We start from the raw sequence: 72,089 nt of genomic DNA on the forward strand, positions 1-72,089 counted from the left end.
ATAATCTAAAAATATAAGGTTTTCCACAAAGGGGTTTGAGAGTTAATGTAAAATACACAAATCCTTATGGAATAGGTATCACTTTTCTTTTTTTTTCTTTTCTTTTTTTCTTTCAGAGCTAGGGACTGAACCCAGGGCCTTGTGCTGCTAGGCAAGCGCTCTACCACTGAGCTAAATCCCCAACCCCTGGGTATCACTTTTCATCTCAACAAATATTTTAAGGATTTTAAGATGTGATGAGAGGCTGAGTAAAGATTGCACAATTAACCTCCATACAATGTCCCATGAAGGGACACGAAGCGGCTACTACCATACCTCACAGCTCTTGTTCACTAGCTCCACAGCCTCCGTGGCAGAAAGGAGCAGTCGCTCAGTTTGCCTGGCACCTGGAAGTAGTCACGTGAACTAGCTGTGACCAATGAGATGGAAGAGAATGTTTTCTCAAGAGTCCTGGGGAGCTTTTGCTCTCCTGATCAAAGGGATATAGGAGAGATGAGAATCTTAACTCTTACCTTCTCTGTCTGTCTCTCTGTCTGTCTCTGTTTCTCTGTCTCCGTCTCTCTGTCTCTTTCTGTCTCTCTCTCTCTCTCTCTCACACACACCCACACACACACCCCTCATATTCTTTCAATAAATTTAATGTAACTGAAATACCCAGACTCTGAAGAACAAGCTTGTCACCCAGTAAATGCCAGTGCCGACAAAATGAAGGAGAAAAGTCTGGATCTCTGTTAACACCATGGGCAGCTGACACACTTCTCAGTAAACTACTTCATATCATGTGGATGAAGAGCATCTGGCTGTCCAAGCCACCGAGTTACCGATGCCTGGTCATTCAGGAAAAGGCAGAAGTAATGTAGCAGGAATCAGGCCACACAGCGCTGTTCGGAGGACGTGATTCCAAAACAAAATGTCTACCTAAACCCCGGACCAAACGGTACCCTTAAATTCTTAAACCATGCCAGGATGCGATCACTTTCATTAACAAAAGTTAAAATAAAGAACCACTCGACAGTAAGTACTCTTCGGTGATTTAAGACTAAAACGGTTAGAGCGGCTTCCAGTCCAATGGGTTCCAGCACAGACATCATTCTGGGTGCTTTGCCAAGAGCTTTCATTATTGCCAAATTCCTAATTCAAAACCATATATAAGAACGCTTTAACTCAAACACAGAAGTTAAAAATAAGACATTTAAATAGTAATCTTCCTTCTCCCTCAAAGATAAATGTGCCCATTAACCCCAGATGCTAACAGGGAGATTTCTTTCTCTTATATTCTAAATAACAATTGTTTCCCCCCTAGATGTTGCCAAAAGAAAAAAAACCCACCCACATTTTTAAAAAACAATCAGGAGTTTGACTTTTAAGCAGCTGCTTCGCTGAACGGAAGTGTGATTGGGTCGGTAACTTTTAAGTAGAAATATTAAAACCATTGATTAAACTGCGCGCTGTGTGGTAAGGAGAGGTAGTTGGGTGTGCTGATGTTTCCTGTGGCCTTTTCATCTAGAGCAGGAAGAGACATGAAATGAAATGTTTCAATAACAATTCCAGTACCGAGGAAGCGATGACATAAACCAGAGCACGGTCCTTTGCCAGGAAGATGCTTGCTGGTGGTGCTTTCTGTGGCAGGGTTTCCAAGAGGAAAAAGTCAACTAGAACGGGAGGTTTGAGGAATGTGTAGAGAAGGCAGGACCCCTGGCAAGTCCTGAAAGCTATGCAGAAATGTGTGGATGCTCAAAGGACCTGCACTGAAAGTCTAAGGAATGCTGGTTTAAGAGCTGGTGTGGTTCAGGGAGATGGCTACTGAAGAAAATACTCGCTATGTGAGAGTGAGGACAGGAGTCTGCAACCTACTCTAGAAATCTAGGTGTGGCGGGACATGCTTATAACCCCAGACAGGGGGCGGGGCAGGGGCGGGGCAGGGGTAGAGACGAGGGGATCTAAGAGGCTCACTGGCCAGCCAATCTAGCTGAAATGGCTGAGCTCCCGGGTGCAGCGTGGTAGAGGAAGACATCTAACATTGTCCTTGGCTTCCACACACATGCGCAGGCAACCATGCTCACACATGTATACCCACACAATGTACACAGATACAAAGAGCCAGGTGTGGTAGTTCATCCCTAGGGAATCTGTGGCAGCAGGATTTAGAGTTGGGGGCCAGCCTGAGCTACAGAGCAATTTCCACATGAAACCCTGTCTCAAAATAAGGAAAAACTCCTGGCCTAAAGATAGTCTTTAGTGAAGATTATGGAGGTGGGGGGAATGAAGGATGGAGAGGGGAAAAGGGAGGAAGAGAATGAAGGGAGGAAGGGAGGGAGGGAGGGAGGGAGGGAGGGAGGGAGGGAGGGAGGGAGGGAGGGAGGGAGGATGCACACAGGTACTCAGGGCTGAGGGAGACAGTACGGGTAAAAGGGAACATAAGAGAACAGCAGCCAAAAAGGCAAAAACCCAAGTGTCTACTTTGGTGGGTGAGTCCAGAGACAGAATGTGTCATGTTTGCAACAGAATGCTCTTCAGCCTGGAGAAGAGAGCAATCCAACACAGGCTACAACACAGACGATCCTAAAGGCACTGTGCTAAGTGAAACAACCCACCGGGAGAGACTTCTGTGAGTCCATCGACATAATGGGTGGTGTCTGGAGCAGTCAATTCATATAGAAATTATAGTGGTAGTTACCAGGGACCTGGAGGAGTTAGAGGGAGCTGCTAAGGGATGTGGAAACCACTTGCAGCTTGGAAACCACTCGTTTCACTCTTCCTCAGGGGAGGAAGCACTGGCTGCAGAAGAGAACAGAGGTCGGCACCACTGAGCTCAAAGATGAAGACGACAAGTTCTATGCTACTCAGTATTCCAGGGGGCTTTCGCTGTGGTTGTTTTGCAAGTAGAAAGAACGCCAGCAAGCAAGACATGGGTTAACATGGGACACAGTGCTCGAGTAGAGACTTGGCAGCCCGTGAGCAAAAAAGTAAGGCTCTAGGGTGGGCGCTCCTTGGGCTTCACAAAGTCCCTCCTTATTGGGGTCTGAACAGAAGTGGCCCCCATAGACTCTTGTGTTTGAATACTTGGCCCATAACAAGTGGCATTAGGAGGCGTGGCCTTGATGGAGGAAGTGTCACCATGGGGGCGGGTCTAGAGGTCTCCAATGCTCAAGCCATGCCCAGTGTGTCAGTCTCCTTCTGCTGCCTTTGTATCAAGATGTAGAACTCTTAGCTCTTTCTCCAGCGCCATGTCTGCCTGCATATTGCCATGCTTCCCACCATGATAATGGACTGACCCTCTGAACTATAAGCCAGCCCCAATGAAATGTGGTCATGGTGTCTTTTCACAGCAATGAATCCCTAAGACACTCCCTTAGCCCTGAGCAGATAATGTCTTTTTCCTTGACCAACAATTGGGACCTCCTTCCCAATTTTCTATGGAAATATTTAACTCAATTTAATCAAGCACAAGCACTTTTAAGTCTTTGACCTTCATAAGGGTTAGGCTTCTACATTAAAGTAACTCCAGCTCTGAGAAATGGCAGTGTCAACAGCAGACAATAGGTCACATGTGCATGGCTCTGGTGCCAGAAGCTCATCACTCAGTTTGATGGAGAAGCTGGTAGAAGAGGGCTTCATCAGTCTCTGGTATCTGGCCATCAGCATCTATTCGAAGCTGAAGTCGGTACCATCAGAGATTCCAATGCGTGGTCAGCCTCAGGTAAACGCTTGGAGATTCAGCTACTCTCAGAAGAGATGTTGTTGAAGTCCATTGAGAGGTCTGAAAGAAGCTAGCTAGAACCCTAGAGCGGCTCCCATGTAGGCCAATGTGATTTCTTTTCTGTAAATGTCATCAAGCCCCAACATCCTGAGCATGGGGACATTTTTGCCCATACCTCTGCAGCTAGTCACCCACACAGCTGATCACCGCAGTTGCCAGATGCCGTGAGTTTGCACAGCACTCCTCACTTGAATTCTGTTCTTCCGCCTGAAGCAGGCTGTCCTGCTAATTACCTAGAAAACTACCATTCTTAGAGTGGCTTTACTGTTCTTAAAAGCATCAGCTACAAATAATAAGACTTGTCTAGTACTAAAAGCAAGAAAATCTTTTTCCCTGAATCCCTTGGGCTCTTTTATAAGGATTTATCATCCCCTATCCCACACTCCCCTTAGACAGGGTTTCTCTGTAGCCCTGGCTGTACTGGAACACACTCTGAAAACAAAGATGTACCTATCCCTACTTTTTCCCAAGTTCAGGGATTAAAGCATGCATACGACAACGGAAAGCTTTTAAGTCTCCCTATCTAGCTTAAGGTGGGCTTGAACTTGTCACATTGCTGCCACCACACCACACTGTATTGGGATTACAGATCTGCCCTGCACTTGGCTTCATCCTGAATGGTTTTAATCCTATGGTAGATAAAGACGTTGGGAGACAGTTATCCCTGGCACATAAGAACTTCAGGAGGTTTTATTATTACTGTTATTGAGATTTCTCTGTCTTCTGCTAGTCTTATATTACTTCGTGTGCAATCAGGAAACATGGGTAATAATTTAGATAATTTTTACTGCTAGGTCTCAGTCTTTAAGGATATGTGCAAAGGGGGGGGTATAAAATGTCAGGCAAACAGCTCCTCTCACTTCGCTCTACCTTTTGCCTTTCAATGTAGTTCTGCCAGCACTTCAGTGAGAGATAGATGGCTTCCCCATTGTCGTTTATTAGGCGTGACAGGCGGCCACAGCGGCTCTCAGATAGTCTCCCTTCACCACAATTATCCAGAAATGCCTGCAAGGCAGAGAGAGCTCAGAACACCTTCCTTCTGGGATGCTTTCCCCAAAGGCAACCGTTCAAAGCAACCCTCTATTAACTGGAGCCTTGACATCCGCAGAATCTCTGAACAGGACAATTCCACTCCTCTTGGAGCGAAGGCAGAAACGACATAATTACCTGCAATCCAGTCACCAGGCTCAGCAAGGGCTCAGAGATGGATGCTGAGGGCCCCACATCCACAGTACCAGCACCTCACAAACAGCCCAGCCGTGGCCTGTCACAATCTTCTCTCCAAGAGGGAAAACAACATAGTCTTTCCCTACCTAACAAGCTGAGACCAAAATGTAACACAGTATCAAAATTAAGTAAATGTACTAATGACTTCCTAGCCCCTAGACCTATCTGCAAACAGGAAAGAAGATTACTCTGGGCTAACAAGGCTTCCAACCAACTTCTAACGTGTAGCAACAGACAATTATAATCTTTGTCTCTTTTCTGATTTCTTTCTTCTAAGTTGCTTTTGTCAAAATTTGGAGCAAGTGGTTTAGAGAAGAGAAATAAATTGAGGGAAAAAAAAAAAAGCCTGAGACCTCTCAGATAGACTAGCCAGAGAGACCTGTCAATCCTATGGGCAAACCAGAAACAGGTATGGAATCTGGGTGGTAACAGGGCCTTTCCCCATGTAGCCTCAAAAGAGCAGCACAGGACAGAGAAATGGCTCAGTTGGTAAAGACACTTGCTGCTCAAGCCGGAGTTCAATTCCTCAAACTCCCCCAAATGTGGATATAACAGCACAGATTGAGGGCAGGGCAGGGGCGAAAATAGGAGAAACCCCTGCTTCAGAACAAGGTGGACAGAGAACTCACAGCTAGGAAGTTGCTTTCTGACCTCTACATGTGCCCCCCTCCCAACCCAAATTTAAGAGACCACAATGTAACCACCCCCACGCCCACCCAGTCCTGGAGAGAACACAGAATTAACACTTCTGGTGTGCGCTGGGCACAAGCCCATGGAACATGCTTTGCAGACAACAGAGAAACTACACAAGCAGAGCTGAGCATAGATAATAATAGAAAAGTGAACATGTTTTGGTACTGGTGGATTTTAATAAATTTTTAATAATATTGGCAAAGATCCAAATTATAAAACTGCTCCAGAATAGTTTTAAAAAAAATCAAATAAAAATCTTAGAGACGAAATAAAAACCCATGCCGGGAGAACATGGGCGGGGGACAAGCATTCTACAAAAGGGAACAATTTTTAGGAAAAAGAAACTATCAAAGACACCGAGCATGTTTGCTGAAGTTAAATGAAGTTAAAAACAGATTACACAGTGGGGCGCCCCCATCCACACTGGGGCGCCAGGCGGATGCTGCCTGTGAGGGTACGCCAGTGGGTCTGGCGTGGACTAACTCCAGGTACAGTGTCTCCCATAATCCCCTTATAGGACAGGAATTAATGTGCTCTCTGGTTGTAGGGTGCCCTTGGAAATGAACCATGCTGGAACGAGAACAGGAGTGACATGTGCCCACACAGCAGGAGAAACGGGCTGGGGGACATCCCACATCACCCATCCATACAGCTGCAGCTGTCGCTGCACAGTGCCTGGTCTGGGGGGAGCGATATGCTGTCTCCTCTAGGAGCTACTTATTCCTCGGATAAATTTAACTGTGCTATGTGACCAACAAACCAAGGATAAGAGGCTGGAACCACAGGGGTCCTCTACCCTCCAGAGGGATAGTGAGCTACTGTTGTGTGTGGGGCAGGAAAGTGCGAACCGAGGGGATACTGTCCTGATCACCTGCCGGGCCACAGCCCTCCTCGGCCTCATGCGAACAGGTGAGAGGCCTCTGCAGCAGCAGGTCCGCTCACGTGAGCTAGCTTCATTTGGTCCTGTTTGTTTTTCCAAGGGCGTGACAGGGCATGCTTCATTTGGGCCAGATGTTCACATCAGAGCAGTCTGCTCATCCCTGCTAGGAACCAGAAGCAATTACTTGTATGTCCTTCTAGCCCGTGTAGCAGTGAGGAGTGGCTGTTGCAATGCGGTGGATGACAGAGCTGACACTCGCTGGTGCAGCCTCCCTCTCGGCAGGCAGACAGGCTCTGCGGAAGTGGAGAGACCTTCCCTCCAGCTCCCGTGGGCGGTCCCTTAGTTTCCAAGGCAAACTAGATCGACAGCTGAGGCAGACGTAGATCCGTGTGACGGTAGAGAAGAGCCCCAGTTTTATATTCTTTAGTGTGTGCTGTGCTATTAAAAAGTTATGCGTGACTTAAGAGGAAAGGCTCAGGGAGCCCCTTGTGTGTGGGGTGTCATCTTCTTCCGGGGCTCGAAACTCACTGAGGCTTCTGACTCGGACGGCTATTAATCGAATCGAAATCAATGACAATCTTGCTGTACTTTGGTGTGAATTTTCTAAAGGTGAAAAACAAAATATGTAAAGGAATTGAATTAGCCAATGAGTAGTTACAGCAATCTGTTTATTTCAGTTTAAACTGTATTTCCTGGGCAGGAGGGAAGAATGCCCTGGGATTCTCTTGATATTTTATCTCTATAGGAGCCAATTACAGTGCACCATACCGAGCAGAACATGGAGGAGCAGAAGACACTGAGACAAGAATGAGGCATGGGGGGCCTGGCTGGTGCCTGCTTCAACAGTCGGGAGTTCATGAATTATCCGCGAGTCAAAGGATTTCTAACAAGTTAGCAGCACAACATGATATCCGATTATAGTTTCCCCATCGTGTTTATCTTATTTTCTAGGAAATTCTTGCAGCCGACTTGAGTTGCTCTAAAGCGAACACAGTAGATTTTCTTTTGCATCTGATTTTCTAAAATCAGGTTCTACAAGCGCAAATAACAAGTCCCCTAAATTCCTGTATTCAACATGTCTACGATAATTGAAGACACTCGGGGACTTTTTAAAACGAGGAAACTAAAGTACATTGTCAGCAGCGTCCTTTGTGGTCTCTGCTTCAGTCCCTGCCTGCTGCTTTTGCCTTGACTTCCTGCCCTGGCTTCCACGAAATGAGACTGTACCCTGAAAGTCAAAGTAAGCCCCCCTCTGTCCCCCAAGTTGGTTTCAGTCAGTGTTTTGTCAAAGCCACAGAGACCAAACTTGGGCGCACAAGGCACAACAACGCAAGGCACTCGCCATGCAAAAACCCTGTTTCTAGCTGAGCATGGCAGGAGCCGTCCTTTGGGAAACTGAGGCAGGAGGCTACAAAGCAAGCTGAGAGAAAGCCTGTTAATCATACAAGTCTTATCACCACTGGCTAGAAACAGTGACGATTTGCAAAGTTTCCCATAAAAGATGGCAAAGCTTACAGGTAAAACATAATCTCTACTCTGCAAAGACAATCATAGAAACCAGAAGGGCTTCTGCTGCTCTTAATTCAAAATGTTGCTCAGAAAAGAATTCCTGGTGTCTCACCCTGGCGGGCTGCTTTCATCCTAAACTATCCCTGCTAGATAGAGCCTCACATATTCAAAATTCATAAAGGCTCAGCAGTACCAGCCCAAAAGTTGTAAATTTTTAAATTTCTTGCTTCTTGCAGAATTAGTCTAAGGCTTGGGAAAGTCACTAATACTAAAGCATAATCATTAAACAGGCTGTCTCCAGACACTTCTGGCTAACGTTATTCTGTACCTAAAATAATCTTTAGAGGCTTGTGCCATCACATTTCCAAAGACACTGCAAGTGTGGAAGGCAAACCTCACAGGAGCCGCTACACTTCAGGCCACACACGTTTCCACACCAGTTCCCCTGACCCACCTGAACGTAACCCCAGCCAATTTAAACAGAAGCCTAGCAGCCGTCGTCTCCTCGCTGTCATGGTATTTATCCGACATGAAAATAACCTCTTTTATACCTGAAAAGGTAACGGTGGGAGATAAGCACAGACAGGAACGGCAGAAGACAGGCAGAGAGGCGAAGCCCGGTGCCTATGATTAATTAATTACCCTTTTCCAGTGAGCTCGCGGACAATGTCCGGTTACTGAAATACTCCTCTCTGGTTTCCCAGGACAGCAGAGGGGACTGAACTTAAGCTGCCTTCCCCAGTCTTTATAGATTTTTTTCAAACACACACACACACACACACACACACACACACACACACACACACACACACACACACACACACACACACAAATGCAAAAGGGAAACACGTCAAGCCATCAAGCCTCGATCCCATTCACAAGTTCTCTTTATTTCAAGTAAGGAAGTGTTCTTTATTAAAGCAACTACTTAACTCAGAGGCTAACGTGGGGGGCAGAGGGCTCTGGCTAATCCCAGAGATCAGCAGCACTAGACTTATAGGATAGGCTCCGCCATCACGTTAGCCTAGCCCTGCGAAGGGCAGACCTGCTTCGTGATCTCCCTAGGTAGCATGAGGCAAAGGGCCAGGAGTCCTGAGAGCCTTATCCTGAGGGCTGCTCTGTTTTCCCTTCAGTGGGGAACCACATGGCCAACACACCGCATGGTACCTGCACCCACTGCCAACCTCCTCACCTGCAACCAGCAAAGGAAGCGCCCCAAAGGACAGGCAGCAGCTGCACGGACACCCACAGTGTCTGTCACGGTGGCTGTGGTCCGCTAGCAGCCGCCTGATCAGACAGACACCCAGGGGCTCATGGTAAACAGTCCCTTTCACCCATACACCTGGCTAAACACACTGTCTTTAAAGCTCAAACCGAGAGCTTTATGGAGATAAAGCGTAACTCGTTCTCAGATGTGACGGTTCAAAACCAGATGCGATAAACAGACTATAGCGGGGCAGGTTAGGGCAGATGTAACACGGGAAGAAAAGCTCAGAACCACGTCTGAGCTTCATGATATTTATATGCAAAGATATGCTTAGATCCTCACGTATCTACCATGTATTAGATACAAATTAAAATTTGATATACAGACTCCCAGCTGACCTTGTTTCTGACAGAAGTTCAGTCCCCTCCCTCCCCCCTAATCTATGCACAATATGTCAGAGAACGGTAAATTGACAGTAATTATATGCAATGCCTGTGTTGGTTTTTTTTTTTTTGGCAGCTTGCAGTTTAAGAAGTTGCAAACTAAATTAAAAACATGCTAAGAATCACAGAGGATGCAATTAGTCCTAGAGTACCTGGCACCCCTCAAAAGCTAAACACAGGAAATAGCTTGCAAAGTTGATAGCACAATTAATTTAGATCTAAACAATAACAATGGAAGATCGAAATGCACCTGCGCGGGGCTGCTGACAAGCAAGCTCCCCATGAAAATGGGACAAATGGGAAAGGCCTGGCTCCTACCTGCCTGAATGATGAGCTTCGCACATTCATTACATGGGAACAAGGCCACATACATACTGCAGCCCTTCACGTCGGCCGAATTCTTGTTCATGATGGCGTTCAGCTCGGCGTGGCACACTGCGGAAAAGAGAAGGGCCGGGGCTCATGAAAGGTTTCCCAGGTATTTCTGTTACCACCTTGGAAAGAGCACAGAGCAGACTTCATAAAAAGAAAACGACCAGAAACAGGAACCACCAAATAAGGACCGCGTCTGTCTGGGTGGTGACTGCAGGGACAGGAAGCCGTCCCCACAGCCGGCCTTGGGTTGCCAGCACTTAGAACAGCCAGGAGGGGCTGAGGTCAAGTACCTTCGCCCACCCTGAGCAGAGCGGAGCAATACCTCACTGCTCCACAAGACCCCGGGGTATTAAATTGCCCACATAAAATGGCTCATTTGTGTGTTGATCTGCACACCAGGGATATTCGGCATGGCTGTTACGAGGGTGCTGGGCACGAGAACAAGAAGTGAAGCTGAGAGATTCTATCTTGAGGGACCTGCTTCCCCTTGTCATGCTCAGCCCACAAGAAAAAGAAAAAAGTCCGTGGATAACAAATTACTTCTTTATTTTAAAACACATGCATTTGAGATCTCTTAAACACAAACCCATCCGGAGGATCTGTAGGCATCCTGGCCAGCATTCAAGGTCAAAGGGAGAGCCCTCCTTTCTCTCCCACACCTAGCAAAGCAGAAGTGGTTCCCAGTCCCTTTAGCCAGCTGCTACTACTCCCTAGCCACAGGGGTGAAATAAAGAGAACTGAAGGCCTCACAGCCTGCCCAAGGCTTCCCACACTGCCTTCCTGTATCACTACTGAAGGTTTGGGTGTGCTGTCTGCAACTCTCCTGCACACTCCCGGACGTTTATCCCAGGAGCTTCCACTGTTCCTTAATGCAGAGTGGTGGTCCAGACTTCCGGGATCTCTAAGAGAATCTGTAGTGGGTTTGGCCTAAGGTTGCCTGTATTCTAATGTTAATTTGGGTCCCCAAAACTGCCTGTAGCCTCTTTGAGCAGCTTCTGGGAACCTACCAGAGTCGGTTCTGATTAGTAAATAAGTAAATCAAGATGCCAACAGCCAATGGCTGGGAAGGACAGACAGAGGCGGGTTTTGGAATTTCCCAGGCTTGGGACCAGGAGGAGGGGAGGGGGGGGTGAAGGGGGAGGGGGGAGGGGGACCAAGGAAGAGGAGGAGGAGGAGGGGGAGGAGGGCCTCCATGTTCCAGGCCAGGCCTGGAGAGACATCATGCCTGAGAAGAGTAGAGAACAGGAAGGCACGGCCGCCATATGAAGGAGCTGAGTGAGTGTGGCCCACGAGGGCTGCCCAACTGGGTCCAGGGCAGCCAAGATAAAAAGTTTAGTAATTAATAACTCAGGATTATCAGCAGGAGTTGGATAAACCTCATGGAGGTTAGGACGTGGCCCAACTATTGCACTGTTTAAGCCATATCAAAATATAAAGGCTGTGTGTGTGTGTGTGTGTGTGTGTGTGTGTGTGTGTGTGTGTATGTGCGTGCATTCTGGAATACAAACCATCAAGGCAGGTAGCAAAACCACTACTGGAATTTATATATATTTAATTCTACAGATGGCGCCCACGTGTCTCACTTTTAAAGATTAATTGGACGAATAGAATATAGAATACACATGCCTAAAAAAAAACTTAAAAAAAAAAAAAAGAGCTGGGGATTTGGCTCAGTGGTAGAGCACTTGCCTAGCAAGCGCAAGGCCCTGGGTTCAGTCCCCAGATCCAAAAAAAAAAAAAAAAAAAAAAAAAAAGAATACACATGCCTTCCCTTTAGGAATAAGGGGCAGGGAGAATGGGTTTCCCACGAGCCACATGGTTCCTCCCCATGTCTTGCAGGTTCGGAACTAGGCTAGAAGTTGGTGCTAATTTAACACACGTGATTCTGGGGTCCGTGGCTTAAGGCTAGGACACACCCAGGCGACCCAGGGAGTGTCTTTCACTCGGGAACACAAACCATTGAGGCGGGTAGTGAATCCACCAGGGGATTTATTAAATACTTAATTCAACAAGAACCCTAGAATGGCTCAAGTGTGCAAACAAACTGGAAAGCCCCGCTTTATGGGATTCCCTGAGATCCCCAACATATACTAGTCAACTGAGTCTCTGAGCACGGTCCAAACCATATATAACTCCCAGAAAACAAATACGGGTCCCTTCAAAAATGTCCTCTACGCTCCATCTCCAGCCACCAGCTTCCACATTCGACGCTGATGGTCTGCAGGTACCAAGCACACACATTCTAACCACTACTTGCTCATACAGTCAAGCACATTTACGGAGAATCTGTTCAGGGTTGGAAAGATGAAGGACCAGCTTCCCAGTGTCCCATGGGGTAGCAATGACCCGTGCTACGGTAGCCAGGCAGCGTTTTGTCAGGAAGATACTAGCAAGAGCTCTCTCAGGAAGTGTCTGCTACATCCTCAAAGTAGGAATCCATACCACGTATTAAGTGTCCTCAGCCGTGAGTGAGAAGAAGCACTCTCTGGCAATCCAAGGAGCTAAAGAAACAATCTGTGATTCCTTAAATCACAAACCATCATCAGAGAGCAACTGCAGGCCAGACGGGCTTGAGTTCTGTCCCCCAAGTCTCGCTGCCAGATAAAAAGCCATGGGAAGGGCAAGGAGCAAGCTCAGAAAAGGTTGGAGTGGCTGCATGGCCTCTAAGAGGTATCCACTGCCTCTTCTCCCCCGGTGACCAAGATGACAGGATGCTAGCGTTAACACTGTTCAGTGTTAAAAACAATTCCATCTAATTGTTTCCTTTATGCCTCCCTTGGGGGCAGAGCCTAACCGTCTAAGTTCTCTGGAGCTTCCCCCAGAGGCTAATGCCGTGCCAGGAACATAATGGTGCTAAGTATTTATTGAATAAATAAAGGAGAAAATGCAGATCCTGGTTACTGATGGTGACGTTGGGAAATTGCAAAAGTTCTCCTCTTCCATTCAGATATCAAAAAAGCTCTTCACCCAGATGTCAGAAATGGGACGTGTTCTGCGATGGGGCCGGAGTTAACATTGGGAACTGCGGAGACTCCAATCTGTCACTACACCGCATTATGGTGTCCTGTATCTGTAAAAATTGTCCCCAGGACTCTAACTACCTTTGTCTAGTTTGGAACGAAGTTGATCATTAGAGGTTGAGGCTAGTCAGTGAAAGCCACCCTAAGAAGAATCATCTTGGGTAACCTCTGATATGGCAGGAAATGGTGGAAAATTCTAAATAGACATCCTCCATCCTTTCAAGTCGCAGGATGAACAGTGCAATCCTGTGGATGGAGAGAGTGAGGCCTGCTGGGTAACAGGAGCAACTGTCAGACAGGCCAGTTCACAACCCAGGAGCCTATGCACTCAACAGTGCCGTGACACAGAAGAGACCACACGATCTGAAGAGGGGCCCAGAAGAGCTGACTCCAGGCCAGGTGCTCCTGCCTAGCTAGTCCTGCACCCCTTAAACTTCAGAAACCATAACACACTGTTCCCCAGAAGCCCCTCCCTACTGAGGCTTATCTAAATAAGAGGAGCCTCCTGGCCATAATAAGGAGGTTCAAAGACTCCGCAGCCTTGGGGAATGTAAACAAACCCCTCATCCTGGACCTCTCCATCTCAGTCCCACCTTGAAGCTCCCACACTCCCTCTGGTCAGGGTCTCAAATCTGCCCTGTGTCTTTCCAGCCTAAGGCCTGACTCTAAGGAGGGTGAAAGGGGCGGGGGGGGGGGGGGGTTCTCCACAGCCTCTGTATCACTGACACTCCTTCAAGCTTCTTACATCTATGGAGAACTTGGGGCCTCAGGCCTGAAGCCCAACACTGTCAGTGATGGTTTGAATGAAAATGGCCCCCAGAAGCTCATAGAGATTGCATTATTAAGAGATGTGGCTTTGTGGGAGGAAGTGTGTCACCAAGGGTGAGCTTTGAGGTTTCAGAAGCTCAAGTCAAGCCCAATGTGTCTCAGTCTCTTCCTGCTGCCTGATGACCTGGACGGAGAATTCTCAGCGACCTCTGTAGCACCATGTCTGCCCGTGTGCCTCCAATGCTTCCCACCGTGGGAATGGACTAAACCTCTGACCTATAAGCCAGCCTCAACCACATGTTTTCTTTTGTAAGAATTGCCAGGGTCATGGTGTCTCTTCACAGCAGTGAAACCCTAATAAGTAAGGCACTGTCCTGAAGGTGGGACAACTGACCAGCTTGATAATGGTGCATCCAATCTGCTTAGTGTGCACCAGAGTGGAATGCTTGGGGCTTACTTCTTAGCTATCTACACACATCACGAGCAGGTAACCCCCAAAGCTGCTTCAAGCCATAAAGCTTACTTAGAACCACATGCCTGACCTTTGAAGTCTTCCCTAGAGCAGACAGAATGGAGGAGGGACAGTGCTGGAGGCTCATTAGAAGGCCTATGAGCTCTCGATGAAGTGAGCATTCTGTTTGCACGATTAATACCAGCTCTGGGAAAGTCTATCTCAAACTTAGTAAGATAAACACAGGCTGGGAGACAGTTCAGTAGATGGACTGAGGGTGTGAGTTCAGATACGCAGACCCACATAAAAGTGGGACACAGTAGTGCCTTCCTGTCATCTCAGGGAAAGTGGCAGAGGAAACAAGTGGATTTCTAGAAGCCCTGGCCAGCTAGACTGAAAGCAAATTCTAAAGCATCGAGTAAACCACCTTTCGGCTTTCCTAACACTCTGACTGCCCAAGCACGAGGCTGCAGCCCTCGCTCTCTCTTGGTGCTGAGTGTGGCTTCCCTCTAACTCCACTTCCTTCTCCCTTAAACACGCACACGATCCTCATGCATGCAGCAGAGGTCAGACACTCTGCGCGTTAACTTTCTTCTCAAGAAGAAATCATTTCAATAACTGCTACTCTAATTTTAAAAATAGCTGTCTCATTGTAATGCAGATATAACCTCTAGTTTTCTTCTATCCAATTTTTTGGGGGGTTAGGGCATATTAATTATACAGAATAATAGGTTTCACTGTGCCCTTTTCATACATGCATAGAACATTCCTCAGTCATATCCGCTCCCTCTATTACCCTCCCTGGCCCTTCCCTTCTTCCTTTCCCCTCTCCCTCCTCCCCTCTGCCTGATCTGAGTCCTAGTCTTACCCGCTCTCAACCCGTGTGTGTGCGTGCGTGCATGCGTGTGTGTGTGTGTGTGTGTGTGTGTGTGTGTGTGTGTGTCTGTCTGTCTGTCTGTCTGTCTGTCTGCCTGCCTGCCTGCCTGCCTGCCTGTCTCTGCGGTATTCTGGGTTTTCAAACATTGTATTGCTATATAGTCCTAGCTGGACCGGCGCTCACCACACAACCTGAGCTGGTCTTTTTTTTTTTTTTTTCTTTAGCCAGAGCCCTGGGATTGATTACAAGCATGGACTACAAACTCACAAGTCACAAAGTCAGTTAAATGAATTATAACCAGGACTTGCTTGCTTGGATACCTGGATACCTGGTACAAGGATACCTAGAATCTGAAACAAACCCCACAGCATGTCTATGTTTCAAAACCAACCATGACTGGCTCTATCTGACAGCTTCCCATGAGATTTTTAGACCCATGTAAGAACAAGACAAAGAGCTGAAGATGCACAACGCTTAAGAACTATTCGTAAGGCGGACATATTGTCAAAAGAAAAATGAATTTTTCCACTATTAACGAAACATTCATGTCAACAGCCAAGCAAAAACCCAAACATCCCCAAATAACGCAGATGTCCGATAAGCGCCAAGAGCGACGCAAACCCTTTAATGATGCCCAACATCATGTGAAAGGAATAACTGCTTAAAATAGCAGATTAATGTGTGTGAAGTACCTGGTCAGCACAGTGCCTGTTTCAGGTGATTATAAAACGACTCATACACTCTGGTCTTGTCTTTCTTTATTACTGACTGTCAGAATTCAGAACCGCATTAACTGTAAAGATTGTATAATTAGAAAACTGTATTTTTCAAACTCTCTCTCACTGGGGCTTGATTAATCCTCACTGTCTCGTGTAGGCGGGTCTCAGGAAGTTTGACAAATTAACAGGATGTACTCCATCCGTGTTAGATTTAAGAGATTCCACACCTTATAGATCTGACTTCCATCTCATTTGATGTAAGACTCATACAATATCTATTTTAGACACTGGTAACATTACAGTTACTTGATGAGAAAGAGAAAACAGAAAAACCCATATTTTGAGCGATGCTAAACAAAAATTCTAAGAGTTGCACGTATAACCCAGCAGCTGGTGTCACCCCCACCACCCCAACCTCTCCACCCCACTCCCTGGTGATCTTAGCTAGTCCCCAGTTGAGCCATAAGGAGAAAGACTGGAGTCCCATAAAATCTGGAAAAAAACCCAGCCTGTTTCTAATCCAGGAACGTCTTCTCCTTTCTCAGAGTTGACCTTGCAATTAATAACTACATGAAATGGGGTACCCCAATTTAAGGCTGATTTTGAAAGGAAAATTATACAGATTTAAGGTTTAAAAATATGAAGTTAAAAGAGTAAGTTTCAAAATTCACAGACTCAGGGCTAAACACTGTGAAGTCCAGGCAGCCCCGCCCTGCTGCTAGGACTAACAGACCACAAAGATAAAGAAAAGGAATGCAGGAACCAGCCCGAGTTATCAGGACTGACTCAAACCATCTGGCAGAAAGGCACCTCCCCCAGCTTACTCAGAGTCACACCTTAACCAGATGTCCTTCAAACCCTGATGCACCCCTAGCTTCTAAAATCCTGTACACTCCAGTCAATATGTACTCTCCTGCTGTGCTGTAATCTCACTGCCATGTTTAAATGAGCCAATCACTTATAGCCACGCCAGAAATTAGCCAATTGTGTGTAACCGCGCCAAACCCCCTAGCCTTCCCTATATAAACCCGACTTTTGAGCTTCGGGGTCGACACCTCTGTCTCCTGCGCAGGATACGTGTTGACCCGGAGATCCCCGTAATAGATCTCCGTAATAGATCTCCGTAATAAACCTCGCCTTTGCTTATTACATCCAAAATGGTCTCTCTGTGTCTGGGGTCTGCGATTTCCCAAGACTTTAGAGAGGGTCTCTCTTTGAGGTTCTTTCATTGGGGGCTCGTCCGGGATCGGTGTTTCCTGGGGCACACCATCCTGAGACTCGAGCTAGGTTCTTTCAATTTATACTAACCAGCTGTCCCTCCTGCTCTGATAACAGCGCTTTTCGTGATTATTCTCCAAACCAGAGCCTAAGTGAGTTTGCTTCTGGGGTAGCATAGCCAGGTGTCAGAGTCACTAAGTCTGGGCACATCAACGGGAGCACAGTCGACTCCACTTCTCCCAGCAATGTCCAGATGCCTGACGGGAACCACCAGCAAGAGGAGAGGCACGCACCTCTGAGAGACACATGTGAGGAGCTGCTTCGGGTGTCTAGAATGAAAATGGAGTTTCAACTACCCATTTCTTAATTATTGAAAGATACCCTGACAAGGCCTCATATGTCACTGCCAGCCTTTCAAGTCCTTGTCCTCCAAGTCGATAATTAACAACAGCCTCACCTCGGAACCCACCACTACCCAAGACACCGCCCTACCCCAGAGGCCCACTTTTTATAGCCTCAAATTATAAACCAACATTTCTAGAACATTCTCTCAAACAATGCCACTAGAGTGCTCTGACATCAACAGGAATGTTAATCACTGCAGGGCTGTCTCCTCAAAGAAGAGATGGATGCCTGTGTCCACCCAAAAGCCTGGGAGTGGTTGTTATTCATGACCTAGTGACCTTTGCTATCTGCCCAGCGAGACTTCACCCAAATCCCCAGAATGCTTACCCCAGACTTCCCGTCTCTAGACCTTTGTTTTTTTTAGCTTTGCTCCTGTTTCTCAGTCAACAGGGGAGATGTCACATGCACGTGACAGCCTTCAGATCTCTGCGGTCTCAGAGACTACACTAGATTCTAGGTGTTTAACTAGAGAACCTGCCTTCCAAGTCACATCTATTTTGCAAATGAGTTTGGGTACAGTCACACTCTAATCCTCCTTGGCAGTGGGGACAGCACTACACCAGAGACTTTTCTCACAAACGGTACTGACTTCAATAAGCTTGCAATGAACCTCCTGGTGTCAGATTCCAGAAGTTTCTGACCCAGCACCAGCTAAGTCCTGCTGATCTAAATTCATTTTTACCTCGATGGGATCCCTTTCTTGCCTTGCAGGGACCCTCCACACACCTGTACCTGGCCTTCTCCTATAGCAAGGTTTTATAACTGTAAAGAAGCAGGCTGCTTAATCAGTAGGGTTTTCCAAAGGTCTGAAGAATACGAGAGAGAAATAAATAGGGAGCTAAGAGTCAATTCCACCCAGCAGGCCTTGCTGCGGGGCCCACCTCACACTCCTCTTCCCTTTGCAGCCGCTGTCCCAACCCTTTTCCTTTCTGCCTTAGTCCCTTCAGTCAGGGCTTGTGAGACATAATCCCTGGGTACTGGGCTATAGCGGTTGAGAAACTTTTTGGTTTTTCCTGTTAGCCTCCTCATGCTGGGATTAAAGGCGTGGCCCACCACACCTGGCTCAGAAAGGAAACATTAAAACTCTCAGCTTCCCCCTGTAACTCTGGCTTGCAAAAGCTGTCTAATCCAATCAGGTCTGAACCGGATGCCACGACTTCGGGAATAAGTGAGACCTGTCCCCAAGAGCTCGGAACCCACCAGAGAGTAGAGCAAACACTAGAAGTCCTTCAGGAAAAGGACTACATATGTGTGGTGTCGAGAAAATGCAGAACACGGGGTTACATGCACTGTGCACAGGCAGATGGGAAACTGGATCTGTAAGTTATGTTGTTTCTGCATATCTGGATTATAAATGCCTTTTTGAACTGAGACTACTCAACCCTGGGGTTTGACTACAGGAAGGTGAAGCCCCTAGCCTCTCAGAATAATAACATTCTGCCTTTCTCTGTGCAGTTAGCTGAGGAGTGTGGAGGGAAAAGACTTGCAATGAAAAGAATCAAGCGAATGAAGGCTGTGTTAGCACTAGTTAGGACTTTCCAGATAAAGGTGGTTTCAACCCTAGGAGGTCCCATGATTAGGACTCCTAGGAGGTGGCCATCAGGGGCTTCCTGAGTATAGCACTTTTGCCCAGCCAACCAATGGACTATGTGTGCACCCTAATGCCCAGCCTCCCATTTAACCAGTGACCTTTCTCCTCAGGCGATCAGGAATTCAATCTCACTGCCTTCTGGCATCATGGACACACAATTCTGCTTGAGACGCAGCAGCGTACATAGCTTGTACATAAAAACGAAAACATGCAAGGAAGACAACTCAAAAGAGCCAAGCCTCAGGCCTGAAAAATCAAGGTCCCTGCTAGATATGACAACGGAAGGGGTCCGGGTTCAGAAGAGAAGGCATAAGCTACTCAAAAGCAGCCAAGGCGCCCAGGCTCTGAGCACGCACTTCTCTAACATCCATGAACAACTGGCCCAAGCCCATAGGCTGGAGCCACTCTCGGGACACCACACCCCAGGTCTCAAAGCTGCTGCCGGCTCTGCCTCTCCTCCTTACGGTGCTCACTTCGCTCGTCCATCACCCACCACCTCATCAGTTCAGGACTCTGATGGACTTCAGTATGAGCTTCAGTCTCCTGACCAGGGAGATGGAGAAAAATACCCTCCTCTGTCCTGAGACTCTGCCTGTAAGGGCACAGAGCACAAGATCTACCTGGTAACTAAGATTAACGCCGTGTGTGTGTTTGTGTGTGTGTGTGTGTGTGTGTGTACATACAGGAGTAACTGGGTGGCCCTGTGTGGTACACTTCAGACGAACCACAGGAATCCACATTCCTTTTTCCCTCTCCACTGCTCTGTTCCCGCTCCATTCTCTGCCCCCTTCTCCTGCCTCTCAACAGAGCTGCTGGTAACAACTCAGGGCACCCAGGGGAGCCACTTAGCCCCAATGGTAGTGCTTAGGGCTAAAGACATTTCTGACTGTGGTGTTTCCATTATTGATAATAAAGCCCCCAGAACTCTAATTACATTGCTTCCCTATGTGCTAAGGGCACACAATCAGGTCAGAAGGCGGAGGCTGTAGAAATGGCTGCATTTCATCCGCGGCTAAGCCAGGCCAGCTTCCTTCCTACTGTTCACAAGAAATACCCGTGCAATGCCTAGAAGGTACTGAAAAGGTACCAGGAGGGACGGAGTACCGTCACCGTCACCCTCTGACAGGCTGTCACGTAAATACAGACAACAAAAGCTTCCAAACTTCCCTCTTGGGTTCCTAGCTTTTAAAGGGGAAGCTGAGGGTGCACTGAGCACTGGACCGAGAGTCAGGATCCAAGCTTTGGGGCTCATTAACTCCAGCTCCATAAGGCCCGCTCCAGGCAACGTGCTGATCCTGCCTCAGTGTGGGGGAAGAGTGGGATGAAACTGACCCAACTCGGGAGTCTGTTAATGCAGGCAGCTGCTGACACTGCCCTACATTCCCAGGGCAGTCCTTCAGCAGATCCTCCCAGGTCAAAGCACCCTCCGCCCACCCCTCCAGATGGCTCCTGCCCCAGCTGGAATTCCCACCCCAGGGCAGCTGCAGAAACTTCTGTGGCCACTGTCACCTGGCCCCTTTCTGCCTTAGATGCTCCCTTCTTCCTCTCGCTAAACAGTTAACTTGGGAAGCCATCCCCGCCCCTGTCCTGAAACGCTTCACCTCTTTCCCCTTTTCTTGGTTTCTCTCGATCCACTGAATGATTTTAATCAAAAAATGCATGACTTAAAAAAAAAAAAAAGAAGCTAAAAATAAAATCTCCTACACCTCACCAACTGCCCAGCCCTGTCTCAGCCCCACACTGTCCTACTGCTGTGCTCAGGACCACTTATGTCAGAACACCCCTCTTCCTCGCCTTCTGCCCTTCCTTCGACCTGCTCCAATCTGGCTCTGAAGCCTACCACTGATCAAAGCACTGTTGGCAACCTTGATAAACCCAAACCCACATACACTTAATCTACAGAGTTCCGGGCAGACCTGGACATGGTGGGAGACGCCCGCTTTCTCTTAACAGAGCTCTGCCATGCTCCCTGAAGTCACACTCTGGTGCAGGCTGATCCTCACATGTACCCTACCTCCGAGTGCTGGAGTGCTCATGGGGCAGTATCTGTACAGACACCCTCTTCTCACCACACCCATGGAGATGTGCAAAAGTCCAATCCTAGGCGAGGGCATCACCACGCCATCCCCAGTGTGCACACAGCGTTGCTGGGGGCTCCCACAGCCCAGCTTTTCCTCATCTCCCCGAGACCGTGCTCCTCCTCCTGTGGGCTCCACTCCAGTAGGCTACAGCTTGGAACTGGGAGGAGTGAGTCTCCCTCTCCAGCTCCTCATCAATCCATCTGCTTGGCGCTGGTGCCATCTCCAAAGTGGCCATATTGTGCAGTCACCTGCACCTCCTGCCCCAGCACCTGGCACCTCCAAGCTGCCCCCTCCTTCAACTGCCTCCCAGCTGGGCTCTGTGGTCACTCTTGTCCCCAAAGCCCTACTCCACACACGTAAAATCCGGTTCAGCCTCTCTGGGCTGCTCTAACAAACAGCTAAATTCTAAACAACAGGATACATATGACAGATCTGTACTCTGGGAGATCCAGATTTAGTATCTGGAGAGGGTCCCCGGAATACGTGCGTAAACAAGCACACAGGGAAAAGTACTCTGCAGGAAGCCAATGACGGATAAAATACTTCTAAAAGGGAATCAACATGCCCTGAGAGGGACCACCTCGTCGTTAGCCAACAAACCCAAGCTGGCTGAAGATTAGATGACTCCGTTTGTATTTACTGAGAAGAGATAACTTACCCACAGAGGGAGAACCGGCAGAGTTCTGCTTCCCTCTGCTCACCTAAACTCAGAATTAATGGCGTTCCAACAACGCGTTTTAATTGCGGAATTTAAAAATTCATACTCAGTTATCGTACTCAATATTTTAAATTTACTGTGGCATCTATCACTGGAAAGAGGCGCAGAGATGAAATGAAACGTGCACCTCTGTTAAGTAGCTGGCACCGGCCCTTCAGACGGCAGGGTGGCGGTGGGCTAGCCTCTGCTCTCTCACCAACAGTCAGCATTCACTGTTGTCGGTGACGTCTGCCAATGCCCAGCAGGCATCTGTTCCAAGGAGGCATCGATGCTGGATTCACAAAAGGTCTTCAAGGACCAACCTCTCTTCACAGAATTTTAAGCAGGTCTCCAACAGACAAATGCATCCTCCCACTTTTATACAAATGTTTTCCTCTCTCCGCTGTCTCCCAATCCTTCTCTTACTTTGTGCCTCTTAATCTTCACAGTTGGGGGGTAGCCCTACTCTTTAGCGCCTCCCTCCTACTCATGAACTCTGTCTCTAACGGGTTTATATTTACCTCAGAACTATGGAGCTGGAGATGGGGCAGAGAGAACTTACCTACAATGCACACATGAGGCCCTGGGTTCCAGCATTGCAGTAACAGAATCAGAACTACAGCGTTAGGAGAAGGAGGGAAAGAGGGAAGGAGGGAGGAAGGGAGGCAGGCTGCTGCCATCCACTAATCCATCCTTAGGTCATTTGGGCTCCCGTCACTCCCAAACACCCTGTCATAGCTTGCAGTCTTGCTTGAGAAAGCCTTCAGAACGCAGTAAACACAGCAGTGCTAATCACATACAATCAGTTAGGTTACCCCGTCCATATTTTTCCCTTGAAGTTACAGAACTGGTAGGGTCTTCAGCAATGTTTCCTAAAGAGACTGGGAGGTCAGGAAGGTGAGGTGTCTCAGCAGATAAAAGCACCCGCCACGCAAACCTGTCAGCCTGAGTTCAACCCCAGAATCCATATAAACAGCGCCAATAAAATTCGAAATCCCAGAAGCAGGCATGCAGACCTCTCAATCCCAGCATTCCATGCCAAGTGCTTTCCTAGAGGCGGAGAAGGGAACCACTCCCCAATTTGTTCTCTGATCTCTGAAAGAGCACTGCTCCACAAAAACAATCAGTGCACAGAGAGGCAGCACACCCGTGTTAAGCAGACAGGCAGACAGACAGTAAGAAGTACATGCCAAGTGGTGTTTCTAAACACCCCACAATCACTGAGAAGAAACAAAGCAGAAGAGGTCGTCCCCAAGGCCCCCAATGGCTGGCCCAGGGCCTTTTCAGGAGAATGTGCTCCTGGCTGTTTTCAGTGCACTGGGTTTACTGAGCAGATATTACAGACATGCACAACCCCATCCGTCCGGTAAGAGAACAGGGCAATATAAACACCAAACCCTCTGAGAACCAGGCATCCCTCCCTATTCTGAGAATCTGTGCTGTACGCTGACTGGTTTTATGTCTACTTGATATAAGATGAGGCTGTAGGCACGCCTGTAGGGCATTTTCTTAATTACTGATTGATGGGGGAGGGCCCAGCCCAGTGTGGGTGGTGCCATCCCTGGGCTGGTGGTCCTGGGTTCTATAAAAGAGCAGGCTGAGCAAGCTATAAGCCCAACACATCAGAAATATCTATTTATGGGCTGGAGAGATGGCTCAGTGGTTAAGAGCACTGACTGCTCTTCCAGAGGTCCTGAGTTCAATTCCCAGCAACCACATGGTGGCTCACAACCACCTGTAATGGGATCCAATGCCTCTTCTGGTGCATCTGAAGACAGCTACAGTGTACTCATAGATAATAAATACATTTAAAAAATATCTATTTATGATGGAACTGGAAAAAAAGTACACTGAATGAGGTAATCCAGAACCAGGACACAAATGCCACATGTCCTTTTAAATATGGGGAATACTTGGAGAAGCTGGGACACTATAAAGGGGTTACTGAGGGAGGGGTGTCAAGGAGAGGATAGAACACAGGTGGTATGAAGGGGAAAAGAGAATAGGGGAGGGGAGAGGAAGGGAGGGCAGAGGAGACAGTGGGGGAAGGGTTAACACCAAAATATGTTTGAAAAGCCATATGAAAACCTACTATAAGACAGAGAGAGAGAGAGAGAGAGAGAGAGAGAGAGAGAGAGAGAGAGAGAGAGAGAGAGAGAGAGAGAGACTGATTGAGATTGATTTGAATTGAACTGTTACCCTATTCAGGAGAGGGGAAGGAACAATTCTTCCTCCAGACACTGTAGATTATTTTTAAAAAAGCCCAGGGCAGTTTAGGACATTTCCTTCATTCCACCAGTCTCCTACACCCTGGAAATAACACAGGCTCTTGCTCTTGGTTACCCACCAGAACTTGGTGGTAATGAAACTGCTGAAGCCACCACACTCTGTCACAGGACATGGAGAAACCAAGTAGGAACTTCCTTTGGTTAGTTTTTATAATCCCGGAAGGTGCTTTTGAGGCCACTGGAGATGGGGGTTGTCAGGTCATCAACAGCCTCCCAGCTATAAACCCCCTGGGCTGTAACAACAGCTAACCTGGCAAGTTATACCCACCAGTTTAACAGCTGCATGAATGTTAAGCAGTTAACCAACTCTCTTGAAAATATTAACTTTTCTGCCAACCTCTGATTTGGAGGTAGGGTACAAAGCTCCTCCTTAACACTCTTCTGATCAGGAGCTTGAGGACCACTACTATTTCCTGCTTCTCTGAGGTGAGTGGGCTTCAGGATCTCTGTGATTTGTGGACCTAAGGGAGTGGTCATGGCAAAGTTTAATCACCACAGACAAGCACTTTAGCTTCTTCTACATCTGCCCTTTAAGGACAGGGATTACTTTGTTACTGTCCGTCTTTTCTAGAGATTCACAATGAAATGATCACTGACACTTGGAATAAAATTAACAGACTTGATTTGATTGAAATGATACATATCAATAAAACTTTTCCTGAAGACAGCTTACACACAATTAAACTGGGTAACACAGGTGACTAGCAAAAAACTCCAATATACCTGATTTCCCACACCAAAATGATCATAAAAATAATCAACCTGATTTCCTTCCTTCGCAAGGGCTCAAAGGGTTTCCATTGGCTATATTAGTTATCTGCACAAGTCTCCAATTAGGCCTGGTGTCAGGCTGCAACTCCGGGTCGGCCAGGCAGGGAGCTACACATGAAAATTAAATTCTGCATGAAGAGAAACAGCAAATCATCAAATTCACAGGTCTGCCTAACCAAACCAGAGGGCATTCAGCTTCCATTGCCGTCGTAAGAACAAATTCGATCTTAATTACTAAGACGCTTTTACAAGTGGCAAGGAAGTCGAAGCTTAAGAAGGATCAGTCTCCTAACTTCTTGATAAATTAGTTTCTCAAGACTAACCTTTTGGATACCAAAGAAATACATCACAAGCATGGCAGTCAGGAAAATGTCAGTGTTCAAGGGGGTAAGGCAAACGGCTCGTTGTCACTAAAATGACATCTCTGCACACTTAACAATATGCTAAGTAAGAAAAGAATGAGGATTAAATTTAAATACAGAATTTAAAGATGCTTTGCAACACGCTGGCAAAAGTGGTGGAAATTGCCACGTGGCTCTGTCACCTTAATTAATTCCTGGTTTTTCAATGTGTCCTTGGCACCGCCCGTTTCCCCTGTGCACATCTTTGTGGGTGTGCATGCATAAGCTAGGTTGGTGGCTAACACACCCCATAATCCTCCTGTAGTCAGCCCTCAACAGGACTGGGGCTGCCGGGTACAAAGCTACACCCTGCTTCTTTTCTGTGGGTACCCGGCATTTGAACCCGGAGCCTCATGCTTATGTAGCAAGCACTCTCGCCTGCTATGACCACCTCGAGCCTTAGCAACACCACGTTCTTTTTAAAGTGCTCCTGTGGAAAAAGGAACTGATCTGGTAGGAGTCCACAATTCCACTCCCACCAAATGCGGTCAGAGTAAAGGTGCAAGGTGCCCTAGGGACATCAGAATTAGGATCCCTAATAGGGCAATGCATCCTATGGTCAGCTCGGCAATCCTGTTTCCTGCCTGATGTGGGATGAAAGAAAGTGGAGCTAAGAGGGGTGCTCACACACCAAGTCCTTTACCCATGACAAACAGTGAAGCTGCAAATGTGGGGCTTCGTAGGAGTATAAAAACTACTGTATAAAATTCCCTGAAGCTGGGGTTGGGGATTTAGCTCAGCGGTAGAGCACTTGCCTAGCAAGCGCAAGGCCCTGAGTTCAGTCCCCAGCTCCGAAAAAAAAAGAAAAAAGAAAAAAAAAATTCCTGAAGCTTAAACAAGGAAAGAACTTGATTCTGCTATAGCCATGCAGTCTGTAAACTGTATGTATCATCCAAACGTTCTTAAAAAACCAAGGAACAAGCGGCATCTGAATTACCCAGAGCATTTTAACCTCCATCTTGTAAAATTGTATTTTAATGAAATGTGCTTCTTCACTGAAATGGATTTCACAGAGAGAAACTAAAAAACGTCAGCTAAATACTTTATCATGAGTTTAGCAACCCACCTCTTCCTCATAAAAAAATAAAACTCTTCCCAAGTCTTTTTATGTGGCCAATTAGATAAATTCGTTGCTTCCTGGTTTAACTGTTGTCCCTCTGGAAAGTGTCCACTTGAACAACCCCGCCTTCTCCCTGCCACTGACAGGAGACATCACAGGAGCTTCTGGATTTGGGGGGGCTGGGGGTGGGGGAGAAGGAGCTGAAGAATTGTTTCTTTAGCAGGGGGATTTTCATTTTCCATATTAAAATTTCATTATAATCAAACAGTTTCATAAAGTTTTGATCCTAGGCTGGGAGAACAAAAACAACCTTTAAAAACTGTCTCTCTCTTTTCCTCTAGAGAGAGAGCCCAGGAAAGGCTGCCATTCTATTCTACTACAAGCATTCTGAGTTTCCCTTCTCCCCACAAACTGTCAATCAAGGCTAATGACTTCAAGCTTACAGAATGAATAAAGAAGAATTCAATTCAATATTAATTAATAAATCATGTAAACTCAGATTTACATGGTTTTCAGGCTCCCTGGCTTAGTCACTGTGGGCTGCTATTATAAAATACCATATTTTATATTTATTGTTCTGATGACGAGAAGTCCAAGATCAACAACAGACTGACTTCTGGGGAGGGCCCTAGTCCAGGTTTGAAAACTACTGTCTTCTTAAATGGTGGAAAGCAATGGTGTCTTAGGGTTACGACAAAGCACCATTTTTTTTTTTTTTTTATCAAAAAGCAGGTTGGCAAGGAAAGGATTTACTCAGCTTACACTTCCACATTGCTATTCATCACCAAAGGAAGTCAGGGCAGGAACTCAAACTGGGCAAGAACCTGGAGGCAGGAGCTGATGCAGAGGTTATAGGGATGCTTCTACTCTCTTGCTTCCCCTGGCTTGCTCGGTCTGCTTTCTTATAGAACCCAGGACCACCAGCCCAGGGATGGCACCACCAACCATGAGCTGGGCCCTCTCGCATTGATAACTAATTGAGAAAATGCCCTCCATCTAGATCTTATGGAGGAATTACCTCAACTGAGGCTTCTTCCTCTCCTCTCGGATGACTCTAGCTTGTGTCAAGTTGATACACACGACCAGTCAGCACACAAGCCCTCTCTGGGGTCCCTTCATAAGGGTACAATTGCCCTTGGTGACAGTTATGAGAGCTCAACCTTCAAGGTTTAATCACCTCCCAAGAGTTCTACCTCCAAATACCATCACTTTGGAATTAGGCTGTCAAGTCATGAATTCTAGAATAGACAAGCCACCTACCACACTCCTTCGAAGAAATGTTAACCTAAGTCATATGCGAGTGGCTTTCAGTTTTACACTAGGCCAGCCACCACCCCCAGGTACTTGATCTTCAAGAAGTAACTGTACCTATTGCCACTGCTCTTAGGTGTCTACCAGAATTAGACGATAAAAACCCTATTGCTGACACAAGATGCTTTGGTTACAGAGAAATCAAACTGCAGCTGACCTAAAATATTCCTCCCTACTAACTAGCTTTCACAGTGCCAAAAGGTTCTATGAAGGACCTGCCAAGGACTACCCTTGACTTGGAGAGGGTTTTTCGAGAGAAGGGGTATTTGAGAGCAGCGAAAAGACAGCTTGAAGTCAATCGTGGTTCAAGCTAACCCTGATGTTCTGTGTTCTGCTCAAGTCAGAGTTCCAGACAGCAGCCCTCTGCTTGAGACAGGTCTCTCTTGCTAGAAAAAATAATTCTAAAAACTCTCTGGATAGCTCATCTCATTTACATATCAGTTCAGTCATTACCCCACTTGGCCTTTTGATTATCCCTTGAGTCAGCTTCCCCTGACCTCGGCCTCCCTGAAATTTAGAAAAGGACAGCAGATACAACCTTTTCTTTCTTAACATTGCATTCAGAGATCTGTCTGCCTTTGTAAGCACAGAGAGTAAGTTTAGCTGGGCAGGATCCTATCCAGATTACCATTCCTTACCATGACTGGGCCTGAACCTAAACTCCCTCTGTCCCAGGCTGACCTTGAACTCAAGAATCTGCCTGTCTTTAAAAACAGACAATAAACTTAGCTGGGTGGGATCCTCCCCTGTGATAACCATTCCCCAAATCTCTATCTCCTTCCTTCTTGACAAGCTGGCCCACAGGGCAGTTCTTTGTTCATAATGGTGGCTGGTCAAGTATAAAACTGAAAGCCACCAGCTAGAAAGATGGCTCTGCGGTTAAGAGCACTGAGAGCTCTTCCAAAGATCATGAGTTCAATTCCCAGCAACCACATGGTGGCTCACAACCATCTGTAATGGGGACCCGATGTCCTCCTCTGGTGTGTCTGAAGACAGCGACAGTGTACTCACATATATGAAATAAATCTTTGAAAAAAAACAAAACAAAACAAAAAACCTGAAAGCCACTTTGTATGACTTAAACCTCTCTCTGCGGTAGCCAGAACTTACTGCAGAGACTCACAGCCAAATCGAAGAACTGACAGTAAGTGACTACTGGGTGCTCAGCCCTAAGTGGGGCATCTACATCAATACTTGTCCCCTCCAAGAAAATGTCTCAGAAGAGGAAGCAGAAGGAATGTAAGAAGTAGAAGACAGGGAGGTGTGCTGTGAATGTTGTCTTCTAGACGTGACATGACTGTGGTGCTCATGAACTCATACCAGCCGTGACGGATTACCTGCCCGGGATCAAACCAACAAAAGCAGCCAGCATTCCAACTGGCAGCACTAGCTGCACTCAGTGGGTTAAACGTAAAAGACAGAGGAAGGGGTGTGTGGGGGAGGAGTCAAGGTGCATTCGATCAAGATACATTGTTTACATGTATGAAACTGTCCAAGATCAAATAAAAGATACTCCATTAAATATACGATTGATAGGTAGATAGGTAGGTACAGACAGACAGATTAACAACAGAGACCCTGTATAGGAATTAGATGCCAACGTACAGATGTAACAAACGGAAGTTACTTTGAAAGGGGGAGACTGAAAGTATACATGGGGTACTAAGGAGGACGTAGCAAGGACCTAGGATGGTCCAAGAACTCTTCCCAGGCACATACGGATGTCACTGGATTAATAAGAAATTAACGTAAGGCAGGCAGCGCTGTCCCAGCACTTGCAAGGCAGAGTTGGCAGATCTCTGTGAGCTCCACGCCAGCATGGTCTACAGAGTTCCAGGACAGCCAGAGCTACATAGAAAAACCCTGTCTTGAGAAACAAAAACAAGAGCCATTAACATAAGCACTGATGACATTCGATGATGTGCAGGACTTTGATGTCCTCAAAGGCCTGAAGCTTTCCCAATTCCGTGAGGGTCTTTGTCCGGGATACTTTCCCCATCGTCTTGACAAAAATGCCTGGCTGAGTCACTTATGAGAAGAAGGCTCCATCACGCTGGGAGAGGCACAGGAGCAGGACCAGCTCCTGCGAGTGGCAAGTGGCGGCTCGAACCTCTTGCTTACATCACAGCAGACCCAAGAACAAAAAATAGGAAGCACTGGGGCTCATTCTGCTTTCTCCTCATTCCTTTAGGACAGGGCCTCAGCCATGAATGTGCCAGCCATGTTCCGGGCCCGGCTTACCCTGTCAGCCAATCCCATCTAAACCCGTCCTCAAAGACACCCCTAAAGGTGTGCCTCACCACTGATCTGCCCTTACTCCAACAAGGTAACAACAGAAATCTGTCCTTACTGACCCGCTTATTCAGCAGTTAAGAACCAGTGGAGCAGAGCCTTGGAAAATCTTTAAGGGATCCATATGTCTATCCTTCCTTGTGGAAGGGACCAATAATGTAGGTGAGGAGGAAAAGAGTTATCCCATACGGCCAGTCCCTTACATTTTTTTAAAATTTTCTCTTTTATTGGATTTTTTTTTTATTTACATTTCTAATGTTTTCCCCCTTTCCCGGTTTCCCCTCCAGAAACCTGCTATCTCCCCCTGCTTCTATGAGGGTGGTCCCCCATCTACCCACCCACTCCCTCTCACCTCCCTGACATGGCATTCCCCTACACTGGGGCATCGAGCCTTCACAGGACCAAGGGCCTCTCCTCCCACTGATGCCCTACAAGGCCATCCCCTACTACATATGCGGCTGGAGCCATGGGTCCTTCCAGGTGTTGGTGTTTTAGTCCCTGGGAGCTCTGGGGGTCTGGTAGTTGATATTGTTGTTCTTCCTTTAGGGCTGCAAATCCTTTCAGCTCCTTCAGTCCTTTCTCTAACTACTCCATTGGGGACCCCATGCTCAGTTCAACGGTTGGCTGCGACCCCTTACTTTTTTAAATTAAAATTTGTAATCTTAAGGCAGAGGTTTTAAAAACACCTTAACACCAGCAAGCGTTCCTCCTAGATCCCAGGCAATCTGAACACTCTCCTCTCAGTGGCATGAAAAGCCCAGGGAAGGCAAGAATGAATGTCCAGTGTACACAGTCTTCACAATTTAGACTTAAAGCCCATCTTTATGCGTCTTACGACGGTAGTAATGCTAAATGCCTTTTAAAAACCATTTAATACCTTCTACAATTTTTATGGTACATCAAATTACAAGCTTCTTCTCGTGAAAGAAAATTGTCTATATTCTAACACAGCTACACATAAAATGAATAATTGATAAGCGAGGGCAAAGAGCTCTGAAAACCTAAAGGTATCGGATGGATGATAAGAAATAATGGAGACGGACATCCAGTGCTCAGAAACTCAGCAGCTCTTCAATAAAAAACAATCAGCGAGGTTGGCCAAATGCCTGTGTGGCTTTATTTCCTCCGGGGAAGCCACTCTGAAAGGCACTCTCCCCATGTTGGACAAAAGGTGACAGCCTCAGAACAAAGCCAGTCACTCTGGAGGTTACAGAGCACCAGGTGATGGGGAGGGTGTGTGCGTGTGCGTGTGCGTGTGTGTGTGTGTGTGTGTGTGTGGTGTGTGAGTGTGTGTGTGTGTGTGGTGTGTGAGTGAATATGGTATGTGTATCTGTGTGTGTGTGTGAGTGTGTGTTATGTATGTGTGTGTATGTGTGTGGTGCAGTGTGTATCTATGTGTATGGGTATGTATATGGTACAGTGTGTGTCTATGTGTGGTGTGTGTGTGTGTATGTGTGTGTGATGGATATGTGTGTTGTGGTATGTGTGTGGTGTGTGGTGATGTGTGTGTGTGTGTGTGTGCATGTGTATGTATGTGTGTGGTGAAGTGTGTGTCTGTGTATATGTGTGTGTTGTGGTATGTGTATGTATGTGGTGTGATGTGTGTGTCTGTGTATATGTGTGTGGTGTGTGTGTGTGTGTTTGATATGTGTGTGTTGTGGAATGTGTATGTATGTGTGTGTGGTGTAGTGTGTGTGTGGTGTAGTGTGTGTGTGTGTGTGTTTGATATGTGTGTGTGTTGTGGAATGTGTATGTATGTGTGTGTGGTGTAGTGGGTGTGTGGTGTAGTGTGTGTGTGGTGTAGTGTGTGTGTGTGTGTTTGATATGTGTGTGTTGTGGAATGTGTATGTATGTGTGTGTGGTGTAGTGTGTGTGTGGTGTAGTGTGTGTGTGGTGTGTGTGTGTGTGTGTGTGTGTGTGTGTACGTGCGTGAGAGAATGGAATTCAGTCTTTGGTTTCTAGGGTACCAGATGGGACTCTCAATGACTAAAGAAGGCACAAGTCCCACTTTCAGAAGTGCCCAGTGACCACTAGGGACCCTCACACTACTCCCTATCCACTGGTATCTTTAGCAACCAGTCTGAGTACAACAGACTGATGTCTCTAAGAAACCCTCCTTCCCGGAGCTCGGAGGAAGGACTCATACGTCACTGTCCCGACTCAGTGAAATATTGACTGGAGTAAGCCATACGTTTCAATGTAGATCTTTAACATATCGACCCTTCTGCTTCACCGTTTTTATATGGGACATCGAACCGCGCTGTGAAAAATTATTTTTGCATAGGCTTCAAAACAACTAATCATTTCCCTTCTTTCTTCCCATCAAAGGCTTACAGAATCAAAGTCAAGATGACAAGGTTTCTAAAATATGCTAGCAAGCCCTTCACATAACTCATGACCTCGAGCTGTAGCTAGGCCCTGGAAGACCGTTTTAAACCCTCCTAATTTTATCTATGTTCTTGCCGCTCCTACCAGGGGGTGAAATTAAATGAACTCTCTATTAAAGCCCCTTAGTCACAGAACTATTTTTTAGACCCTAAAACCCTAAGTGCTTTGTGGCTGTCTCTGCTCCTCAAATCCTTCTCTTCTTCGGGAACCTCTCTCCTTTTCCATCCAAACACCCAGGATGTCCTTAGGTGGTTTATAAGGAAACTTACAGGGCTTACTTAAGAAGAGAACATTAGTTAAAATAGCTAAATTAGACTAAACACAGACATGGCATAGTTCACAAGAAGCGTCCAGAGGTGCTTGGTCTGGTTCTGCCCTCCAGCCCCATGTTCAAAGAAATAAGACTCAGACTCAAATTATATTTAGACATACCTTGGCCATATAACTAGGCTCTTCTCTGACTGCATCATAACTTAAAATAGAATCCATGTATTCCAATCTAGGTTCTGCCACGTGGCTGGTTACCTGTGCTCAAGCCCATGCATCTGTGTCACATCTTCCCGAGGGACTCACCCATGCCTGGCACCAGTCCAGAATCCAGAATGCCTCCCGGATGTCCCACCTCCTCTTTCCTGCCTAAGCCATAGGCCATCAGATTGATTACTGACAGATGATGCATCCCAACACACAAGACATTCTCTCTACACGGAGGGAAAGCCTACAAGGGAAGACTCAACAAATGAAGTGATACCTGGAACTTGATTTCAGGAAGACACAATTCTTCCCCTTTTTTGGTGACCTTAATCTACTTTGCTTCCAACAGAGACAATCTGTTCCATACCTGGTGTAACAAACACTACGTAGTCAAAAACCAGCATATGCAGCCCAATTTGACTCTTCTGGAATTACCTATGTAGGCAGAGGATCAGGAGCGAGCAAAACAAAGCTGATTCGTCTCTTCCACATCACCTCTGGAGGGGGTCCCATTGGGGCTGAGGAGAGTGCAGGAAGTGCCTGCCGCAGTTCCAATCTAGAATGTCCCCACAGGCTTATACGTTGGGGTCCACAGCTTGTGAAGCTATTTTCGACAGTGGACAACTTTTTTAAGAAATGAGGATTTTTTTTTTGCTAGGCATGGTGACTCATACCTTTAATCCCAGCATTCGAGAGGTGGAGGCAGAGGCAGGCAGATCTCTGAGTTCAAGGCCACCTTAGTCTACAGAGCTAGTTCCAGGACAGCCAGAACGTCACAGGGAAATGCTGTCTTGAGAAACAAAACAAGGGCTGGAGAGATGGCTCAGTGGTTAAGAGCACTGACTGCTCTTCCAGAGGTCTTGAGGTAAATTCCCAGCAACCACATGGTGGCTCACAAACATCTGGAATGGGATTGGATGCCCTCTTCTGGTGTGTGAAGACAGCCAGTGTATTCACATACATGAAATAAATAAATAAATCTTTAAAAAAAAAAAAAGAAAAAGAAACCAGAACTCACAACTGAAAGAGAAAAACAAAACAAAAAAGTAATAATGATGATGATGATGACAGAAAGAAAGACAGAAAAGGAAATGAAAAGAAACCGGGGGGGGGGGGGGGGGTTTAGGTATTTAGCTCAAGGGTAGAGCGCTTGCCTAGCAAGCGCAAGGCCCTGGGTTCAGTCCCCAGCTCGGAAAAAAAGAGAAAAAAGAAAAGGGGCTTCACTAGCAAATGGGTCACTGGGGGTGGGCCTTTAAAGGTTATACCTCCCCAAAGTTCTACAAAGGTTGAACTGTTCATGGGATGTGAACCAGACAGTAACTACTTCTCACTTCTAAGGCCAAGAGCAGGGTCACCCCCAATATCATACATTCCCACCAAGATGGACTAAAGTGCCTCTGAAAATGAGGGCCCAAATAAATCCTTCCTCCCAGAAGTCGTTTCTGTCAGTTTGGTCATAGCAAAAGTAACTAATCCAGCACCCTCTCCTAATCTCAAGGTAAACAGTCCAACAGCCAAGTCAAAGATCTTCTGTAGTGGCATTTCCCCTAATTGGTTAAATAATAAACACGACAAGAAGCATGGGTTTGGCAGCAGCTGGCCAGGGAGGAGAGAGCTAACTCAGAGATCTGGGAGGCCTCGGCAAGGAAAAACATGTGATCATGGGCTCGGTACCCGGCTGGGACAGACTGACACCACCGGCTGATGCCTATAGTGAATTGATTTTTTTAATAGTACATGCTAGTCTTCATCTGTAAACTTCCACCTTTGGGTTTGTGCACAGCCCACTGTGGGACTAGAGACTGAAGCAACAGGCAGAGCATCTGTACCACCCACCTCCTGATGTCCAGCTCAGTCTGCTAACTGGTTCCCAGAGATGTACTTGAGTCATGTCCTCATGTGGCCAAGAGGCTGAATCTTCTGTGTCTCAGCAGAGCATGGGCAAGCCCTGCTTGGTTGAGCACTATATTGGCAAACTGACTCTGCTTTCCCCAAATACAAAAACAACCTACAGAGCCCCTCACACATGCCCCTACTCTCTCAGTAAAGGGCTGTGGCCTCCAATGCACGACTTGGTGTCTATAGGCTATCAGCCCACTGTGAAATACACCACACTCAGCACGGGAACAAAGACCAGGACAATCAGAGCAAGCCTGTATAATAATCACCACACCTCCGTCAGTGGCTCTCCTAGAAACCGAAGAGATGGGGGCAGGAGGAGCTAGAGAGAGGCCCAGATTTAGTTCCCAGCAGCCACAGCAGGCCCACAAATGCCTGTAAACTTCAGTTAAGTGATCCGACACTCTCCTGTAGCATCTAGAGTCTCTTGCACCTACATAGTGCATATAAGATAAACCCATGCAGGCACAAACATGTCCATAAGCAAAAACATATAAATCTTAGCTAAAATTATCAAAGAATTAATTAAAACATTATTCAAAGGGGGGTAGAGGAAGACAGGGTAGTTCATTACAATCTCCCCTTTTCCAACGTTCACTGAAAGACTAACTTTTTCAATGAAACACTCAACAGGCTAGCACGGGACGCAGGATGGAATCTGAAGGCTCCTTACCATAAGGGTATTTAGTATCCAGCTTGTTTTCTGCTGTTCTCCTCCAGGGCAACAGGTCATCGCTGCACCCATTTGGCATCCCATTGTACCCGATCCCAACGATCTTGTTTTCTGTATTCACAATGCAGGCTCCCACCTAGAAACAGAGAAACATTATAACTAGGAATAGCTCGAGTGCCCCTGGGGACACAGGAGATGAGTCAGAAGCTTGGGAGAGACGATACTGCACATGGTACAACAGATTTACTTTGTTTTCCGAGAGTTTCCCTCACCTGCTCTTTGTGTACATCTCTGCGAGGATCTGAACATCCTCCTACAAGACTGGTTTACCTGGGAACTTGGGTCCTTGCTTCTTTGTGCTGACAAGAAGGCTACCGCCATGAAATACTCCGGCCACTCCAGATAGTCATCCCGTTTTTTGCAGGAAATGTCACTCATGTTGGGTGTATAAGTCATATGCCACTAAACATTGAGAACAGCAGTTGTCAATCTGCATTCCAGGAAATGCATCAGCCCTAAACTCGGCAACTTCAGCTGGACTTACTAAGCAGAAATCACAAAACCTGAGTCTTGACTTCAAGAGAAAACATCCTGGTCTTAAGAGAAAATTAACAAATACATTATTTGAAAAGTCTAGATTTAGCACTGGTTAACTTTCCAAATAATTCATGTACTGCCTGCTTTCCTATAGAATTTAAGTTCCTATATACTGTCTGCAACGTGCCCCATCTTTTAGTTCCTTCCTTATAAACATGGAAGGGAGAATAAAAATGTGTAACATCTAATGGATTCCAGACACTGTCTAAATCCCCCCGCCACCCCCACTCTACATTACATATACATGTATAAGACTCATTTCTAGCTAAAGTAGGCATTAGCATCGTATTTTACAAACTCAGAGAACTCAGGAAATTCACCCTCCAAGCCCAGTGTACTGAAATATAAACAAACAAACAAATAAATAGCATTGGCAAACAGGCCAGTTTGGTAACTATCAGGTGATTTTTTTTTCTCTCATTTTCCTTCCTCCTTTGTTCCTCCTGATAAATCGATGAATCAACTCTGAGGGATGAATCAAACAGGGGGAAAGAGAAAATGCTCATACTAAAACCAGGTTGTGTATCAATGAGCTTCAAGGCCAGCCCTTAGTCTCTGCAAAGGTGATGGGACAGTCACAGAACTTGAGCTAAGAGAATCCTTTCAAAATTAAACTAGGGGAGGAAGGGTCACCTCATTCATTGAGAAATGTTAAGGTGGAGATCTTCCAAACTTCCCCTTCAGGCTACGAACGTTAAACTTATGCTGCTGTACAGGGCAATACCTATTGTGAACAGGTATGAGGAAGCACAACTAGCCAAGGACTCTGTCACTCCTGCAACCCTGCTCAACCGAGACACACTGGTTTGATTGGCTTCCCGCCTGCTTTAAGGCTTTGGAGGGGGATGGGAGGGCAGGGAGAGAGGACACATTTCTCCATCCCAGGTCGGCCTGGTGCTTGCTTTGTAAAGCCCCCCGGGCTCTGTACCCACCCACGGACAGCTTCAGGAAACTGAGGCAGGGACGTCACCAGTCCAGGGAGAAACTGCTCCACCACCAACAAACAGATGCTCCCCCAACTCTGCTCCGGGTTCTCAAGTCTCTCTCCTCCCCGCCACGTGGGCGTCAGAAGAGACTCTGAGTGCGCCCTCCCTCCCTCCCTCCGCCGCGGCGAGCCCCGTGCAGCCCACGTGCAGGCTGAGCACCGGAGCAGGGTCCTCCGCGAGGGGATGCGCCCACCGTCCGCTCCGCTGGGGTGCAGGCCACGCTCAGACGGTCCGCCCTACACAGCCGCCGCGCGCGCGGGAAGGAAGTCGGGAGGGAGGCGGGACTGGCGCGCGGCGGAAGGGGGGCGGGGAAGAGCGTGGCTTGCAGCTCCACGCGATCACGACCACCTGGTCCCTACCCCGGGACAGCCGTCCCGGGTAGAGTTGATCTGCAGTCTGCCCAGCACGCGGGGAGCCAGCGCCTGTCCCGCAGCGGGAGCCGGGTGTTGCAGTGACTTTTACGGTCCCTGTGCGGTTTATCCTGCTTTTTCGTTTTGTTTTGTTTTTTTTGTGCACTCAGGGAGGGACCGCGCTTGGCCACACCCACCCACGGGCCTAAGAGTTCGGGCGTTTTAGTTGCCCCTCCTAGTCCTCTGAATCCATCACCAACTTCCTTAAGGAGTTTCTTAAATACAGAAACTTAAAGACCCAAAGATTCCTGTTGCCGCGGACCTGGTTCTGGCCTCCATAATAAGCCTTACACACTATGTCTTTCTAACCATCTCTTAGCCAGCAATTGCTTCTTGACTTCATACTAGAATGGTTCGAGGGAGCAGCTGTGCCCAGAGGCCCCGTACTTCGAAACTTGGCTTTTTGGTTGACCAGGTTTAGAGTTAACTCTCCAAACCTGTGAAAGACGGAGATGCAAGCCAAAGTCTTCTCCTTCCAGTCAAGGTGGACACTTGCTCACTTGACAGTCCCCTGGTAAAGTTTGTAGAAGTCATGCCCCACTACATCTGATTACCTTCAACATCGTTTGCTGGGCTCAGATGTGTGAGCCCTACATCTGGAGGAAATTCCAGCACAAAATGACGTGTCCCTATTTGTTTTATCCACCCTTCTGGCTACTCCCCTAGACTTCATGCCATTGCTCCATAAATAAAAACTACTGTAATGATCATGACTTCAAATCTGCACATCCCCGGTCTCAACTGCTAATCCAAACAAAAGCTTGTTAACTGTATTAATTTAGCCCCACAGAGGAAGAATGATGAAAATAAACAGTTGGTTCTACCTAATTTCTCACTAGCACAGACACATCATTCCTCATGTCCATGGTCCAGCCTGTAGATTCTGTAATTAAATTATGTACTGCTCTTGGTGGATGCCAGGAAAGCAAGGGGGGAAATATTTCATTGTTAACTATAGATTTTTTTTTTTTGCCTCGATAAAACTCGGGTCTCAAAGAGCCACATAGATTAAAGTGATGATTTTTAATGTCAAGTTAGTCACTTTAGTTGACTATCTTGTCAGCACTAAAATTCATTATGTCCTGAGCAAGTAGTTTCTCTCCCCCGCCCTCTGCTTGGTCTTTGTCACCCTCATCTATAGTCCTTGGGTCTGTTGGATTCATTTCTCTGCTTACCAACCTACAACTAATTTATCACCAGTTGCTGCTGGTCCTTCAACCACATCATTAAGCTTCCTTCCTTCCTTTGCCTTGGAAAGACTGTCAAACATAATTTAGTCACTTCTCATAGTTCTCCATTTTGGTCGGCTCACACACTCCCCTCTGCAGTAAATCTAGGACCCTGCTTGCTGCAAAAAGTCGCTCTCACTATTCCTGATTTTCACTGAAAGCCTTAAAGATGGCATTGCTCATAAGACAGGAAACTCTCCTGATTCATGGTTTCACAACTAGAGGTTTCAGATTTTCTGCACCAACAGTAAAACCAAACAGCCAAGTGAGAAAAATGCATGCCTTCCCATGTCTTGCTCATTAACACCTTGCAACTCCAAGTGTGAGTGTACGTGTTAAATCTCCTGCTAATACCTTTCATTTTGGCTCATAATGTGGGCTCTTGCTTCACCTACAACAGATACAGGGGTTGCTGTACTTGCCGCCGTATCTAGATTTTACTGCCCTAGGCAAGGTGAGAGATGTCTCAAGGGGATAGACAGCATTAACTTGTTTGCAAAGGTTCTAGTCAGACTTGGGCCCACTCCCCTCCTTACAGAACTTTGGCTTATCTCTGTGTGTTACGTTACTTAGAATGTTTTCCAGTAACTCAGAAGTAGGGGGTGGGGACAGATTAAAAGGGCCAGTCAAGGTAAAATTCCTCTGAGGTTACCCAGGAGGGGACTTGGGTAGCATCCATAGATATTTCCCCTACCACGATACCACCTAATAATTCTCCCATCTCTTTTGTTTTGCCAAAAAGGGAAAATTTTAACAAAAGAAACAGAGTGTATTAGTCAGGGTTCTTTAGAGTTATAGAACTTATGGAATGAATCTTTCTCACATATATTATATGTATTATATATATGCATATACACACATATGTATATAAATATATTGTATTATATTATATGTATGTACACCTATATAATACATAATATAAATATATACTACACACACACACACACACACACACACACACACACACACGGAAAAAGGGAACTTACTGAAATGGCTTACAGGCTGCAGTCCAGCTAGTCCAACAATGGCTAACTGTGAACACAAAGTCCAAGTGAAAGACCCCCAGCTTAGCAGCAGTAACGCCATTTTGCAAGGCTGTACTTAAGATGACTGGTTCAGGGAAAGGTTAGAACACTGAGTACACAGCGGCTGCCAAGCAGGATGTGTTTGGTTGAAGGCCTGGCAACAGGACGACTTCGGTTGAGCACCTGACAATGAAAAAAAAGCCCCGGGAGAGGTCCCACACCCTGGTGGGGGGCCGAGTCAGTCGTTATGTTCCAAGAAGGTAGCTAAGAAACTTGCCCCCGGGCTGAACCCTTGGGGGGCCGAGTCAGCCGTTATGTTTCAGGAAGGTAGCTAGGAAACTTGCCCCCGGGCTAAACCCTTGCCATATTAGAATCCACCAATTATATCCCTGTAACCATGCATCTGCTTCTGTATGCTTGCTTCTGCTCCCCAAAATCCTATAAAAGCCCATCCTTGGTTCCGTGGGGCGCGCCAGTCCCCCGAGTGACTGAAGCGCCCGCAGGTGCCTGTGCCTGTGTATCCCGACAATAAACCAAATCCTCTTGCTGATTGCATCCTGTGGTGTCTCGGTCTGGTCTTTAAAGTTGGAGGGTCTCCATCCCGAGGGAAAGTTCTACCTGAGAGCTTTTCACAAGAATCTGGTAGTTGCTCAATTCCACACGTCTGGGTGTCTCAGCTGGTCTTCCGTATCTGCTGGAATCCTGACGAAGTAGGTTTTAATGCCAGTGAAGGAACCGACTTGCTAGCAAGGTGAGAGCAAGCAGGTAAAGAGCAAAACCTTCCTTCTCCCTGGTCTTTATGTAGATAGGCTTCTAGCAGAAGCTGTGGCCCAAATTAAAGGTGTATCTTCATACCGCAAGATCCCAACCAGGGGTGTGTCTTCCTACCTCTAAAGTTCAGACTATGAGTGGGCTCGCCCACCTCGAACCAAGTAGAAAAGAGCACAATGTCACAGGTGTGCCCTCCAGGGCTGAATAGCATCACACTGAGAGGATGGGAGGTCTTGGGTCAATATGGGGGTCAGTTTGTTAGGAGAGGAAAGACAAACGGTTTTAGTCGGGTTAGACTATGAATTAGTTTATAGTGACCTAGTGACCTTCAAAAAATACTTACTTGAAGCTTCTGTTAAATTAACAATTTGTATTTAACTGATCTTTTAAAAATAATTTTCTACTATATACTAATGCTTTAAAATTCTTGTTCCTTCCAGGAAATGAAAAATAAATGAACTTTACTGCTGACCCATTTGACATAAATGCTGTTTCTAAGTAGCCTGTTGAAATAGCCTTGATTTTACTTGAGTCTGTCTGTCTACATACCTACCCACCTACCCACCTACCCACCCACCCACCCATCTACCCACCTACCCACCTACCCACCCACTCACCCACCTATCTACCCACCTACCCACCTACCCACCCACCCACCCACCCACCTATCTACCCACCTACCCACCCACCCACCTACCCACCTACCCACCCACCTACCCACCCACCTACCCACCTACCTACCCACCTACCCACCCACCCACCTACCCACCTACTCACCCACCCACCTACCCACCCACCCACCTACCCACCTACCCACCTACCCACCTACTCACCTCTCTCTGTCCAACCATCTCTCTCTATCTTTATGTATTCAGAGAAAGGGTCTTGGGTATCCAGAACTATAACTCACTGTGTAATCGGGATAACTTTGCACTCTGGTCTTCCTGCCTCTACCTTCCCAGTGCTGACAGTACAGGTGTGTAATCAAGTAAGCACTCCAGCAACTGAATCACATCCCCAGTTCCACAGCAGGGTTCACTCTTAGAACTCAACAGTTGTGACTAGAAACACCAGTGTGACTGTTTTTACAGGACTGGTTTCAAACTAGAATAGCTCTTTTAAATCTTAAGGAAGGCTCATATATATATAAGGTCTGTGGTACGTATGTGTTCAATGAGAGTTATACAAAATACAGACTAAGATGACAGGATATGTCCATCAGAAATAAAAATCAGGACCCTTAATAAATTGTTATGAGTTCAAAGTTTGTCAATAAACTTTATTGTCTCATAATTATAATGAAGGCCAGGAGAGAAAGGTTAATTTGGTATATGTAAAGTGCAGATGCTTTGCTCTTGGTACATATACATCTATACATGTGATGGTTGCTATATGCTTGGCCCAGGGAGTGGCACTATTAGAAGGTGTGGCCCTGTTGGAGTGGGTGTGTCACTGTGGGTGTGGGCTTTAAGACCCTCATCCTAGCTGCCTGGAAGCCAGTGTTCTGCTAGCAGCCCTCAGATGAAGATGTAGAACTCTCAGCCCCTCCTGAACCATGCCTGCCTGGATGCTGCCAGGCATAATGATAATGGACTGAGCCTCTAAAGCTGTAAGTCAGCCCCAATTAAATGTTGTCCTTATAAGAGTTGCCTTGATCAAGGTATCTGCTTACAGCTGTAAAACTTAACTAAGAAGTTGGTGCCAGGGACTGGGGTACTGCTGTGATAGGCCTGGCCATGCTTTTGTTTGGAAGAATGTGGATTTTTGGGACTTTGGATTTGGAAATCAGTGGAATGCTTTAAAAGGGACTTATTGGGCTATCCTAGTAGGAATATGGAAGACTTTGTTACTGAGAATGATTTGAACTGTGCAGACCTGGCCTAAGAGATTTCAGTGGAGAATTTCAAAATGTGACCTAGAGACTGTTTTTTGTGATATTTTTGGTGAAGAATGTGGCTACTTTTTGCCTTTGTCTGAAGAATCTGAGGCTAAAATGAAGAGACTCAGATTAATTTCATTGACAAAGGAAGTCTCAGAAATGCCCACCACAGACGTTGTCCTCTGGTTAAGTCTCATGAAGAACATTTTAAACAAGCGTAGCAAGCTGAGAAAGGGAAAGTATAAAACATATAGTTTAAGTATTAAAGGGGCACCAGGAAGTGAAATGAAGCCGAATCCTGTGTTCTAGGAAATATCAGATAAGGGAGTGGGACTTCGGGGCAAGATCCTACCCAGCTAAGTTTAAATCCAGGCATGATGGTACACACCTTTAATCCCAGGAGGCAAAGACAATCAGATCTCTGAGTTCAAGTCCAGCCTAGAAGACAGTAAGTCCTTAAATCTGGGCTTGGTGGACTACACTTTTAATCCCAGTGCTTAGGAGACAGGCATGCATATCTCTGAGTTCAAAGTCCGTCTACACAGCAAGTTCCAGGACGGCCAAGCTTAGTCAATGAAGGAGCTGGAAAAAAGAAAGCTGGTGATAATGTAATAGAACTAGGGGGCCATGTTCCAGCCCCAGCAAGCATCAGAACTGGCAGGTTCGACCAGAATAGCTTTAGAGTCCAGAATAGACAGGACTACTGGGACAATTGATGCTGGTTAGCTGGAGCTAAGAAATTATTGGTGATAAAGAAAAGACCAGCATCACTGAGGTGAAATCTTCTGGGAAGTGTTTTCTGGGAGCACAAAGCAGCTGTGTTCCAGAAATAGCCAAGGTTGCACCCCATGCTGCGGCTGTACTTGGTAATGTGTAAGAGTCCCCTGGGTGGTACTGGTTTTGAAGACATGAGGGGTCATGAAAAGCAGCTGAGGCTTGGCAGTGTGAGAGGCCATTGGTGAAGGTGCTGCTTCAGTTGTAGTTGACGGCCCAAGACTGACGGGGTCATGCAAAGGATTTGAGGCTTAGCACCATGAAGAGAGCCTATGAGAGGCTGTTGGTGAAGCCTAGTTGTAGCAGAAGACCTGTGTATTGGAGTTGCCAGTGCCATAGATGATCACCAAGAACAGCAGTGGCGGTAGAGTGGATTAACCTGACCTTAGAGTGCTGCAGAGGGCCGAGCTGGAGAAGTGACACCAGTCCTTTGGAGGATGGGATCCTATGTGGATCCCAGACATTGGAAGAAGAAGCCGTAACACTGAAGTTGCCTTGGAGACACCAGGATGTTCAAGATGCAATAGCTATGGGCTGTCTGCTAAGGAAAGGTGCTAACAGGGAGTGGAACCAGCCCAGGAGAAAGAAGTTTGTTGTGGTCAACAAAGATTGAAAAGGAGTTGGAGATCTCAAGACCACTTTGGCATCAGCCATGGAGATGCAGAGTTCAGAGTTGGCCTAGCTGGTTTCCTGTCTTGCTTTGAAAATTACAGATGGGTGATCGGATGAATCTCAGAAGAGACTACATTGTTGAGACTGCTGTAGACAATGGGGACTTCAGAAGTTGGGCTAAATGTATTTTGCATTATGCTATGTTTAGGTATGGCCCCCATAGACTCGTAAGTTTGGATAATCCTATGGGGGCCAAGGAGTGGAATATGATGGTTTGTATATGCTTGGCCCAGGGAGTAGCACTATTTGAAGTATGGCCCTGTTGGAGTAGGTGTGTACTGTGGGTATGGGTAATGAGACCCTCATCCTAGCTGCCTGAAGCCAGTATTCTAGCAGCTTTCACATGAAGATGTAGAACTTTCAGCTCCTCCTGCACCATGCCTGCATGGGTGCTGCCATGCTCCCACCTTGATGATAATGGACTGAACCTCTGAATCTGTAAGCCAGCCCCAATGAAATGTTGTCCTTATAAGAGTTGCCTTAGTCATAGCCATAAAACCCTAAGACAAAGACAATACACACACACACACACACACACACACACACACACACACCACATACATAAGCATACGCACACATATATGGGACATGATATACCTTAGTGAAGTCTCTAGTAAGTCAAGGAAAGGCATAGTGTCGCAAGAGGGAACCCTAGCCAATAGCTTCTAAATACATTTAACAGGGGCTTCCACTTACAGCAATTTTTAGACCTTTGCCTTCTCGTGTGTGTGTGTGTGTGTGTGTGTGTGTGTGTGTGTGTGTGTGTGTGTAAGTAAATATATCAATCATTGCATATTGGCTGAGTAAATAAACCAGTAGAAAAAAATTGCTTTATACAAAGTCATCTGTAGTTTCCAACACACAAAGGAAAACTTTGCAGGCATTCTTCGTCATTCCCCTCTCTGCCTCCTTTTTTTGAGTTGAAACAGTTTGGCATCTGGAGGGACATTCAGTAGGTGAAATCTTGAGCTGGTGGGTCAAGCAACAAAGGGGAAACAGAGTTGTTTTCAAGACCAAAAAAAAAAAAAGAAATCCCAACTCTGAAGTTTTTTTTTTCTTTAGATTTATTTATTTTATATATATATGCGTACACTGTCGCTGTCTTCAGACACACCAGAGGAGGGCATCGGATTCCATTACAGATGGTTGTGAGCCACCATGTGGTTGCTGGGATTTGAACTCAGGACCTCTGGAAGAGCAGCCAGTGCTCTTAACCACTGAGCCATCTCTCTAGCCCCAACTCTGAAGTTTTGCTTTTGGCCCCAAACAGGCCATTTGTGGCCCCAGAACTGAAGGTGTCAGTGGCAGATGTCTGCCTTCTTGTGTTGTGGTGATTCGCCCTGTGGCTTGCTTTTCCTCCACAGACTTGAACTTGTAGCCTCTTTCATACATAACCTCTTGAAGCTGATGGAAATTACATGTCTTATCACTTCTTGAAAGAAAGAAAAAATACATAAAATGTAAATCTAAAAGAAATGGGCAATTTTCTTGTGAGCACTTTCTCCTTCTGTGTCAGTTACCAGGTGCCAATCATCCCACTTTTTAAAATTCAGATTTGTCAAGCAGCATGTAAGCTTTCAGTGTTGTACAAGGGAAGATAATGCTTCGGGGGGTACAGTCACTCATGCCGGGTCTCTGGAAGTGCTTACCTGAAGAGAATTGATCAGATGGCTGGTTTTATAGAAATAGTAACGATCTCATTAAACACGCCCTCCACTCTGGGGTCACCAAGGCAGTGCCCGAGGGGTAATAGCCAAGGTATTAGGGTCCTCGATAAAAATTTCCTTACGGATATTGCACTCACCACAGGCCAAGGTGAGTGCTGTGTGTTTTAGCTTGAATAACAAGGTTGAATGCCTAAAAATTGTTGTAAATGGAAGCCCTGTTAAATTGTATTTAGAAGTTAATGGCTAGGGTCGCCTCTTGCCACAGTGTACCTTTCCTTAAGTCCCTGGAAGAGACCTCACCGGGGGCAAATGGCTTAAATAAAAAAGCAAGAGTCAAGTCAAGATTTTAGTGTCATAGCTCCCTATAGAGGTGTGTGTTGAGAGGGACATTTGGGATCCTGCCCTGACAACTATAGGTAACTCCGTGTGTGTGTGTGTGTGTGTGTGTGTGTGTGTGTGTGTGTGTGTGTGTTTGTGAGTGTGCGTGCACAAACATAATAAAAAGAGCCTGTCCTATTTGAATAATTGTTTATCCCATTTATAGTCAAGAAGTGCTATGCTTTGACACAGGAGAGGAGGGAGAACATAGCCAAAAAAAGCCAGGCCCTATGTGTGGTCACCTCTGACTGCTGCGGTATCTGATAGACAACTCTAAGAAGACGGAAGGCAAAAAGCTGTCAGCCACAAAGCTTTTTAAGGAACTAGCATCCCAGGAATGCTGCCTTCAAATGAGCCCTGGATTTGAGAGTTAAATATCAACCTAAGGCAGTGGCAAGGCACACGTGGGATCATCCCCAGGAAAAGGAGTGAAATTTAATAGTTTGGTGGTTACAGTAACCACTATCCTGCGAGAAAAATCAATATCTACACAGTGTTAGAATCACACCAAGGGCTCCTGGAGCTGAGCCATTTCAGTGAAGAATAAACCCAGATTCATTAGAGTAGAAAGTCGGAATGTGGTAGGAGGTCAAACATAAATACACCCTGGGCTCCATTGTCCGGAAACCGACCATGTTCTCCGTTCAGAAGCACAGCATTTTTGAAAAGCATAGAATTTACAGAGCTGGAAGTGACCTTGGCAGTCATTGAGTCCAGCCCCTTCTTTTACAGATGAGGAAATACTGGCCCTGGAAGACGGCTTGGCTTGCTCCAGTCCACACAACTGATCTGGTAAGATTTTTTTTTTAATCCCACCACACTCTCATAGAATCTATGAATTAACAAACAGCAGCCCTTGGATGAAAACGCCCATGTCAGGCACCACGTGACAGGAACAGGAAGTCAAATCAGCCTTTACCATCTCTCTTTGCCTAGGAGAAAACTCTGAGCCGAGTGTGCAGGATTGATGATTAAGTAGCGACGTAAGACAATGATGAAAGCGCTGTTCCGAATGAGACCAGGATTACTTGGAGATTGGAGTGTTTGCTGCCTTAAAAACAAAGGCCCTTCTGCTTACCCAAGCATTGGCTAGGAGCGCAGGGCTCTCTCTGTTCCATTCATTCTTGCTTCTCCTTAGCATCCGTCCTAGCCAATTTATAGGCTGACTTCAGTAGAGGGAAGGGGGTCTGTAGAAAATAAACAAGACACAAAGAATAAGCCGCATAGGACCGCGCACGCATTGTAACTGTGAGGCACACCTGTAATTTGGCTGAGACAGGAGAATCATGAGTTCAAAGCCACCCTGGGCTATTTAGTTCATTTAAAGGCAGCCTAGGATACACAGAAAGGCTCTTGTCTCAGAAGAAAAGAAAGGATACATGAGAATAATTGAAAGAGAAAGTTGTCCTGCTGAATTCCTGCGCAACTCAGGGAAACCGTTTCTGTATTTGTTTCTGGAACAAAACCCAGATGAGGAGCTGCATGAGCCATCTCCCAGCATCCTCTAAAGAGGAAACTTCCACAGTCATCCAACACCGGCACAGCTCCTAAGAGCCTCGGAAATCTGGTCAGGCACACACATGCACATGCACGTATGCACGCATGTATGTACGCACATGTATGCTGCTCATTACAGTCTTGTTGAACCGCCAGAGCTAACATTACTTTTAGATAAATGACTACTATCTTGTCATCCACGTAAAAACATCCCATGAACTAGAGAAGTATGAACATGCAGTAGTCTGCCCTCCAGGAATGGAGATGAACGTGGCTGTTTTTGCTGAGAGACTAATAGCTAAAAATTAAGTCTGGCTGCTGAAAGCCAAAAATGTCTTTACAATAGGAAAATAACTGTTATCTTAGCTCCCACTCCCTCGTGGTTCCTGGAGGAACCCAGTGGAGTGTTTTTCTCAAAAGCCTTAGTTAGTCTCCTATCTGCCTACTCACCCCCTGGCTAGTCTCACGTCACAGAACAAACCTCACATGTTGGTAACAGATGAGATAGTGGGTTCACACCTTGGAGTGCGATTTCATTTTGAAGAAACCCATTGTGTTTGCAAAAGCTGCCATTCTAGAAACTTCTCTGAGCCAGGCAGCAGTACAGAGGGAAGAATTTCATTTTATAAGATGGTGGGAAATTCTATTAGTGATTTTGTGTGTGTGTGTGTGTGTGTGTGTGTGTGTGTGTGTGGCATATTCTAAGTGGGTTATTATTAGACGGAGCTGACATTTCACATGCAGAAATATTCTTTTCTTGAGAGTCAAGTGCCATTCAAAAAAGGGAAAAATTATTTAGTTTTTTTTTTTTTTTTAAAGTCAAAGAAACCCCTTGAAAACCCATCCTTCTAAGTGCCTCTGTCTGTGGAGGAGTTGTGGCTAGAACTGATGTCTTTGATTTCGCTCTGATTCAAACACCAACGGCCGTGATGGGATGACTTTGGGCTATGTGCATAAGCACTGATCAGAAAAGCAAATTCTTCATGCGCGTCCACAGCTAGACCCCAGCACTGATGAGCCAAAGCCCGGATGACGGTCAGTATTAGTCATTCCCAGTGCGCAGAACTGCCCCGCTCCTCGCCTTAGCCTGGCAGAGGCGCATCCTCCCGCTGTACATCTCGATATTACAGCAGTACCCAGGATGCTTCAAGAGTTTTTCACTGCGTTTGCCTTTGCAAGCACACATTTGGCTCGGCCGAGGCTAAACATTTTAAGAAATAGGCCAGAGAGCATCAAAGGTTTACAGCTTTTTGAGAAAACTCGATGGTCTTGCTGGTACAACTCCCTGGGATAGGGTTCAGTTGTGATAACAATGGGGAACGGATCAGTGCAAACTGCTGATGAAACCATCAGAAAAATGTAGCCGAGGGTCTTTTAAACACATTTAAGGACGGTTCTTTTGAACTGTGCCTCTTAGCCTTGGAAAACCTCTTCGAGATTTTAAAAAGGGCTTTGGCTGAACTGCCGAGCGAGAACCTGAAATTATCTCGTGCGCTTGGAATCAATATCAAGCAATATTTTCTCTTTGAGAGAAATTCAATCTGACAGAAAAGAATCGGAGCAATAAGGAAACTGGGACCCTGGTGAAAATGCTTGCCTTCCAACAGACGCCGTAAAGCAGTACAAATTACGTGATGTCACCAGAAGCAGAAAACCACAGTGACAGAATAAAAGGTATCTGAACATCAGAATACTTCATTATCACTACCGCGGGGCCCCTAAGCCTCACAAAATACATCCATCAGCCTTGATGGCCATTTGTGAGCCACTGCTGGTAGCTAGATGGCGCAGCGCAGCGAGGAAATGCGCCCCCACCACGCTTCCGCACCCCCGCCCCCATCACAAGGACAGCAGGGTTCAAAAGGAGGCCTGGGCACACAGCCCAAACTTTGTTAGTCTCAAAGTGCTCTCTAGCGGCCAGATGAACACAGAATGATCCTAGGTACAGGAGTCACTTCAGGGGAGGCTTCAGAATTCTAGTTGTTCTCTCTGTCCTTTTCATTGCCGGGATTCATTGATGAGTAAACTCGGGGGTTTCTGAGGACGCCGTTGCCATCCATCAGTTGCCAGACTCCGTGGTTCTGGACTGCCTATCAGGGACCAGTCAAAGAAATGGGAAAGGGTCCAGGTTTGAAGGGCTCCCGAGCATGGCTGGGAGGTTCATTAGGGCCAGGCAAACCTCGGTAGACCATGAAGTCCATCTATTTAGCTTTGTCATCTCTGTGCTGTGCTCCGAAACCGTTTTAGGAAACGTGAGAAAGTTCACGACCTGCAGCACCAGTATATCCCAGGCCGAGCCCTACACTCTATTTCTCGTGTTTATTTCATTCTCCACAGGAACCCTGATGTAGGAATCCTTTCCAACACCCACAGCTCCGGCCCTAAGGCAAGAGTTGATAAACTGCAGGTGGAGGGTCAGGGAGGCATCCCAGGAAGGCACAACAACAGGTGGAGAGCCAAATAAACGTGGGGCGTGTGTCAGTCCTGACAGTGTCACAGCAAAGTAAACAAAAGACAGTGGTCAGCCCAGAACTCATGGATACTGAAATGTGAAGCCTATGTGATGTTAACATTTTAGCCTGTGTGTGTGTGTGTGTGTGTGTGTGTGTGTGTGTGTGTGTGTGTGTGTGTGTGTAGAGGAAGGGGGAGGGGGAGGGGAGAGGAAAGAGGAGAGGGAGAGACTGTTCACCGGTGCCCATGCAAGTGAATGCCGAGGCCGGCCTCGGCAGGATATAAAATGTTTTTCTCTGTTTCTCTCCACCTTATGGCTTAGATACAGCATCTTTGAGTGAATCTAAGCATCTCTGCTAGGACGACTAGCAAGTGAGTTCTCAGGATCCAGCTGTCTCCTCTGGGCTGAGGTTTTAGGCACACATAGGCATGCCCAGATTTTTACATGGTGTTGGGGTTGTGTTGGAGGAGCACGTGCTCTTAGGCACTGAGCCACGTTCCCTATGTCTGTCTGTCTGTCTGTCTGTCTGTCTGTCTGTCTGTCTGTCTGTCTGTCTGTCTTAGTTAGGGTTTTATTGCTGTGAACAGACACTATGACCAAGGCAAGTCTTATAGAAGACAACATTTACAGGTTTACAGGTTCAGAGGTCCAATCCATCATCATCAAGGTGGGAGCGTAGCAGCATCCAGGCAGGCATGGTGCAGGAGGAGCTGAGAGTTCAACATCTTCATCTGAAGGCTGCTAGTGGAAGACTCACTTCTAGGCATCTAGGGTGAGGGTCTTAAGCCTATTCCAAAAAGGCCACACCTACTAATAGTGCCACTCCCTGGGCCAAGCATATATAAACCATCACAGTATCTATCTATCTATCTATCTGTCTGTCTATCTATCTATCTATCTATCTATCTATCTATCTATCTATCTATCATCTATTCATTTTTTGAAACAAAGTTTCTCAGTGTAACCAGCCCTGGCTGTCCTGAACTTGCTTTGCAGACTAGGCTGGCATGGAACAAACACAGATCCTCCTGCCTCTGCCTCCCGAGTGCTGGAATTAAAGGTGTGTGCCACCAGCACCTAATTAGTCATTTTTAAAAATGGCTTTGCTGGCTATAAGCCATAGTTAGCTAGAATCCTTTTGGCAAGCAAAGCAAATTCAAGCCCCAAAGCCCCCAAGTGGTGACCTCAGCAACTGCTTTGGTCCAGGTATTTGTCCCCTCCAAAATGTATGTTGAAATTTAACCCTCAAACACGTCTCTATGGCACAGCTCTGTAATCTCGAAGGAAGTTGACGCAGGTGGAAATCTACTAATTTAGTAAAACCTTGCCCCAGAATAAGAAGAGAGGGGTCTAGAAATACAATTCAGCAATAAAGTACTGACCTAAGATACGTGAAACCCAAATTCAATTCCCAGCACTAAAACAGAAAGGAAACAAAGTTTAGTCCTCAAAGTTCTGTTGATAGTATTTGGAGGTGTGGCCTTAGCGAGGTAATTAAATCTCCTTTAGATGAGGTCACAAGTCGGGGGAATGCATAACTTTATGAAATGGGAAGAGGCACAAGTTTGTCAGCTTCCTGTCTCACCCTGAAATTCCCTGATCTCCCTCTGTAGAGATTCTCGGATAACGGGAATGACCTCACCACGTGCACCTGTCCAAACCTGAGCTTCCCAGCTTTCACAACCGTAAGCCAAAGGACTTTTATTTTATCATAAATGACTCCGTCTGACTGTCAGGTGATAGCAGAGACAGACACAGGGCAACCTGTCTACCTGTGGCGGATATGCCACTAAGTGCAACGGATCCGCACCTGCTAGCCACATAATGTTTGTATGCGTGTGTGAACAGAAAAAAAAAAAAAGGAAGAAAGAAAGTGAGACTTAATCTATAATCTTTGATTTGCTGAGACAGCTCAGTGAGTTAAAAGTATTTATCATGCAAGCTTGACAATGTGCATTGGATTCCTGAGACCCACAGAACATAGAATGTTAGTGGCTTTTAGGTAAGCGTTTTCCTCTTACCCAGCTAGCCCCCAAATAATTGAGGCTGGACCGCTATATTTACTTAGCATGTTTTAAAGGCACAACAACTGAGCAGTTGTTACTCTGTTTTAATCCTCTATGCTAATCTGGCTGCCTCCCAGCAAAAATCCCTCAGATCCTTGCCTTTTAAGGCTTTCTCTGCTTGAGCTGTTTCTTCCTGCTGTCTCCTTGGCTAATCCCTACTTCCTCTTTCTGCCCCCTCCCCTGGCTAGGAGGAAGTCCTGCCCTATTCTCTCCCCTGATCATTCACTAACTGATCAGCTTGTATTGACAAATCAGAGAGTAAATGGGAAGCAGTGCTTATACAACATTGAGGCCAGAGAAACTTAGAATAAGGGTTGCAACCAGATAGGGGCACAGAAATCAGCATTTGAATTACACAAATACACAATAACATTGGAAAGGACTGACTGCATAAAGTTGTCTCCTGACCTCCACACATGGCACACGCATGCCCCACCCATCATATACACATAAATACAACATAATTCCCGGTGATGTAAAATAGTAGTACCTATGATCTAAGCACTCAAGAGGTGGCTGCAGGAGAAGCAGACTTCAAGGTTGTCCAGAGCAGAGCTGCATACTGTGTTTGAGGCCATGTGGATGACATGGGACTGTCTCAAAAAGTCAAAAGGGAAGGAAAGATAGCAAAAAGAGTATTCTATAGGGAAAGCCAGTCAGTGACAGGAAGGGAAGAGAAAAGCCATTGAAAACTATGTCCATATATATCCCTTCCTGAGCTCCCTTGAAGTTCTGTAGTCTTATAGAAGACAACATTTACAGGTTTACAGGTTCAGAGGTCCAGTCCATCATCACCAAGGGTGGGAGCATGACAGCATCCGGGTGTCCATCCAATCCCCTTTAAAAGTAGTCGAATCCACATAGCATGAGTCACTTGTCCGAGCTGGACCTCCAGGAAGCCAGGGCTCTTGCTTTTAGGGCGTTTGCAGTCTGGGCAGAACTGGCAAGCCACAGAACCCAGGTGAGAGGACACCAAGGTGAGAGGACAAGAAAGTAAATTCTCATACTTTTCTAGAACTTACATTAACTTCTCCTTAGAGTTCTTCCACAACTTAAAGGGGGAAAATGTCATTTGGTTTGAAATTAGTTTGTTCATCACTCCCTCTCCTTGTTTTATCTAGGAAGAGAAATACACAGAAACACACATATGCATACACATAGAGACACAGACACATATATACACACATGCACACACACACACACAGAGTTTCAGAGTGGAAGGAATATTCTCAAAGAGGTTTGGTTCTCAGGGTGTACCCACACATGTACATGGCCTCTTTGTCTCTCCAGTTGAAGACATCGAAACCTATTACTATGGAATGCCACCTTCAGCCACCAGGAACTTCCCTCCTTCCAGCCTATTGGATGTCCCTTTTGTCTGGTCCTACCACTCGGTGGCTCAAGCCCTCAGGGTAGCTATGGTCAGCAGCCCCTGCACTCTGCTGCTGTATTGCCCCTGAGTTGGCTCTAAGCACAACAACCTGGTCCCTGTCCTCATCTCTTGCTTTCTGAGCATAAACACAAAGAACAAACTCACAGAACAATTGTTTCCTGTCCCCTGTTTATGTTTCTCCCTTGACATAATTAATGTACTTGCCCCCTTGTGTTTCTGTTTTGTTTTTGACAGAGAGTAATAACACATTAATTTACTTTTGTGTTTTCTTCATTATTTGTCATTCAAGCTATGACCATGACTTTTAAAGCTGCCTTCTCCTTGAATCTCCAGGTTTCCCCCGATTGTCCAAAGTCCCCAGATCTAGATTTATCTGTGAAAAAAAATGTGATTTTCTCCATGCCCAGAGTGGTGTTCATATACAAAGTGGAGACAGGAAGATTGTTGGAGAAATGACAAACATTTTTCTCAATAACATTCTAAAGACACCTGGCAAGCACCTGATAGTCACTAAAGACACCTGGTAAGCACCTGATAGTCACACATCTGTCATGCATTGGCTGACTAAAACAGACCAGGTAAATTCCCTTCAGCAGGTGTGCTGGCTTGAATGAGAATGGCCTCATAGGATCATCTGTTTGAATGTTTGCTCCAGGGTTGGTGGAACTGTTTGGAAAGGATGAGGAGAGGTAGCCTTGTTGGTGGTTTCTAAAGCTGCCTCCCTTAGCTCTCTCTGCCTCCTGCTTATAGGCCAAGACTTAAGTTCTCAGCTACTGTTCCAGTATCATGTTCCCTCCCATCAGAATCATGAACTTAATTCTCTGAAACTGTAATTATCTTTTTGTTCTATAAGTTGCCTTGGTCATGTCTTACCTAGGGTCTCATTGCTGTGAACAGACACCATGACCAAGGCAAATCTTATAAAGGACAACATTTAACTAGGGCTGGCTTAAAGGTTCAGAGGTTCAGTCCATTATCATCAAAGCAGGAACATGGCAGCATCCAGGCAGGCCTGGTGCAGGAGTAGCTGAGAGTTCTACATCTTGTTCAGAAGACTGGCTTCCAGGCAGCTAGGATGAGTCTTAAAGCCCATGCTCACAGTGACACACCTACTCCAACAAGGCCACATCTTCTAATAGTGTGACTCTCTGGGCCAAGCACTAGGTATAATGGAGACTCAAGGTTTTCCCTTTCTTCTTGCAGTGCTGTTTTTATTGTTGATTATGGTTTGTTTTGTTTTGTGTTTTTAAAAACACAAGATATCACTCTCTATTCCAAGCTGGCCTGACACTCAGCATGTTGGTTATCCCGAAACACACAGCAATCCTCCTGCTCAAGACTCTCCAATCTTAGGTTATAGGTTTGAGCTGCCGTGACAGACAACATTCTATCTTGCTTTATTAGGTTTTGAGACAAGGTCCCAGGAATTGTGATTGATGACCTTGAACTTCTGACCCTTCTGCCTCTCCTTCCAAAGGTTGGGATTAGAGGTGTAAGCCACCACCCCTGGTTTATGAGGTGCCAACAATCAGACTCAGGACTTCGTGAATACTGGACAAGTATTCCACCAAATGGGCTACAAACCCTGCAAGAGTCCATTTTCCAAAATGAATAATCAAATACCTGGTCTGTAAGTGAAAATCGATAAAAAATAAAATAAAATAAACAAGTAAATAAGATCCAAAGCTCTGACTAGGGAGTGGAATCTTTCAGATGCCACTAAGACATTTGAGTAGAGATCCCAAATCAGCCTTCTTCCCTGTCCACACATTCCACAGCCATCAATACCTACCCGCCAAGGTAGCAGTGAAAGCTCTGGGCATTGGGCAGAAGAACTCTTTCTCTTTTTCTTTTTTCTTTTCTTTTTTTTTTTTCTCGGAGCTGGGGACCGAACCCAGGACCTTGCGCTTCCTAGGCAAGCACTCTATCACTGAGCTAAATCCCCAACCCCGGGCAGAAGAACTCTTGACGCAGCCCAGTGTGTGGGGTGATGGGTGAAGAGGATGCTCAGAGAAGGAAAGGATGGCAAGGGATGGTCGCACCAACTCTTTGTTTGTAGAGTTACTGCTGCCTTGGGGATTTCATTCTTGACATATGTCAATAGGTTCGAGAAGAATTTATAGATTACAGGACAGACTGCCACGAGCATCTCTGAAAGAAGCTAGCAAAGATAAGACTCAGAGAAGAGGGTAAACCAAGAGAGCAAAAAGAGGTTACAGGGCGAATTGCTGTAAAAAGGGTTTCTTCTAATTCTATATCTTGGTCCTTTAACTCATAGAAACAGTGCTTCAAGAAATTCTATTCCTTTCCCCACAGAGCCTTACTTTTCTCACCTTTCAAAAGAAAGGTTTAAAGAGATCCTTAACTTGGGGTCATAGACCCATCCCTCTCCATAAGACCATGACTGCAGGGTAAGCTTCCAGAAAGCAGCAGTCCTCATCCCAGGAAAATCATCTTCAAAAATGTTTTATGTGTTTGTGTATACCCACGAGTGTTTTGCAAGCTGAGTTGTTTTCTAATGAACTTCTTTAAGATTATTGATCTGGGGATGAAGAGATAACTCAGATAGTCAGAGCACTTACTGTTCTTGCAAAAGAGCTGGGTTCGATTCTCAGCATCCATATGACCGCTCACAACCATTCAGAACTCAGGTTCCAGGGGATCTTATGCCCTCTTCTGACCTCTTTAGGCTCGGCACATACACTATGCACAGACATACATGTAAGTAAAACCTCAAGAATATAAAAATAAAATAAATAAATCTAGATTTAAAAAACTATTGATTTGGGGTTGGAGATTTAGCTCAGCAGTAGAGCGCTTGCCTAGCAAGCACAAGGCCCTGGGTTTGGTCCCCAGCTCCGAAAAAAGAAAAAAAAAACTATTGATTTGTATTTGACTATTTTATTCAGAACTTTCAATGTAATTTGGGCAGTGGTGGTGCACAACTTTAATCCTAGCACTGGGGAGGCAGAGGGAGGCAGACCTCTGAGTTCAAGGTCAGCCTGGTCTATAGAGCGAGTTCCCAGATAGCCAGGTCTACACAGAGAAACTCTATCTTGGGGAAAAGAAATAGAAAGAAAAGGAAGGGGGGAGGAAGGGAGGGGGAGGAGGAGGGGAAGGAGGGAGAGAGAGAGAGAGAGAGAGAGAGAGAGAGAGAGATATTCAGTGTTGAACGCTCTCTGGGAGACTGAGAAGATGGCTTAATTGATAAAAATACTATGAGAGTCTGAGTTCAAATACCCCACACCCATGTAAAAAGTGTTCACCTTTAATCCCAGTGCTGCGGAAGCAGGGAGCTGGGGCTTGCAGATCAGCCAGTCCAGCCAAGTTTGTGAGTCCCAAAGTAAAAGATCTTGTCTCAAAAATTAAGGTAAAGGGGCTGGGATGGCCCAGTCACCGAGATGGATGGCTGCTCTTGCAAAGGACCCAGGTTCTATTCTCAGTGCCTGGCAGCTCGCAAGATCTAAAGTTGTTTTCTTTTAAGATTGAATTCTTTTACTTATATGAATACACTGTAGCTGTCCTCAGACACACCAGAAGAGGGCATCGGATCCCATTACAGATGGTTGTGAGTCACCATGTGGTTGCTGGGATTTGAACTCAGGATCTTTAGGAAGAGCAGTCAGTGCTCTTAACTGCTGAGCCATCTCTCTAGTTCTCCCGTCCATAGCCCTAGATACAGGGATCCAAAACCTTCTTTTGGCATCCTCAGGCACCAGGCACATACATGGTACACATATGCAGGCAAAACCACTCCTACACATAAAATAAAAGAAATAATCTTCTCTTTAAAAAAGAAAATTAAAGTGGAAAGAAGCTAAGAAACATGCCTAATGATGACCCATGTCTCGTACATGTACACATGCAGACATGCACATATGTGTGCATAAAACATACATACAGAAACCCTTTTTCCAATATGAACGTGTTAAAAATGACAGACTGTGGTTATGTATGTTGAAACTTCACTATTGTAATTTGTTAAAATTAATGTTTTAGCAATGTTGGTGGAAACAAAAGCGATTTATAAAAGTCACATGAATTTCTGTAAAACTGTGTTAAATGCCAAAAAAGTACTTAAAGCTACTATATAAAACAGATACGAGGGGCTGGGGATTTAGCTCAGTGGTAGAGCGCTTACCTAGGAAGCGCAAGGCCCTGGGTTCGGTCCCCAGCTCCGAAAAAAAGAACCAAAAAAAAAAAAAAAAAACAGATACGAGAAGTCAGATGCCAGATAGATAGATGACTGATTGATGATATTCCTACACAGAAAGTGAAAACCATTACTAGAGTGGGCGGGCATAAAGGGTTTGAAGTAAAGGAAGGATTTATGCCGTCCTCGTGGGCTGGAAGAGTCCGTAATGTAGAGGCTGCTCTTCCTCAGTTGGCATCTAGAAGCAACACAACCCCAAGCAGAAGCTCAACGGGACTTTATCTGACAGACTGCGCTTCAGAAGAACTCCCTCTTCTGTCCCTTCCTTGCATAATCACGTAAGGAAGAATGAGGAGCTTGTTTCCTGACTGTCAGAGCAGAGTTACAGGTATGTAGAGGGGAACTAGAGTGGACAGACCCTTTTCAGCGAACTGGGTGTGGATGTCATCGTTGTTGTCAATATAAACTCTCACAGAGACAGCTCAACCAGAGTCCAGGATGAGGCGCACGCCGCACGTCATTGGTCTCTAGTCCCAAGTCTTTACAGGTGACAAACCTTGAGAATACAATATCCACATTTACATCTCTGTTTCTATTTTCACCAGATGGAGGGCAATTTAGACCCTGAAAAGCAGCTGGAGAGAGAGCTCAGTCAGTAAATTGTTTGCTCCATGGGAACTGAGGTTACATCTCCAGGATTCTCGAGCAAACCCAGGCATGGTGACAGAAGGTTGGAATCCCAGCACAGGGGAGGTAAGGACAGAGGACGAGTGAGGGACCTTCTCTCAAGAGCAAGGTGGATAGCTCTTAAAGAAAGACACCCAAGGTTGGGCGCTAGCCTCCAGGTCTATCTGCACACACACATAAACATAAACACACATGCATCCAAGCACAAAAATCAAAATAAATGACAATAGTAATCAAGTACATCTCATTGAAGAAGAAGGAAAAGAAGCAGCAGAAGCTCAGATAATTGAAAGCATATTAAAGACAGAGGATATCTCCATAAGCCCAAAGCACAATCCCAGGGGCACCTAGTCAATTATTAAAGTCAGGTCTGACTTTACAGTCAAAAGTCTAACAGACGCCACCTGCCAGTCAAATGTTCAATGTTATGACGGATCACGGCAAACATTGAAATCCTGGACCATGTCAGGGGATGAAAGCCCACACTGGTTCTGTGTTATTTCTATCAAGAATCAATAACCTGAATCTAAAAAAATGATCCAACAGGGACAGATCTGCACTGGCTAATGACAGCATGGGCTATGATCTTCATGCGGAGTCAAGAACACAGCATTCAGGGAACAACGAGGAGCTGCTCCTGGCGGACAAAGAGCAAAGAGACACGTGCTAAAGGTAATGCAGGGTCCTCAGCTGAGTCCTCCGAATGACTGGTGAGGCTTGAATATGGTCCATGGCTAGATGTCAATCAAAAGTCAGAGCTGACTTCCTGATTTGAATGGCTGTAGGTTCTGCAAGAATGTTCCTGGTAGAAACACACAAGTGTCCAAGAGGGATGACACAGTCTACTCTCAAATGGCTTAACGACCATAGTTTTTGTTCTGTGCTTAAAACATTTCTTTGAGTTTGAAATTGTTTGAACAGTAAAATATAAAATTAAATTAAAATGCCTGTGGACACGTAAACACCCAAGAAGAACAGAGCACAGCTGAAGGAGAACCAGTCAGGGGGAGTTGGGCTACCGAGGATCAGGAGGTATGGAAGGATGCTAAGAGTGACCATGTGCGCTTAATGGCACAAGGGTGGAGAAAGGGACTAGTGGGCCAAAGTGAGCACACGTAAGCAGGCTCATTCAAATGGAAACTTCATAGAATACTAGTTAGTGCTGCCAAACAGCGGGGTGGAAGGGAGCAAATGGAGCTGGGTTAATTAGTGGACCATACGGAAAAGGTTAAACCCTGAGGACTACCAAGCACATACACAAAAATTAAGGCCAGGCAGAGCTGGAAGTGAGCAATAGGAGACTTCGAGCCGGGGATAGGACAGCAGAACTTACCGAGATGGTGCAGATGTTCTCAGATGAATTCTACACAACCTAACGCGCCTAGACGACATTGCATATGGTCGAGAATTTATTTTGACCTAAATCTCCTGCATGGGCACTGACCATGTATTAGAAAGATAGCACAGATTATTTTTTTAAGTGATTAAAGAAAATGTCTTCATAAGTTTTGTTTTTTAAGTATTTAAGGGAAAAAATGATACTTTATATTTTGTTAAAATTAAGAATATTTGTTCTTAGGCCAACAAAATGACCCAGTAAGTAAAGATGCTTGCCGCCCAAGCATGGCTACCTGTGTACAACGCCAGAAACCAGGTAAAGGTAGAAGGAAACCCAGGCATGTATTTCACCAGTACTGGTGCCTAAGCTGGTCCCTAACCTCCACACTGTCCTGAGCTACGTCTCGCCAGCAGGAACGACGCGGCACACACAGGATCCTACTGCAGAAAAGCTTTAATGCGTCTTGAGAGGGAGAGCATAAGCTTACAATGCGGAGATGCCGAGTGAGGAATAACCGTCCCTTATATAGGAAACTATCCTCGCCTAGGACGTGTCACTCTCTGACTGGTCGCTGCCAATTATGCCAGATGACGTACCAAAGCGTACGTGTCCCTTTGAGTAGGGAAGTTACCAGGCGCCTGCGTATTGCCCTTTTACCTAGGTGCGTTCTGCCAGATGCCGGTGCCATCTTGTAATGGAGTATGTGAGGACAGCTCCTCACATATGTGAGGACAGCTCCTCACATCTCCCCCTTTTCTGTTTTTTTTAAGCAAACAGGACACCCAGATATAGGAGGGCGAAGACAGAGGTCATATCCTCGTACAAAGTTGGCGAACCTGTACAAGAGAGATACCTTTAGGCTGTTGTTGGGACCCAGGGCACTCCCGACCCGTCGCACTGCCATTTTTCGAGGGAGGGAAAACTGGGGCAGAAACCCTCATGTAATATGACATGCCTTCCAGGGAGCGTATTTGGTAGAACTTCCCTGTGCGATGCTAAGCTCGTCACCCCTCATGGGCTGCTCAAGCCGGACACTCTAATCCTGTGCAATGAACCGAGGTTCTAGGAGTGCAAGAGCTGTCCAGCCGGCGACCTGTTGCTTGAGCATGGTCAACCAGATATCGGCTGACGCTCCTTGTTCAAGGGCTACAAGCGCCTGGGCGATCACTACTTTGTCCTTTCTTGTTTGAGATCTCAATTTGCAAAGCAACCAGAGGAGTAACACTAATCCACAGAAGAGGATCACTCCAAAAGGTCCCACTCCCACCCATTCCTTGAAATAAGAGACTGCTGAGGTGATCCAGGATGACAATCCCTCTGTCAAAGACAGGTCCAGTCGGGTAGAATTTACTTGAATGATGGTCGCTCTCAGCTCCCGAAGTGTCTGTTCAAACTCCGAGGTCCAATTCTGTAACAGATGCTGTGAAAGACTCTTAGACAGATTAGCAGCTCGGGTAAATTTGTCATATTATATGGAGGTGACACAAAGGCCTGGGAGTTTTTGCTCATAGCCAAGCTGGGCCAGTTGCCATAGAATGTCTAATTGCTCTCGGACCAGATCTATACGTTGGTTGACAAGCATAAGGCCTCCCTATATCTAAGTATTGGCCGAGGCCTGTCTGTCCCGAGCCACAGAGACGGTGGCCGATAAATCATTGATAGTTTGGGTTGTCTGTACTGAATTTGACAAGGCCAATGCCGAGGCAGTAACCGAGGCAGTGACTGCTGTCGTAGCAATAATGCCAGCAATAATTGCAGAAGTACCAAAATCTCTTTTTTCTCTAAATAAGGTCATGGTCCCCGGGGTATCAACAGGGATCGGGATAAAGCGAGGCATGCGGATAACTACTGCGATATTTTATATGAGTAGCTGTCCAGACAGAGGCAGCAGGTTTGATGTTCCCCGTCCAGGAAAATGACAACCATCCCTTTTCGCCCTTTCCTCCAAGTAGCATCGCCATGGGCGTAAGATCAGTGCAGGTACCATTAACGCAATGTAAGGCCACCACCATAGAGAACTGTGGCATTAGCCACAATGTCCTCCTCACCAGTTCCCCATGTGGCCTCCCTTAACCAAGCAGAAGATTGATTACATAACATAATGCAAGGGAGATCAAAAGATGTTTTGTTGAATATGCCAAAACAAAGGCTGCCCTTAAGGGGAATAGTCCTATTTTCTTTTAGTTGTTCAACCTGTGGATCCTCAGGTAAATTCAACCTGTGGATCCTCAGGTAAATAGGCCAACCCTAAATCCCTGTTAGTGGTACATCACCGGCATCGGGAGTGGAAAGGTTGACATTATTCCCCATCGTAGCTCGCCCTGCACCGTTGCTGGCATCCATGGAAGAAGAGTGAGGAGGTGCAGGAGTCCCAGTCCCTTCTTGATCACTTGCTGTGATGCTCCGAGTAAGTCATCCTGGGATCCATATGGGATTTTCATTGTCCAGTGGAAAAACACAGACAGCTCCCCTGGATCTTATTAAAACAGGATCCGGGCCTTTCCATTCATTTGTCTATACATCCTTCCATTTGACTAATTCTTTTGTCCTCTTGGGCTCTGAGCAATGTCGCTCAGCCGCTGTTTGTCCAGCTTCATCAAGATTTAAAAAATTTAAGGTAAAAAGGGCCAGAGCAGTGGCCACTCGAGGTGTTGGGGGGAGTTCTATCATAATTCCCCCTCTTTGTTTTATTAATATCTTTCCTCCTCATATTTAGCTGCTTCCTCATCTAGCTCGGCCTCCTCCTCTGAGTCTAAGGTTTTATTTTCAGAGCTTTCAGAACTGTCGAGGTTCAGCGCTTCTAGCTCTTTCACAGGGTATAGGCTGGCTCCCCCTCCTGGTTTATGTGTAGAGGAGGAAGTGCTGGAATCTGAAAATTTCAACGCTCCCTTGTCTGCGGACTTACCGGGAGGGCCTTTTTTCTTTCTTAGGACGTCTTTTTTCTTGCGCGCGCCCAACCTCTCACTACGTTCGGTTTCTGACATACTGTCCCGGACTACCTCGAGAGTGGCCTGTCCTTCTACTACTGCTGCCTTACACGTTTCATCCTTTAAACAATTCTTAACCAGTTTCCATATAGCTTTGGTCCCTAGGCGCAGATCCTCTTCCGCCAATTTTCTGTCAAGGTCCTTTCCAAGTTTGTTCCATGAGGCAATTGTAAACGAGCCTGAACAGGCAAACCAAGGAGCCACCCTCTCCACCTCCTTCACAAAGTTTTTAAGTGTTCTTCCTCCAATTTTGATGTCCCTCTGCTTTAACACTGTTTCCAAGGCCGTGACCACAGACTGTGAGGATCCCATGATGGGCCAGGAACGCCGGCGGCTTATCTACGTCCGTCTGACAAGGCGTGAGGTGAAAGGGTAGAGACGGACACGCTGCTCTCTTATGTACGGGAGTCTTACACGCGCCTCCCCGGACGGTGCCGCTTATCTACGTCGGCCTTATCTCGTCCTTGCTCCTCAACAGTCAAAATCGAAGGTAAAAGGGAGCTGCGCGAAGCTCACTTATATACGAGAGACTGAGATGCGCCTTCAGCTGCTGTGATCGTCCTTTTAACAGCGAAAACGGTGAAAACAGAACATAATAATAAGAAAGGGTAGGGTGGCTCCCAGGACAAATACTATAGCCTCAACAAATCCTTCCCAAGGCGGTGACAACCCCAGACCAAAGTCCAAGAGAGGCCTGCCACTCCGAACGTACCTACCTGCAGTTCTGAATCCTCCTTGTCGCCAAGGGATCTCCGAAGGTGCTGACGATGGCGAGGTCTTTCCCAGAGTTTCGGCACCAGATGTCCCGCACTACGTCTCGCCAGCAGGAACGACGCGGCACACACAGGATCCTACTGCAGAAAAGCTTTAATGCATCTTGAGAGGGAGAGCATAAGCTTACAATGTGGAGATGCCGAGTGAGGAATAACCGTCCCTTATATAGGAAACTATCCTCGCCTAGGACGTGTCACTCTCTGACTGGTCGCTGCCAATTATGCCAGATGACGTACCAAAGCATACGTGTCCCTTTGAGTAGGGAAGTTACCAGGCGCCTGCGTATTGCCCTTTTAACTAGGTGCATTCTGCCGGATGCCGGTGCCATCTTGTAATGGAGTATGTGAGGACAGCTCCTCACACCACACGTGAGGCATGGAGCAAGCCCACTCACACACACAGACAATACTAATAAATGCTATGAAAGAGAATTCTGTTCTTCAATAAAAGAGCAAGGGAAGGCATGAAAAAGCAGAGAAAGGGCGTGTCATATAATTCATAAAGCACTTAAATTTGGTATCTACAAAGAAATCTTCCAAACTGATAGAAAAGGACAGTCAAACAACAAACCACACAGGCTATATTAGCAGAGACCTTACAAGAGATGATATGAAATGATACATGATCTATATTATGCTTACTATTATTAATCATGGAGGAAATGACAATTAGAAATCCAATCATGGGCCCGCAGCAGCTCTCTGCTCCCAAACCCCGTGGGAGAGAGACCTCACCGCCTGATCAGGTGGGCACTCCTGAGGCTGCAGAGCGGAGGAGACCACCAACACTGCCCACCCCTGCCCACATCCCTGGCCCAAGAGGCAACTGTATAAAGCCTCTGGGTTCCCGTAGGGGAGGGCCCAGGAGCGGCAGGACCCCTGCGCCTGAGACACCGCCGGAACCTGAAGGAAACAGACCGGATAAACAGTTCTCTGCACCCAAATCCTGTGGGAGGGAGAGCTGAACCTTCAGAGAGGCAGACACGCCTCGGAGACCAGAGGAGGCTGCACTCTGTGCACGTCCAGACGCCAGAGGAGAACACCAAGCGTCATCTGGAGCCCTGGTGCACGGAGGCTCCCGGAAAGAGCGGCGCAGATCTTCCCGGTTGCTGCTGCCGCGGAGAGGACTTGGGAAGTGCCCCGCCAGCAGACTTGAGCCTTGGAACCACAGGTGGGACCAACTTTTCCCCTGAAGGAAACCTGCCTGGTGAACTCAAGACACAGGCCCACAGGAACAGCTGAAGACCTATAGAGAGGAAAAACTACACGCCCGAAAGCAGAACACTCTGTCCCCATAACTGGCTGAAAGAAAACAGGAAAACAGGTCTACAGCACTCCTGACACACAGGCTTATAGGACAGTCTAGCCACGGTCAGAAATAGCAGAACAAAGTAACACTAGAGATAATCTGATGGCGAGAGGCAAGCGCAGGAACCCAAGCAATAGAAACCAAGACTACATGGCATCATTGGAGCCCAATTCTCCCACCAAAGCAAACATGGAATATCCAAACACACCAGAAAAGCAAGATCTAGTTTCAAAATCATATTTGATCATGATGCTGGAGGACTTCAAGAAAGACATAAAGAACTCCCTTAGAGAACAAGTAGAAGCCTACAGAGAGGAATCGCAAAAATCCCTGAAAAAATTCCAGGAAAACACAATCAAACAGTTGAAGGAATTAAAAATGGAAATAGAAGCAATCAAGAAAGAACACATGGAAACAACCCTGGACATAGAAAATCAAAAGAAAAGACAAGGAGCTGTAGATACAAGCTTCACCAACAGAATACAAGAGATGGAAGAGAGAATCTCAGGAGCAGAAGATTCCATAGAAATCATTGACTCAACTGCCAAAGATAATGTAAAGCAGAAAAAGCTACTGGTCCAAAACATACAGGAAATCCAGGACTCAATGAGAAGATCAAACCTAAGGATAATAGGTATAGAAGAGAGTGAAGACTCCCAGCTCAAAGGACCAGTAAATATCTTCAACAAAATCATAGAAGAAAACTTCCCTAACCTAAAAAAAGAGATACCCATAGGCATACAAGAAGCCTACAGAACTCCAAATAGATTGGACCAGAAAAGAAACACCTCCCGTCACATAATTGTCAAAACACCAAACGCACAAAATAAAGAAAGAATATTAAAAGCAGTAAGGGGAAAAGGTCAAGTAACATATAAAGGCAGACCTATCAGAATCACACCAGACTTTTCGCCAGAAACTATGAAGGCCAGAAGATCCTGGACTGATGTCATACAGACCCTAAGAGAACACAAATGCCAGCCCAGGTTACTGTATCCTGCAAAACTCTCAATTAACATAGATGGAGAAACCAAGATATTCCATGACAAAACCAAATTTACACAATATCTTTCTACAAATCCAGCACTACAAAGGATAATAAAGGGTAAAGCCCAACATAAGGAGGCAAGCTATACCCTAGAAGAAGCAAGAAACTAATCGTCTTGGCAACAAAACAAAGAGAAGAAAAGCACACAAACATAACCTCACATCCAAATATGAATACGACAGGAAGCAATAATCACTATTCCTTAATATCTCTCAACATCAATGGCCTCAACTCCCCAATAAAAAGACATAGATTAACAAACTGGATATGCAACGAGGACCCTGCATTCTGCTGCCTACAGGAAACACACCTCAGAGACAAAGACAGACACTACCTCAGAGTGAAAGGCTGGAAAACAAGTTTCCAAGCAAATAGTCAGAAGAAGCAAGCTGGAGTAGCCATTCTAATATCAAATAAAATCAATTTCCAACTAAAAGTCATCAAAAAAGATAAGGAAGGACACTTCATATTCATCAAAGGAAAAATCCACCAAGATGAACTCTCAATCCTCATCTTCGGTTGGTTTATATACAAGTGTGCAATTTCTAGGCTTGAAAGTAAAATGATGCTATCTGGTGCTGGATAGAGGAGCCTTATTTTTTATTATGGCAGCTTGCTATTTTTGTAATATGGTGATTTGGTTGAACACAATAAAGTACAGTAGTAACTGAAAAAAAAATCCAATCATATAATGCTATCCCGTGATAGGTTGACGAAAGTCGGAAGACTGGCAAGAGGAAGGGCTGACTTGAGTAAAGCTGGCTGCTCTGCTGTGTCGTGGGGAGACTGTGCCTTGTCACAGCTATTTTGGACAACCCTTTGACCCTCCCTGGTAAGTTGAATATACGCATCCCGTATGACAACAATCTCATTTCTAGGCAAATATTCATATAAACATATGCACATGCATGCCAAGAAACATGTTTAAGAATAGCCATTCTCGCTATTCACAATAATGAGAACCAGAATAATCCACAAGTATCCACTAACAATAAATTGGTAAACACGCTTGGAAAGATGACGTAGCAGTCAAGAGTGCATCCTGTCCTTGCAGAAGATCTGCACTCAGTTCCCAACACCCATGGCAGGTGCAATTCTAGCCCCAGGGAGTTTGACACCCTTTTTTGGTCCCATGGGCATCACATTCATGGGTTCAAATCCACATGCACTCAAGTATGTGTGCATACACACACGTAATTAAAAAGAAAACCTTTGGGCTGGAGAGATGGCTCAGTGGTTAAGAGCACTGACTGTTGTTCCAGAGGTCCTGAGTTCAAATCCCAGCAACTACATGGTGGCTCACAAACATCTGTAGTGAGATCTAATACCCTCTTCTGGTGTGACTGAAGACAGCTATAGAATACTCATAAACTAAATAAATAAATAGAAAATATTTTTTAAAGCTCAGCAAAAGATTGCTACAGCACACTATCTTATAGCAACAAAAATTAACGAACTACTGATTCATGCAGAATGGGCATGCACTGTGTGGAGCAAAGGAAACTGAGCCAGAGAGGAAGTTCTTCCTCTTCAAGCCCACACCATCCTTCCATTTCGCACTCTGCGTTTCTCTGCCTCCCTCTGTCTCTCTCAGGCTCTACAGTAAACACTGGACTGAGCCTGCAATCGAGGTGGAGGAAGGACTGCGCCTTCTCATGCGATCAGCTGTTTCTGGTTCCCACTTTTACGTCTATCAAAAAACGGCATCACTGTGTCTCATTAGAGGTCTGAGATTCACCTTTGCAGTGTCCCTTCCTTTGATCTTCGAACTGTTAACAATTCCAACTTCTTTCCTAGGTTTCAGCATCCCTGGAGGCGACAACTGTGTCCTAAACTTATTGTCTTCATGATGCCTTCCGTGGTCTCTTTGTCTCCACACTTCTTCCATACCCAAATAGAAATTGATTATATTAACTTATTTCTGAGGGTGTGGATGTATCTCAGTCGCTAGAGTACTTGTCTAGTCCCCACAAGCCCCGGACATCAACCCTCAGCACAGAAACAACAACAAGAACTAAATCTCTGCTAAAAATAACCGGTACGACGTCTACGCACTGACTAGAAGCTCAAAAGAAGAGCGTGGTTCCATTTATATAAAATTCAAAAGCAGACAAAACTAGCAGGATCCTTAGGGAGGCAGGTGGGGGCTCTGCATTGGGAAGGTATAGGGTGAGCTGTTTCCAGTGAAGCAGCCTAGTTCTCTTTGCTGACTCCATAGTGATGCCACAGAGACAACACGTGACTGATTCGTCGGACTGTTTGCGCATGCTCCACCGTTTTCAGCGTGCACGTTTGTATCTTTTTTTTTTCCCGGTTTTTTTCTTTCACTTTAATAATAACTTTTTAAAATTACACTTACATTAGTTTTCTTTTCTTTCTTTCTTTTTTCTTTTCTTTTCTTTTTTTCGGAGCTGGGGACCGAACCCAGGGCCTTGTGCTTGCTAGGCAAGCGCTCTACCACTGAGCTAAATCCCCAACCCTACATTAGTTTTCAAAAGAAGCCGGGTTCCTGACCTGGAATAAAATCGTTTTGTATACACGTTGCCTCCTGGCTTCTGGCTTGCATCAGGAGCACAATGTCACTTATAGGCAGGGGGACAGGTCCCGCACGCAGAGTTCCCATGTTGACCTGGATGTGACTCATGAACTGGAAGCTTTCATGGGCTCTCCAAGAGTTCCTCATACATGCTGAGGCCCAAGAATCCCTAACATTGGCCATGTTATATGTGTTTATCGGACATTGGCCACAGGCATGCTTTGGGTTATAGGGAGGAACACTTATCAGATGTGGTGGAACATATACCATAAATCCAATGTAAGGAAACTCTAACACCTATCATATCCCTATGAAACCAAACAGTAGACCTATCCATCTCCACATTCCCACAGGTGTGGGATGTCTCCTGACAACATTTTAATAGTTGCTAATGGAGCTGAAAGAGTATGGGGTTTCACGATTAGCTTTCCTCCCTTCTTGAAGTAAACACTAGAAATCTGGAATGGATTTGAATGCTTGATTTGACCCACATGACAGTTCTTGACCATGGACCCCTGGAGACTCTGCTGGTAGCTTTAAGAACTATAACCAAGGCATGGTTTCTGTAAGGTTTCCAAGGAGTTCTCTGCCTTACATTCGTAAACTTCCTAAGAATCCATAGGCTCTTGACCCAGGGTTTGTCCTGTTGAATGTCTATGTTTGGTAGAACTCTTACTCCAGAAGCAGGTAGGGTCTTGGAGGTTTACTGGTTGACCTGCTTTGGATGCCTCAGAGTGAGAGGCAGGAGCAAAGTCAGAGGCTCCCATTCTACTTCTGTTCCTAACAACAGCAGCAACCTGATTCCTTTATAGCAGTATTTTCCCAATAGAGACTTCTGGCTTCTGTGTAATATTATGAAGATTTATATTAACATAACCAATGTTATCATGGTGCAAGAGATGAACTGAAGACATCGAAAAGGAATTTGAATTACACTCTAAAATTGAGACTTGTATCATCAACTGTGATAATAGCTGAAAATGTACCAGGATTTTCCCTGACGGTAATACATGTGGTGTTGGATCCTTTGTGATTTGAGGCATCAAATGGAAGATTATGTCTGGGAACAATAATGAGCTTAGTAACCACGTGAAAATCAGAAAACACAGGCTAAGTCCTACACCTAGTACTAAGGCTTGAAGACAAACAATAATGATATTTGAGTGTGTACTTTTATTCATGATAATTTGTCATCAGTGTCAAGATCATCAGACCCACTGGGGCTTCTTCTTCCTGGCAGTAAACACTTGAGGTGTGGCTTTCAACTCATAAGGCTGATTGTTGTGGAATTGTTGTAAGACCCCATACCGGCCTTACCTCAGGAGTGCAACCCACAGAGCACAGATTGACAAAATGACCGCTGCAATAGCATGAGGGTGTAAGGTTTTTAATCCACATACGTGGGGTTGCTCATCCACGCAGGGAGAGGCAACCCTGAAGCCAAAAAGCACGCAACTTTTATTCTTACAGAGGGCAGACTTCAGCAACAGGGTTAGCTGGCCCATTCTCATTGGTGGTACACAGGACAAAGGATCTGGTCAGGTATTGGCTGGCCTGCTCAAGGGGCTGTTTCTTGGCTTAGTCAGTCACTTTCCTCATCCAGCCCTTCACCTGGCCTTGGAGAATCACTGGGAAAGGGCTAAGTTGGCACGTCCCTTAGAGGGGGGAGGAACTGAGTGGTCAGGAAGAGTCATTATGACATCTTGTGGTCGTTCTTGGAATCTACCCCAGGAAGGGGTAGGGGGAACAGTTGTTTTTGTTTTGGCTAGTTTCCATTAAGTCTGGTCACTCTGACCACCAAGACCTTGCTCCTGTATTCCCAGAACTTTGTTCTTACAGCTTTGTTTCTTGCATGTATGAAACTTATTTCTTCAGAATCTTTTTATAGAGCAAGTTACATGAACTTTTCCAGGAAGTGGTTTGCCCTTATGGTAATAATCTTACCAAGGGGGGTAAAAGAAGGAAGGAAGGAAGGAAGGAAGGAAGGAAGGAAGGAAGGAAAATTAAGAAAAACAAGTTGCCATAGTTTCATTCTGTTGTTCTGTTGCTATGGTAAATATCATGACCAACAGCAACTTGGGATTGTTATTGAGGATTTCACTTCCAGGTCACAGTTCATCACTAAGAGAAGTTGAAGGCAAACATAGTGGAGGACGCTTGCCGGCTCTCCCTGACTTTTGCTCAGTTAGCTTTCTTATACAGCCGAGATTCACCAGCCTAGGGATAAGCTGCTGCTCCCATGGGCTTGGGCACTCCTACATCATTATCAATCAAGGAAGTTTTTCGCAGACATGGCTATTTCACAGGCCATTCTGAGGAAGGCAGCTTCTTCAGTTGAGTCTTCCAAAGGCGTTCTAGTTTGTATAAAGTTGACACTAAAGATCAACCAGAGTGCAAATTGATTTTAAAAGTTTTGTTTCACTTGTACTTGTCAGAAACATAAAATACATTTAATACAGCCCTTGGGAGGCAGAAGCAGGCAGACCTCTCTGAGTTCCAGGCCAGCCAATGCTACACAGTGACATTCTGTCTGGAAAGGGGGCTGGGTGTGGGGAATGAGGATGGAGATAGAATACATTCATGCAATGGATGCAGAGAAACTAGAGTCTGCCTTTTACAAATACTTAATATGAGAACTATCTGTGTGTGTTAAAGGAAAAAAACTTATAAGCTGTAAAGCGCTGTATGCCAGACTGCAATAAGTTGCTATATATGGTCTCACTTAATCCTCATATTAGCTGACAGCATAATTAATTCTCTGGTTTCTTATTTTACAAATGTGAAGCACGAGTTAGAGACTTAAGAACCTTGGCTAAGATCAACGGCACAGTCGAGATTTGAACTTGACTTCAGAGTCCATGTGTTAGCTGTCCTGCTGTATTGTGTCTTGGGACACATGTCAATTACTTTCCTCATTGCTGATACAGATGCTATTTAAAGAAGGAAGGCTTTACTTCAGCTCATAGTAGGAAGGTAGGGTCATAGGTGTGGAGGAGTGTGAAGGAAGCAGATGAACACTGGTACCCAGCCCAATTTCTCCTCCTTATTCAGTCTCGAACCCCAGCCCATGGGATGGTACTGCACACTTTCCTGCTCTGTTAAAAATATTTGGAAAGATCCTTCTGGACAAATACACCCAGAGTTGTGTTTCCATGTTGATTCTGAAAGATCCCCGAAGAGAGACCCTTTTTAAAGTCGCGGGAAATCACGGACCCCAGACACAGAGAGAACATTTTGGATGTAATAAGCAAAAGCGAGGTTTATTACGGAGATCTATTACGGGGATCTCCGGGTCTACCCGTATCCTGCGCAGGAGACAGAGGTGTCGACCCTGAAGCTCAAAAGTCAGGGGTTTATATAGGGAAGGCTAGGGGGGGTTGGCGCGGTTACACATAATTGGCTAATTTCTGGCGCGGCTATAAGTGATTGGCTCATTTAAACATGGCAGTGAGATTACAGCACAGCAGGAGAGTACATATTGACTGGAGCATACAGGATTTTAGGAGCTAGGGGCGTATCAGGGTTTGAAGGACATCTGGTTAAGGTGTGACTCTGAGTAAGCCGGGGGAGGTGCCTTTCTGCCAGATGGTTTGGGTCAGTCCTGATAACTCGGGCTGGTTCCTGCATTCCTTTTCTTTATCTTTATGGTCTGTTAGTCCTAGCGGCAGGGCGGGGCTGCCTGGACTTGCTTTTCACAGTGTTTAGCCCTGAATTTGTGAATTTTGAAACTTACTCTTTTAACTTCATATTTTTAAACCTTAAATCTGTATAATTTTCCTTTCAATTCCAAGTCCTACTAAATTGGTTATGGAAATTAACCATCACAGGGCACAAAATTATACATGAAGTATGATGTCAACGTAATGACAAAATATGGTGCCCTGAGCACATGTATAAAGAAGAGTAGATGGGACGGAGAGAAAATAGTTAGAGTAGAGCTGGAAGGACCGTCTCCAGAAGCACCGCCACAGCTGAGAGCAGAG

At 45.9% G+C, this 72,089-nt stretch overlaps 1 protein-coding gene across 6 annotated transcripts; it reads right to left on the bottom strand.

The window, feature by feature from the left end:
• Positions 1–5,836: 5,836 nt before the first annotated feature.
• Positions 5,837–37,536, bottom strand: Dctd (dCMP deaminase). 6 transcript variants are annotated; one of them, XM_039094374.1, is made up of 6 exons: positions 37,008–37,536; positions 35,809–35,940; positions 35,479–35,614; positions 10,038–10,154; positions 8,524–8,620; positions 5,837–7,163 (listed from the first exon to the last, which is right to left on the bottom strand). In XM_039094374.1, exons 2-6 carry the CDS (start codon positions 35,932–35,934, stop codon positions 7,085–7,087), a joined length of 555 nt encoding a protein of 184 aa, XP_038950302.1. In that variant the 5' UTR covers positions 35,935–35,940; positions 37,008–37,536; the 3' UTR covers positions 5,837–7,084.
• Positions 37,537–72,089: the final 34,553 nt, after the last annotated feature.

Source organism: Rattus norvegicus, chromosome 16, assembly GCF_036323735.1.
Source record: "Rattus norvegicus strain BN/NHsdMcwi chromosome 16, GRCr8, whole genome shotgun sequence".
In the NCBI taxonomy this organism is placed as follows: Eukaryota; Metazoa; Chordata; class Mammalia; order Rodentia; family Muridae; genus Rattus; species Rattus norvegicus.

Excerpts from the sequence above, each read along its gene's own strand:
- Dctd (XM_039094374.1), bottom strand. The coding sequence starts at position 35,934 with ATGACTTATACACCCAACATGAGTGACATTTCCTGCAAAAAACGGGAT. Across the intron at positions 8,621-10,037 it reads GAAGCTCATCATTCAGGCAG|GTATAAAAGAGGTTATTTTC; the intron begins GTAGGAGCCAGG and ends TTACCTTTTCAG. Across the intron at positions 7,164-8,523 it reads TTGGCTGGGGTTACGTTCAG|AAAATTCACACCAAAGTACA; the intron begins GTGGGTCAGGGG and ends TTTCACCTTTAG.